Below are 72,089 nucleotides of genomic sequence, written 5' to 3'. Positions count from 1 at the left end.
TCCGTGTAAGCTCTGACTTTTGCTAATGAGAGGTGAATTTTCCAACTAATAGAGGACAATTGAAATGTTATACATAACACCATTAAGGGCGCATGCACAGTGTAAATGATTCTTTGAAAAACTAGTGATGACCTTTGGAAAGGGATAATTATCCAAAAAATCCTAAGCCTCTTGCAAGTCCCCCAATTCAGTTTTAAACATTTCAAATGTGTCAATTAGTCCTAATCTTTTGATAATTTACCAATTTAGTCCCAATCTTTTTAGAAATTTGCCAACTGAGTTATAAATTTATTGTTTGGATACTTGGCTAGAAGGACTGCATTGACAAATGGTCAAAAGGTTTAGGACTACATATGCAAATCATCAAAAGGGCCTAATTGAAAAATTTATGACGAAATTGGCAAATTGTCAAAAGATTTAAGATTATATTTTTAAAATTAAAAAATTTAGGATTGAATGGATCTCTATATAATAAGATTAGACCTTCTTTACATAATTTCCCCCCTCGGAAAGTATCTACTTTACATCAAGGCTTTACAGTCACAAATGAAGAACCAGAACTAGAAAGGGTGTCCATCAGGGGTTATGCGCCACAAATTTGAAAATTTGAGAGCATCATTCCATGGATAAGCCAACGTAGTTTGATTTTCTAAATCACAAATCGTTGAACCTAAAAAGCTCAACGTATGATGGTCACCCACCACACAAGTAAGGGTGAAAGGTACCAAGCAACAAGCAGATGGAAGACGCACCCCCACCAACCAATCAAGAGCAGTTGACGTTAACCATGGGAATCTCAGATGCCCAGTAAGGTTTCGCCATGTCATCAGATAAGAAAACCTTTGCCAGAATAAAACTTCGAATATAGGTACGCAATTTTTTTTTTCCTCTTTTGACAAAATGCTTGAAGAGTGGCTTACTAATGTGACGTTGGTGACATGCTTGGAGAGTAATTCCATCTCGTATAAATTTTTTTCCGTTGGCAAGAGGATGAGAAAAAACAAATCTGTGCTGACAAACCTGCTAAACTTTATGATAAGGTCCCACACCCATTATCGAATACTTAATCCAAGTTATAATGACTTTGCACCATAAAGGACTTTGGTAATTAGGATAAAATTCAGCATATCCTGTATTTGGTGCCCATCAATGATAGGATAAAGTAAGATATAAGAGGAATATAGCCCGTATAAAATTATCTCATAGGAAAGGTGGAATAAAGATAGATATAATTTCTAATATTCATAATATAAAAGTTATTTTTTTAGAATAAAAAATTTCTTAAATTAATAAAATTAAATTAATATTTCAATATGTATGATATTTGAATTCTAAAATAAAAAAAATAAAAAAAATCATTTTTATTTATATTTGTATTCTAATTTCTTTCTATCTTATAATATAAATTCAATATATGCATAGAGTATTTATATTTACGTATATTGCATGGTTTAGGCATTTTAGGAATATTAGTATAGTTTACTATCTGATAAAATTTTGTTATAGAATGATGGAAGTGGAAAAAAAAAACAAATAAAAAAGAAAAGAACTAAAACAAGGGAAGGAAAAATAATAAAAAAAATAAGCAATAAATTTGAAGTAGGCAAGAGTATCATGAGAGATTATTACCATCTCTATTATGCAATTTTTATGTTCATTTATATAGATATGCTGCTCATACCAAACAATGGACAAGATTAAATGTGACAATATCCGGCTTCATTATTGCGATTCACTAAATAGTGAACATGATATAGTAAAATCCATAGATTTCATATCATATCATATCCAATCCTATCCCGGCTAAAAATCCAAATGGCTAAATGTTTTGAGTTTTCAATGCGTTGGCCATGCATTTGTGACTTAAATACCACATTAAGATGTCAAGCATCACGAATTTATGAGTTCTACAATTTCAAGTTTTGTAGTAAGCTGTATGGAGTTATTTCCCAAGAAAAGAAAATTAGTAGGATTTTCGAAAAGTTTTGGTATGGAGGGAATGTTTCGCTAACTCTTGATTTTCGAAGGTTTGAGATTGCATCTCTCGCTTGAGTAACTTGGTTGCCCTACTGCACCCTGTACATATATATATTTGCCATTTTCGGTTCACATGCACTTGTGGAGATTAACTAAGATCGAGATTTAAATAAAAGATATTGTTTGGCAAATTAAAAGAAACCCCACTAACTTTTTCCCATTTGCGACTTAGTCCACAAAAAAAAAAAAAAAAGGCAAGTAAAGAGAGGTGAGGAGTGTCGATCCCATTTGATCATTAACATGAAAATCTCACACCGATTATAGAATATTTAGGCTGCACTATAATTGCTCTGCATCACAAAGTCCAAGATTAACGAGCTCGTCCCAAGCCATACCGATGTGCTATTTGTGAGAAAGTCTGTCTACACAAGGCATGTCACAGCTAGGCAAGGCAGTATGCCTAATTCTAAGGTGCAATCACGATGTGAATTTTTTTTTGGTAAAGTAAGATATGTATTAATTTTTCAAAGGCGCGATGTACAAGAACATGATGTGAATTGAACCCTTATATGTATCGAACTTTTAACCCTGTATAAGAGGATTGATATCTTTACATCTAAATCAGTCGATTCCGCGGTACATTTTGATGACTTTTAGTTAGGACTGAAGTATTCATAGTTAGTGAAGCTAATAACATATGTAGGGGTCAAGTAAAATATATATATATATAAACTAGTACAAGAAAAAGGTAAAAAAAAAGAGAAGAAAAACTGGACAGGAAGACGCAAACCGCGATTACAAGGCTTCTCAACAGTGCCATTTAACTGAGGGTGAAAGAAATATTATCTTGGGTAGCTTGAACTGCCACAATAGGTTTTCATAATTCTTTTTATAGAATTAGCAGCAGCCGGCAATCGATCTTCATAAAGATACTTGGCAAAACGACGCTGGAATATTCCTACATAAATTCACGAATATTAAATTTTAAAAATTTTCTCAATTTTGACAGAAAAATTCAATTTGTTTTGCGAAAAATGTCATGTTTTCGGAAATTGTTCTCCACAAAGTCATGTTTCAGGAAAATGTGTATATTTTCCGATGTTTAGCTGAGAATCAAAAATGAATTGGAAAAGCGATTTCCATCATTTGGGAAGGAATTGATTTTCATAAAAAAAAAATCAAATAATTTGAATATTTTTAATTTTTTGTAATTTTTTTCTCTTCTTTCTTTTTTCTTTCTTTCTCCATTTCTTCAATAGCCGGTCGCCGCCATGGCGGCGGCTAATGACCGGCCACAGGTGAGGCTCGGCCTTGCCTTGGCCTCGATCGACGCTTCGAATCACCGGGTCCGGTCCATATTGTTGAATCGAAATCCCTATATGAGCTGCTATTGCTCGCTCCTCCTCGACTTGCTTGTGCGAAACAAGCCACTTCGTACTCCTAAATCTTCTCCGAAAACCCTCATAAAATGGTGATTTATTGCTGAGCTTATGGAATTTTAGGAAAGACTCGAGCTTTTAATTGGCTTTCTATTGATTTCGTCTCTGATCATGTTATTCTTGATGCTTAGATTCGTCAGATCTGATTCACATTGTTGCAGAATAGGCGGGGCAAGACTCATCTCGTCGTCTCGCTTGACCCTGGCGAGGCTCGGCCCGAGCCGGCGTAGCCTCGGTTGAGCTTGAAGCTCGTCGGGCGCAGTCATGGCCAATCGCAGGGCTGCCGGAGGAGGGAGGAAGGAGTGGCGGCTGAAGGAAGAAGGAGAGGCGACCGGAGGAAGGAGAAAGAAGGAGAAAAGAAAAAAGAAAAAGAAATAAAAAGTAAAAAGAAACATATAAATTTTTTAAATGTTTGAAAAATAAATAAAAAATGAAAATTAAGTGAAAAGTTAATTATAAATAAAGGAATTGTGAAAGAGAGGAGAAAGGAAAGATGATGAAAATGATTTCCACTTTTCTAAAAAAGGAAAACGTTTTCCCTAGATTTAGAAGGATATTTTTCATTGACCGGAAAATATTTTCTTTGACCACTTATTTATTTTCTGCCCCCAAATACCGGAAAATCCGAAAAACCTTTTTTGAAAAGTTATTTTACGTGAAACAAACAGAGCCATATCATCATTTTCTTTTCCTCTTTAATTCTCAACAAAAAACTGCATTAGTTTTTCTGTACCGGCGACAAAGTCAGGGCATGGGCTTAAAAATCTAGTAAATGAGGAAGATAAAATTATTGAACCGCGAGCGAGAGAGAGAGAGACTCTTCAGGAAATGGTCCACTCAGTGGAGTGGACCCGCTGAAACAGAGCCTTGTCCCTTCCTCTGTTCTCATCTCCAGATGCTCGAAGAACATTCAGATCACTCCGCTCCTCCTATGCTCCAACTCTCTGGTTTTCCTCACTCCTTGTCCGTGTCTTCTTATCTTTTGCTATGTGCTTCTCTCCTCAGATTGGTAAGGGGAGGCATGAGAATGACTATGGTGATTAGGACAAAAACACCTGTTTATGTATTTACCTTAGGAGGGCCGTAGCTTTTTCATTTCTACTCATCTTTCCACCGGCTCCTTTTTCCTTTCATCTGCTCTTCCTCGTGACCATTTCTGTATATACTCTCTCTCTCTCTCTCTCTCTCTCTCTCTCTCAACACGCACACACATTTTTGTTTGTGTTTAAATTTCGACGGACCCACCAGAGCCTCAAGTTTCATCTGGGTGTGCGCTCCAACCATAGAATTTATGCGGGGTGAAATTGCAAATTCTTCATTCATTTTGTATAGGCCCCTGCCTTTTTTAGCAGTGGCACTGTCATGCTTTTTCTCATTAGTTCTTTGGTTCTAGGCTCCCCTCCCTGTTCTTGTCAATCAAATATGTTTTTGTCTGGTACTTCTTGTTGGCTGTTCTATTTGGGTTTAGGGTTTTAGGGCCTCTCATCCTCTCGTCCCCAAACTTGTCATGCCTTTTCATGGCCAAAGCCAAAGCCAAGAACCGAAAACCAGAGACCAAACCAATTCGAAGTTAGCCTCAGTTTTTCCGACCGACCCAAATCGAAGTTCTCACATGCAGACTCAGAACTCTTGTTTTCTGCAACTCAGAGCAAGCAATAGTTTGGGGATTCTGTTCTCACCTTGAATTGCCACTGAACTTTGGGTCCATTCTACACCTCGCCTGCTGCCGCAATGTCTTCATGCTTGAGCGGCGGTGGAAGGACATACCAGTTCGACCTGGAAATCATCAATAAGTCCCGTTGGATATCGGCATCTCGATCATCGTCACCTCCTTCTTCTTCTTCTTCACCTGCTTCGACTCTTTCAGAATCAAGCAATTCTCCAATCTCGATCTCCACCAGAAAAACACGCACACCCAGAAAACGGCCCAATCAGATTTACAACGAGGCGGCTGCTCTGCTCTCCACCGTCTACCCCAACATTTTCTCCGCTAAAAATCTCAAGAATCCCCGGAAATTCTCCAATTTCGAGGACTATTTCTCCGATGAATCCTCCGATTTGCTGTTACCTCTTCCAGACTTCGAGACGGCCAGCTTCTTACTCCACCAGCCGATTCCAGCCAAATCAGATCCCCGAATCGAACCGAAGTGTTCTCCACGATTTCCTGAAAGTCAATGCGGCGACAACGAAAGCATATCAAAGTCGCCGCAATTGGACGATGAGTTCAACGACGACGAATTCGACGCGGAATCGATCCTCGACGAAGAGACCGGGGAAGGAATCGACAGTATCTTGGGGAACCTAAGCGCGAGCGCCGCCGCGAACGATGAAGCCGAAGCGACGGCGAGCTACGGGATTCCGGTCGGATTGGGGTTCGGGACGAGGAGGGGGATCAGGCCGCTGAAGCGCGTCGACGAAGCGAGCTGGTGGAATTTCTCCACCGTCGACGTCGTCGAGATCTCTCCGAAACTCAACAGCAGAGCATCGGATTCGAATTCGGTGGATAAGAAGAAGAACAAGAACAAGAAGAAATCTGATAAGACTCCGTTGGAACCGAAAACCCTAATGGCGGCGTCGGCATCGGCATCGGCGGCGAGAGAGCTGCCGAAATCCGGCCTTTTGATGCTGAAATTGAACTATGACGGCGTGCTAGATGCTTGGTCCCGCCGTGGGAGGCCTTTTTCCGGCGAGAGCCCCGTCCCCGACGTGCCGGTGAGTTTCTCTCTTCTCTCCCCGCCCGCCGGGAAGCCATGGAAAATTAGGTGGATTAGTTTGTTGAAACAGTGAAATTACTATCTTCGGTATTCTAGTTTGGTAGCGCGTGTAGGTACGCGCAAATGGGGAGTGAGATTTTCAAACAACGCTAATTTCTAATTCAAGTTATTGACATTTTTTAAATTACACGTTATGTCACGTTAATTTTATGTTCCCTTTCTAAGTTTAAAATGCAAATCCACCACGCAATCGCTTTACGTTTTTTAAAAATGGCCGAAGAAAAAATCATCAAAAAATCATCCAACTATCAAATTTGGCGAGATAGTCCTTTTTGTCGGAATTATTAGTAATAAGATATTAGCTATAATTGAAAAGTATCTTTTATTCTTCAATTTAAATTTTATTATCAATATGTATTTTAATTTTAACGAATGCATATCCCATTTTTGCACGGGAGGATTAGGAAAATCCACCAAAAAAAATCAAAATAATTTTCTATGGTGGAACAAGAAAAGTATTAATCCATTAAAAAGAAAATTATGTTTCGCCAGAAAATAAAAGTATTAATATTTTGTTCTTTCGAAGTGCAAGCATACATGTCCGAATTTCAAAAGCCATGGTGGGGCCCCAAGTAGCCGGTTTTCGGCGTTTGCTTTGATTTTAGGTTGGACCTCATCGTGCCGCTCCTCTCCAACGGACGGCCTATAACTTTCCCGGAATTTCGTTTACTTTTTTGCCCATAAACATGTTTAGCTCTTTTCTTACATATATAAGGCCACCATTACAAACTTAATTTCGCGTACACAAATAATTTCATCTTTAATTCATCTATCAGAATTTCAACTTGGGTTGTAATTGAGATGAAGTTATTTCTCATGTGGAATTTCACGGCAAAACAATTCGTAACCAATCGGTGCCCAGTTTGTTCGTTTGTTTGTTTTTTTTAAAACGTAATTAGTGGGGTACGATAAAATGGTTGTGATGCTGAACGATTGCCAAACCAACATTTTTCATTTTCGAATTACTTTTAATAGGTTGGGCTAGCAGATTTTGATTCATTTCCAAAATATGGAACGGAGAAGGACGGCATGGGGCCGCGCTACAAGGAAAAGCGTCTCACACGCCTTTTCTCCAAGAAGATCGAGTACCAAGTCAAGAGAGCACACGCCAATGAAAGGCCTAGAGTGAAGGTATGTTTACTTTTGCTCGTTCTTAGGTAATTGATTTGATTAGCACTGTAGCCTTATGGCTTCATCGGCTTCAATTTCTTCGTTTACTTATGTCGTTAAGTTATAACTTCTCTAACAATCTATCACACACCACGTATCGTTGCGTACCCAGAAATACTTTTTCCATCAAAAAGAAGAGCTTCAGTCCAAAAAAACCTGGTCGGTCGAATAATTAACACTACCCTTCTTTTTCTTTTTTTTTTGCATCATCGGGTTCAACACAACGTTGCCGTTACGATAACATGGTGGAATAGATCAACAATTTATTAGTCGAGCTACCATGTCCAAGAAAAAAATGGTTATAAATTATATTTTTTTGTACAATATTTCACTTTGCGAAGAATGACAGACTTGGAAGCAAGTATCACTAATTGCAACTAGCAAGTGCTGCTTGCGAAAGTGGTGCTGACCCGAGCTCCAATTATTTTTTGAAAAAAGGATCGATTTAGAAATATTTTCTCAATTATGATCGCTCATATCATTTGAATAATTAGTCAATGACAAATATTTTTACGGTCGACAACAATTTATATTTAAATACTTTCGAAGATGACGAAAATATTTTTTATATATTTATTTTTTATAAACAATACGAACAATTATCTCTATAAAAATACTTTTCAAAATCACTCATTTTCTCTCTTAAAAATATCCGTCTCTCATTCTCGTGTTGTGTCGCTTTGCAGGGGCGTTTTGTGAGAAGGCCAGATTCAAGCGGCAGTGACCCGAAATGATGAACAAAGTCCAATTTATCTGAGAATCATCATCACTTCATCAATTTTTGCGCCTACACGCTTGCGCGCTCTTCGCCACCCGTATTCTGCTTTTCTTCTTAGTTGTCATTGAGGGGTTGGAGGACGTTCCATCGATGAGTTGAAAAGATATGCAAATTTGGTAGAACAATTGTTGAATTTTATAGGATGTATGGGAAGTACCGTGGTCCGCCCATATAGGTTACCACATCTTTTATAACATTGGATAACTGTTAAAGGCAGTTAGCCATTTTTTAACGTGAAAAGTCACGTTTACAAATGACGTTTTCCTCTCCCTCTCTATTAGTTCCAATAACAGTGAATAGAGAGACGACAACAACGATGATTCTCCCTTCCCTTATTCCGAACGTGATATTGGGATGAACTCTCTCGTTGCATTGTGTACATTTTATCTATGGAAAACGAGATACGTTCATTCTATGATGTATTTCTCCGATCGGTGATTCAAAATGATTCTAGGGCTTGTTAATTTTGTGTAATTCCGCCACGTATGTATTGTGGGATTGGTTCCCTTCATTGGTATCAGAGCCATCGTTCTTGTTTCCTGTTGTTTATGTGATTTTTCGTAATCGATTTTTGCGAGAAAAATCGATTTTCGAGCAACTGTTCATCGGCCATTGATTCTATTCTATGCAACGAAAATTATTTTTGAACACACCATGAGAATGGGCTCGGCTAAACTAGAATTTTGAGTGGTCACCCGTTGCGAGGCGACACCGAAATTGGCCTCTCGCGCGTTGCGCGCCACCGCAAGATCAAGTCCCCGAGGCGGTGGCAAAACGTCGCCTTTTTCGTGTAATTTCGCTCGGTGAAAATGGAAAATAAGTATACCATTAGACTCGGGTCGATGAGACGAGCGTTTTGAGTGGTGGCTCATCGACGGAGGCGACCGGGATAAGCCGCACATGCCGGAGAGGTCATGTGCGCATGGGATTCACGGGTCCACATGCGTGGCACGTGCAATGTGCCCAAACGCGATTTAGGCTTATCCCAAACCCGGTTTAACCCTCTCCCAGAACCGGTTTAAACTTATTCTAGACCCGGATTAGGATATTCCGGACCCGATCTAAGACCCGACCTGTCGACCCGATCAACTGTTGATCATTGACCGGTCAGACCAAATTTCTTAAAATTGCAATTTGGTCCCTAATTTTTCAGAAAATTATAATTTGGTCCTAAAATTTTCATAAAAATTTCAATTTGATCTCCTATTTTTTGAAAATTTCAATTTAATCCCTGGACTTTTTGTAATTGCAATTTAATCCTCGATCTTTTCGAAAATTGCATTTTGGTCCCTCAAGTCAACTTTGACCGTTGACCATGCGTTGACTACGCATCCCGAAACTTTGATCAGCTCGTAAGGGCGCATTTGAGCTCCGTTGGAGGCATGTGAGGTACCATTACGTTTGTCTCGAAATTATCTTCAATTTGATATATTATTTGGATATGTTTTATGAATATAAAATAATGAAAATACGTGTGAAGCCCATGATACATGTATTTCGGGCGTTTTCGAGTATTAAAAAAAAAATGGCTTACATGTAGATAGCCATATTGTGTAGAGCATGTTTTATTGATAGCATGTGTAATGCTTAATGTACTTGCTATTTGTATCCTATGATCTATATATGATTTGATGCATAGATTATTTGTATATTAGCTCAAATCATGACATGTAATTTTATGATTACAAGATAAGTGGATCATTATGTGATTTATGATCTTTATCCGAGGGGGGAGTTCTATAAAATTTTAGTAACTTTAGTGAACTCAATTTTGCATAAATGATTATATTAATGGTAATTTCAAACGAGAATTCTTAGACGATGATTGTGAACGTAGTGAACTTTCGAATTTGAGACCTTAAGTGAAATTATTCATTAATATAATTAGTTAGTGTAAAATAGATGTATAAATGTTAGGCATTAATAGTTCGTGAATACATGTCTATAGAACTTTGTGTTCAGATACAATAGCTTTAGCATCTTAGAATATCGTAGCTGAGCTTGACAAAGGAGAGAAATTAGACGGAAAAAAAATTATCAAAATTGGAATAGGATCCAGTATGTGCTAGAAGAGCAAGAAGCACTATGAGCTCTTAACCTAGTTATGAAAAAACTTGAAGATGAGAATACTGCACGATGTAGAAGAGATAAAAAGGCGTTTGCTACATGAAAAAAGATGAACTCCATAACTAGCATTATGTTGCTGAGGCATGGAAAATAGTTTTATGCATGAGTTCAAGCATTTATGAAAATGCCAAAGTCAAGTGAGAAGCATTAAAGTTCAATTTGGTTAGACATCGGTTACCAAGTGTTAAGACCTGGACCCCGCCACCCGCTTGACCCTACCTGCTTGTGTGTTCTGCTTTAATTTGTTATTAATTGTCTATAATAGAGAGCACATGTGGAAGACGCTACATGATACAAGTGCATGTATAAACAAATTAAAAGGCAAGCACAACGCTCTAAGGGTAAAGCTTTTCATAAGGTTCATAAACCCGATAAAACACACAATCAATAATCAATAGACTCGAGAAATGAAATTGAGTTTATCTAATATTATATATGTATGTGTGTGTGTCTATCTATATATATATATATATATATATATATATATTTTGTGGAAGATTCTTTACAAAAGTTCAAATATTACAAACTACGATGACTACTTTCATCCTATCGATACCATCAACTAGCTTCATCTTCGCTACCATCTTTAGGGCTCAATCATATTCCTTATCCGAGTGTCTGAAAAGATAGTCCCCAAATAGGGGTGAGCTAACCACAGCTCAGCAAGTAACAACATCTAGCCGAACAACTAAACCGTCCATTCATTCATATATTTAGGCAAAATCCTACGAACAAGTCAAGACGCACAACAAATACCACCACGAGAAGTATACCAGAAAAGTTACGGCTAATGAGTTACCAACCATCTTAGCGGTCATTGATACTAATCCACTCCTCCTTGTCAGTATTCCCCATATAACCCCAATATCGACCTCAGTCACATCAAGTATACCGTACATTGGCCACCGATTCCACTAGATTCGAGACTCACATCTAGCTAAATCCCCAACCTAATAGACGGTCTATCACATCTAGTCGCATTCCTTTAGCAACGAAATGAGCGAACCAAAAACTCCCCATATAAGACAATTATGTTTGGCAGAGTAATACCTACACTCAATCCACATCAATTCAACCTCAAAAACACAGTCGAACTACACACACTGAGCTCATGGATCTTTCCCTAACCTTATAGTCAAACCACACATATAGGGTCTTGCTTCAGTTCATCACAAACTAACGACAGATTCGATGACCAATCCATATAATCAGCTTACCCAAGTACCAGAGATGACAATTCAAGCAATGAATCGCTCATGCCTTACCATTTTCCCCGATATGCAACCAATTCTAGCCATCAATACACCCATTTATAATTTCAATGATTCGTACGAGAACAAGAGACAAATGGGCAGATTATTGGTAGGGTAGATGGACACTTGCTTGGAATTACATATGAAGAAAAACGAAGCTCAAATTACGTCGAACAAATAGTAGGTCTCGTCGTCCAGATTCTGTGTAACTCAAACCCTCGAAATTATATCCACTTGGACAATCATCCCTCATATTCACATTGTTCATGATCTTACGGTCGCGTAGGAAAAAATGAAGATCAATTCGCCTTCCGGACGAGCTCAAACGAACATTTTCTTTCTGGACGCTCGCAGAAATCCGAGAGAGAGAGAGCTGAGCGACGGTGCACATTGAGCTGAGGAAGAAGTAGCTCGAGGAACCATCATCGCGAAGAGGCTTAGCCATCCACAACTTGAGGGAAAATGGAGTGCGTTGTCCAGTGGGTGTTGTAGTCTAGAGAAAACGAAGAAGGGTAGAAGAAGAAGAAAACCAAAAATGTTGGCGTGAGGTTTGGTGGGGGAAACAAAAGGCAAGCTTCCACCGAAAGATAAAGAGACTATAGTGGAGGAGGGAAGGTGTCCATCAAAGGGAGAGGGGAGACTACATGCGGAAGGGTAGTGGGACAAGTGGGGCTTTAATAAAAATGCTACGTGCTCAAACCTAGCATTAATTTCACACCAGGACTGATTTCTCTATTGTGAGCGATTTAATTGATGAGTCTTTGGGATGTTTACATGTTATAGGACTTGGAGAGAGGAGAGTAACGCCACCTGCCCTTATACTTGTCACTTAGCATGGCGAAAATGAGCCATTTGCCCATAGTCTGCCCCTAGCTCTCCTACTTAGCCACTTGTACTCATAATCCCTCTTTACCACTCATTATATGAATTTCCATGTTGTGTACAAGAATAAAGGGCAAATGGAAGCTCTTTGGGCTGAATGCATAAGGTTTGATGTGGTGATGGGAAGTGAAGCCACATGCTTACACTTGGCACTTTGTATAGAAGTAATTAACTTGCCTTAATCTGATCAAGCCAGCTGCCATTTATTTCTTGAAATGAATATGTGTCATGACTAATATACAAGTGAGGAGTCTTCCCCCCCTTCTCTCTCTCTCTCTCTCTCTCTCTCTCTCTCTCTCTCTCTCTCTCTCTCTCTCTCCATTGCCTCCAATTGACCAATTTAATGTGAACTTACCTCCTTTACGATTTTATTCGCATAGCACACACTCGAGGCCTCAATCCTGAAGTCTTAAGTTTGACGTGAATGGAATTCTAAGACAGAATTTCAATAAAATTGATTATCCATGCGTCAAATAATTTGTTGGGTCACACCACTTTCATGTCAATTGAATTCGCCAAAGTTTTCCGATGTCAAATTCTACCTTATATTTTCTATTTCTATCAATGACTTGCTTCGTATTTTGTCGTCGATTATTCTTTATAACTTATTGTGAATCTCCTTTGCAATATATCTAAAATGACCTTAACATGGGGAGCTGGTTTCCAGGATACTACACCAAGTGAGACAGATCACTATGAAGTTTGACGCTTATATGATAACTCACGATCAGAATTATGAAATAACTTTTGTGGCGCGTGTCAAACATAATAAGTGAACCGTAAGATGCAGGCCACATTTTTTAATGATGAACAGCAAGCGCAAGTAGTAATCTATTCTTTACCTCATAGCTGTATGCATATGAAAATCCACTTGATTCACAATAAAAAGTGAATACTTTTTTGAGGATGTTATGCGGTGTCTTGAACTAGAGGTAGACCGCCTTCCGGCGGCTAAACCAGAAACCGACATTTGTTATACTTGGTTCTAGCTCGGATGGAGCTTCATGTTCCAAGTGTAAGCATCAAGGTGGGTTCGAAAAGTGGAAGAACAAGGGAACAAATTCTTCAGGATAGAAATCGAAATTTAACCGACATAGGAAAAGAAAGTGTCCTTTCAAGACAAACATCTCAAAGGTAAATTGTTTTAATTGTGGCAAGAAGGGTTACTTTGCTCATGAATGTGGTGAGCTAAAGAAGTTAGAAACCCTTTATGCACTTGAGAGTATTACTTAAGTCTCCAATTCAGTTTTTGTAACTGAATTTCATTCTTTGTGGATTGTAGATTTATGGGCTACATGAGTTCCATATGAAGTAAAATGGATAAATGTGAGAAACAATTTATGAGTAGAAGTTAAAGGAATTGGCACTTGCTAATTAAGTATGGATGGTGGTCGCACCCTGTTTCTACATATTGTGTTATATGCTCCAAAAACTCGACGGAATTTAGTTTCTGTATTAGTTTTGGTTAATTTGATTTCAGTTTGAACTTTCATAATGGTAGTGATGACTTATTGTTGGAAACAAGTTATTTTGACTCTGGATGGTTTTATTGTGCTAATTGTTGAGTACATTAATGTGAATATTAGTTATTCCCATATTTACATCTTTTGTGATGACGTGAATATATGGCATGCTAGGCTGGGTCATATTGGCCAATAACAAATATTTAGATAAGCCAAACAGAGCTTATTGGGCAATATTAAAAAAGTCGATTTGCCTATTTGTGAGCATTGCCTGGCGGAAAAAACAACGAGTAAACTATTTGGAAAAGGAACAAGAGCTAAGTTTCATTTGTAGTTGATCCATTCGGGCATATATGATCCAATGAATGTGAGAGCAAGGCATAGGGCTGTTTAATTCATCACATTTATAGATGATTACACTCGATTCAGACATGTTATTTTTTATTTCTCATAAATCTAAGGCATAAGTTGCTTTAAGAATTTTTTTAAGCTTTTAGAAAATCAATTTAAAATAAAAAAATTTTAAGATCCGATCGAGGTCAAGAAAATCTATCTAATTAGTTCAAATTTTCATGTGATGAAAAAGGAATAGAAAGACCGTTGACTATTCTAGCGATTTCTCAACATAATGGAGTTGTAGAGAAAAGAAACAGGTCACAATGGAAATGGTTAGGTCTATGATGGTACGGGTTAATTTGCTTATCACCTTTTGGGATGAAGTTTTTATTGAATGTTGTCTAGATACTTAACCATGTCCCTTCTAAATTAGTTACTTCTACTCCATATGAGTTGTGGACAGGTCAAAAATAAGATTTGAGTTTTATTAGACCTTAGGATTGTGCTTCCTAGACACAAGAGTCCTCCCACATGTATGGAAAATTGGGCTCTAGAGACAAAGCGAGTATCTTCATGAGATACTGAAAATAATTGAAATTGTATGTATTTATAGGTGAGCAAGAAAGTTGAAGTGTAATTGAATTTGAATCGCTAGATGTCATATTCTTAGTGAATGAATTTTCGATAAAGGGCAAGACAGATGAAGATATTCTCTATTTGAAATCTTCGATAGTGATAATAATTTTATTGGGCATCTCATCCAAGTGGAAGCAAGGTGAGAAGTGGGAAATTTGTTTCGGACCGGTCTCAATTGCAACCACTTGATGTGAAGATCTCATCATTATGTAATTCGAGTGGGAGTGTAATGGAGTATGACATACTAAGTGTACAATCTCCAATCCGGCGAACAAGTCGTAAAAGCGTTCTCCGTTAATCGTCGATGTTTGGACATTGAAGGTAAAACTTTCATGGTCACTCCACAAGAAGAGGATGAGCTAAAAGATGAGCCAAAGAATATAAATAAGGCTCTGACTTGCCCCGATAAGGAAAAATGGATATGAGCAATGAAAAAAAAAATGGACTCAATGAGATCAAACCAAGTTTGGGAACTAGTTGATCTTCCGAATGGACGTAAAACCATTGGGAACAAGTGGGTTCTCAAAATAAAGCATAAAGCCAATGGCTCGATTGAGAGATATAAGGCTTGTCTTGTGGTAAAATGGTACAATCAACAAGAAGGAATTGATTATGAAGAGGTTTTTTTCTCCCGTGATGAGATTTACCTCAATTAACCTTATTCTGGCAATAGTGATTATTAGTATGGATCTTGAATTATATCGGATGGATGTAAAGATTGCGATTCCCAATGGATAATTAAAATAAATTTATAAAAAATTGCTAGATTTGTTATAGAAGACCAAGAATAAAAAATATGTCGACTTTTGAGATCAATATATGGTTTTAAGCAGTCTTCAAGACGATGGTATATACTTTTTCGTAATACCATAATGGCATAAGATTTTGTAATGATTGATGAAGACCACTGCATATATATCAAAAGATCCAAAGATCAATATATGATCTTATCATTTTATATTGATGATATCCTAAATTGCTATGAGTAATATGGAGTTTGTTTATATAGTCAAGAATTGGTTATGTTCCAATTTTGAGATAAAAAAAATGGTGAATTTGCATATATTCTTGGAGTTAAGATTTCAAAATATTTTTCGGAGAGATTATGAACTCTTTCGCAAGAGGTTTATATAGATAAAGTCTTTGAATGATTTCGTATGCAAAATTGTAAACCCAAAATACTCCTATTGCAAGAAGTGAAAGTTTGAGCCATAAAGTGTGTCTTGAGACTCCACAAACAAATGAAGAAATGGAAAGTTTTCCATTTCCTAATGCTGTTGAAAGCTTAATGTACGCTATGATGTGTGCAAGACTTGATATTTGTTATACTTGTTGGAATGGTGAGCGATACCAACCCAAATCAGGTCAAGCATATTGGATTGCCACCAAGGGAATCCTAAAGTATCTGAAGGGAACTAGCGATCATTCGCTTAGTTATCAAGGTAATGATCCGCACCTTGAAGGCTATACTGATGTTGACCGAGAAGACGGTTTAGATAAGAGAAATTCTACCTCTAAATTTGCATTCTTACTTAACGATGGCATCATATCATGGAGTAATAAGAAACAAATGTATATAGCCTTATACATAATGGAAGCTGATTTCGTGGAGTTATCAGCATCGGTACAAGAGAGTGTTTAGCTTAAGAGATGTTTGGATCAATGAAGTGTTGCTAAGCATACTACGGGTTCAATTATTCGTTAATTGTGATAGTCAAATAATAAGAGTTTACACTAAGGATCCATTGTAAGAACAAATATATAGACACGAAGTATGATTTTATGAAAAACATGATTGTACAAAAAGATGTGAACATACGGTGCATATCTACACATAGAATGATAGCGAATCTATTATGAAGTCAATTCCTAGAGATTTTTCCTTGATTATGTGTTGACGAGGGGATTAGTTCCCTACATTGAAATCTCTAGAAATGCGTAGAAGTTTGAATACTAGATATTTATATTTCCCAAAGTTCACAGTTAATGATATTTGCTATCATTATTGATGCCTATGAGTTTGTATGACATTTATGCATATTAATGTTTAGTGCATTATGTTTGATAAGGTATGTCGAATAGATGAGGGATTAGCCTACTCACACGGATAATCGTCTCTATTTACTATGTGATAAATAGAGATGAGACAATTTTAAGTTCATTATCTAAGTGATAATTGAGAGCTCGAGCTTAAAGTATAAATGTCGCCTTAACAGAGTGTTAAGATGAAGTTATAATGTTTATTATGTCCGAAAGTGAAATAGCCCACATATCTCACTTTATTTGTCTTTAATGCCAGATGTGAGTTCTGATGGATTTCTTTTTAAAGAGAGTAGATTTGTGAACCCAAGTTAGACATTGAGTATGTCCGAACTATCATCTGTACGGTATTAAGTGGAAAGACTTACGCTCCATGGGAAAGGAGAGAATACCGTAATACGTACTTCATATTACGTATGCATGGGACGACTAAGAAGAGTTGTCAAGAGTTTTGATCTCAAATCTATAGCCGTGTAAGACTCTTGAGGATAAGAGTTCCTCAATTAAGTCTCCTCATGACTCTTACTTATTCTCAAGATTTCTTTTTGGTGTTCGCTATCTTAGGGTGTTACCAATGGTCATGAGATTGATTCAATCTAATGGGACATTTTTAGAAAAGCAAGCTGAATTGAGATTGAGAGGTTTAAGGAAAGAGGAAGATCAATTTATTTTGATGTCACATTCAATCTTTATAATCACAGGTCAACCAATTATGATTATTTGAGTTTTGTCATGCCCCGATCCTCGGGCTCGCAACATCCCTACCAAACTAGCCTCGGGTCACGAACGATAGCGTCCTAGATACACTGTCGACCTATGAAATTATGGCGCATGCGGAACGTGCAACTCTCTCAAACAAACAAGATCAGTAGAATAGCACAGTAGGAAAATCACCACACTCAATTCACAAAATACGATTTCATTCATTAAAGCCAAATCAAATGAATTTTAACCCTACAAAGTTACGAAAGGCAATTACAACCCCATTCCTAAGGGTGGCTCACTATGATCTCAAAAAGACACATGGTCGAGTAAGGTTAAACCTTTATCTCCTCCCAAAACTACTCTGATCACCAAGCCCTAGCATCATGGCTCCATCATTGGGGATTTGAAATGGTTAAACAATGAGATGAGAAATAAATCTTAGTGAGTCAACGCCTAAGCCCGGCTAGGGCGTTGATTTGCTCGGACGTCCTAACAACCGGTTACATCATAACAGAGCGGATATTTAACCACATGCAAGCTTACCCTCCAAGTCACACATAATGTGATGTAGACTCGACTCAATAGTCAAATCAACCAAACTAATTCAATCAATTGGCAAAGCATCATAGCACTTGCATGCATAGGACACCACACATAGTCTATTTATTATATGAAACGACCCGTAGGTCCAGCATACTAATCATTTGGTGCTCTCCTTGCAAGACCAGGCATTGTCCCTTACTTTCGGCGACGGCTTCTGATAGTCCATGTGACTCCGCTCAACCAACCAAAAGACAATGATTGTCGACACGGCACGGAACTAACAGGAATCCTTAAAAGGCTTCGGCCCTTCACAAGCTACGACCGGCAAATGAACAACGAGAAGATAATGACCGACATGCATCCAGCAACCAGAAGATAATGATTGCCAGGACCGACCAACCAGAAGACAATGATTATCAGAATTATCCAATTATGTGACCACTCAAGCACTTCAACAACTAGCCGGTTCATATCTTTGAATTAGGTCGAATGCTCATATTCGCATGTTCAAATACTTGGCCCAAGGTCATTTTCGTGCAAAATCATGCAATTTGATCTCATACTTGGTCACATGAATGCGTAATTATAACAACCGATAATCAAGGAATTTGTGGTGATTGACCTCTAATCAGACCCCCACGGTAATCAACAATCAAATCTTGCATTCACATCCAATAATTCAAGAATCAATTCATCAATTGTATCTAATCGATTTTTAATCACAATTTCAATTCCAATTGACAATCAATCGGGCGCTCGTCTTCGATTTATCGCTCGCTCGCGATCAATTAACACCATCAATCAATTCAACGAGTTCTAATCACCAATTAGCCGCAAACAACCTAGCTAATTGATTAATCTTAACTAATTATGGTCATTTTGCCTAAACCACGTTTCTATCTAGCCCGACCGTAATTAATCTACCTAAACACCCTAATTAGCTAATTAATCTAATTCCAAACAAAATTAGCGTCCTAACCAAGAGTTAGGGGCTAACTTGCAATTTTAATTAGCTCGGACCGTATCAACTCGGGTAGCGATGACAACGAACTCGGCCCGGCCCGGTAGCGACAATCGACGACTTGCGGCTCACTCGAACTTTGGGCTTCCAACTCGGTCAAGGATAGTTAGCGGGATGTGGCTACACCACGGGACAGCAGCACGAGGCTCGAGACGACGGCCAGAAAAGTGGCGGCCGATGATGAGCAAGCAGAAAAAGGGGCAGCCAAAACAGAGGGCTGCGGTTTTAGGGCTGTTTCGCGGGTTTTGGGCGGCTCACGAGCTGAGGGATGATTGGCCAAGGTCAGCTGGTGTCTAGGGTTGCAGCAAGTGGTGCCGATAGTGGCTGGAGGCGGTGCGAGGCGGTGGGGCGAGGGCCTGACAGAATCGAGCCCAAAAATAAGGGCGCGATCCGAAATAAGGGAGGTCCGGCTAGGGGTATTGGGGCTCCACAGCCTTCAATTGACTTCCGATGACCTTGGGGGACGGTAAGGGGTCGATGGTGGTTGCTCGGGGTGGCCGGCAATCGACGAAGCCGGGCGGAAGAGGCCGGGATAGCGGTACACAGAAGTCGGAGCCAAAACAGAGCATGCCGAATGTGAGGGCTGCCCGTGGCGGTTGCACGGCTTTGCGGTGGCTATCAGCAGTCTTACGGTAGCTTGGGGGTTGGAAGAAGGACGGCGAGGTGGCCGATGGTGGTCCGAAGCGGCGCCAAACAGGGCGATCCGACGTCGGGGCTTCCGAGGCTGTTCGGTGGCTCGGGAGTAGTGCACGGCGGTCGAACGGAGGTTGAGTGGCGAGCGGAGGTGGCTGGAGGTAGTGGTGGCGCAACAACAACCAAGGAAGAGGATGGGTGGGCCTTCGGTGAGGGGGAAATGACTATGAGGGGGGGTTCGCGCAATGAACAGGGAGGAAGCAAACACGCGAAAGAGAGAGAGAGAGAGAGAGCTGGTGAGTGAGTTGACTGGTGGGTGGGGGATTTGACTAAGGTGGGGCCCACCAGTCTACTCACCATTAAGAAATTTTATCCACTAGTGCATTATTGGAGTGGCACTTGTGGATAAATCAACTTTTGATAAACGGTATTTTGATAAATCGGGATTGAATGAATTTTTGGCTCAATTGATGGAGAATGAAATTTGGATTTTCACTAGCTAGGCTCGGTTCGGACTAGGTCTAGGCACAAGGATTAAAATCCTAAGTCGCAAGAACTATGATTTTGAGACATAATCTAAACCGAACAACATTTCAGGAGTCGTCCAAAAATTCGTCACTTACGTCCTTACGATCCGAAATTCGGTACCAACCGGAATTCAATAATAATTCTTTTTATTGAACTCGGTCTCTGTAGAGGGTTTAATTTACGTGGCATCATAACTCTCTCTACCTTAAGAAATTTCGTCCCCGAAATTACAAGACGATTATGACTCTTCAAAAAGATAAGGATAGCTACTATTCATAACTTCCTTGTTCTCCTAGGTAACTCCTTCGGTTCCATGGTGTTGCCAAACCACCTTTACTAATGGGATCGTCTTGCTCCAAGCACTTGCTCTTTCTTATCCACGATCTTGACTGGACGTTCCACATATACAACTCATTCATCTAGCTCGATTTCTTCATAACTCAACACATGAGCGGGGTCCACTTCATACTTTCTTAGCATCAATACGTGGCATGCATTATGCACTTGGGCCGGCCTTGGAGGCAACGCCGGGCGATGGGCCAAATTTCCTATCCGCTCCAAAATCTTGAAAGGCCCAACATACCTAGGACTCAACTTTCCCTTTTTGCCGAAACGAGATATCCTTCTAATAGGTGACACCTTCAAAAAGACATGATTGTCCACTTGAAATTTTAGAGGCTCGCACCTCCTATCTGCGTAGCTCTTCCGACAACTCTAAGTTGTCCTCGGTCCGTGTTTGATAACTTTGACAGCTTCCATAGATCGTTCCACCAACTCAAGACCGGTGATTTTCCTTTCACCCACTTCGTCCCAACAGACCGGCGCCCTATACGCTCGGCCATACAATGTTTCAAATGGTGTCATTTTGATACTTTGTTGAAAACTGTTGTTGTAGGTGAACTCAACCAAATGCAATCGCTCTTGAATCCAAGACACGGGCTCTCAACATGTCCTCTAGTGTCTCGAATCGTCCTTTCAGTCGGCCATCTATTTGCGGGTGATAGGCCATATTGAACTGCAGCTTCATTCCTAAAACAGTTTGTAGATTTTTCCAAAATGTAGCAGTGAACTTGGGATCACGATCCGAAGTGATCGTCACTAGCACTCCATGCGGTCTCAATATGTACCTCACATACAAATATGCATATCTATACAAGGCGAAGTCTTTTCTTACTGAAATGAAGTGCGCCGACTTCGTTAGTCTGTCGACTACGATGCAGATTGAATCATGTCCTCTCCGACTTCTTGGCAATCCCATCACGAAGTCCATCGTGATATGCTCCCATTTCCATTTCGAGATCTCCAAAGGTTGTAACAGTCCTCTAGGCTTACAAAGGTGCGCCTTGACCAGGTGATAGGTCAAACATTTGGTCACATGCTTAGCTATATCTGCCTTTATTCCATTCCACCAAAAATGTTACTTCACTTTCTGATACATCTTCGTACTACCCGGATGGATACTATAACCGCTACGATGTGCATTCGATATGATATCCTCCTTTAGACTTTCATCGACCGGCACAACTAGACGTTCTCTAAACTTCAGTATCTCATCCTTGGCCACTTGAAAGTCGACTCTTCGTTTAGGCGAGTCCTCTTGAAGGATCTTCCGAATAGTGCGGTCCGTCGACTACATGGTCCAAATTCTGGCCCGCACCTCCGATTTAATCCTCGAAATAGCCACTAGACTTGACAGACGACTTATCTCCAATTTGAAGTCCGAGTCTCTCACTTGCTCAAGCAGACGCCATTCATTCACAAGTAATTGAGCAATCGCTGATTTTCTACTCGGGGCATCTGCAACCTTATTCGCCTTGCCCGGATGATATAGGATCTCACAATTATAATCCTTAAGCAGCTCCATCTATCGACGCTATTTAATGTTCAACTCCTTCTGAGAGAATAGGTACTTCAGGCTCTAATGATCGGTATACACTTGAAAACTTTCTCCGATCAGATAATGCCTCTAAATCTTCAAGGCGAATACGACCGCAGCCAACTCCAAGTCGTGTGTCGGATAGTTCCACTCATGGTGTTTCAACTAGCGAGATGCATACGTTATTACCCTTCTATGTTGCATTAAAACACAACCTAGACCTCCGAGAGACACGTCACCGTAGATCTCGAACCCTTTAGAACCAAACGGAATTGTCAACACGGGGAGCCGTAGTCGCCTTATACTTAAGCTCTTGGAAACTACACTCGCATTTGTTTGTCCATTCATACTTCACATCCTTTTTCAGCAGCTTAGTCATAGGTGAGGCTATAGCTAAGAACTTCTCCATGAATCGCCTATAATAGCCTCGCCAATCTCAAAAAGCTTCGATCTCAATCACTATCGTCGGTCTTGGCCAGTCCATGACTGCCCCAATCTTAGACGGAACCACAACAATTCCCTCACCGGAAACTACGTGTCCTAGGAACACCACACGAGCCAACTAAAACTCACACTTACTAAGCTTAGCAAAAAGTCGATGCATTCTTAGAGTTTCCAACACAATCCTCGGGTATTGTTCATGGTCCTCAGAACTCTTCGAGTACACCACGATATCATCTATGAATACTATGACAAATCTATCCAAATATTCCTTGAACACTCTGTTCATTAGATCCATAAAAGCAGTAAGAGCATTCGTCGGACCAAACGGCATCACTGTGAACTCATAATGTCCATAACGTGTCGTAAAGACCGTCTTGGGTATATCCTCCTTCCCGATCCTCAACCGATGGTGTCCCATCCATAGGTCAATCTTAGAAAACACCGATGCTCCATGCGGCTGATCGAACAAATCGCCAATCCTAGGCAATGGGTACTTGTTCTTGATCGGCACTTGGTTCAACTACCTGTAGTCTATACACAACCTCATAGACCCATCCTTCTTTTTAACGAATAACACCGGCGCTTCCCAATTTGATGCACTTGGGCGAATGAACCTTTATCCAACAGTTCCCGCATCTGAACCTTGAGTTCCTTCGGTTCCGACAATGTCATCCTATGCGGCGCCTTAGAGATCGACTCCGTCCCAGGAGCTAACTCAATCACGAACTTTATTTCTCTTTCCCGCGGCAGTCCAAGCGGTTCTTCGGGAAAAACGTTTGGAAACTCACATACTACAGCAATATCCTCCAACTTAGTTTCGCCAACAGACGTGTCCACTATAGTAGCCAAATAACCTTGGCAACCACTTTCCAATAAACGAGTTGCCTCCAACGATGAGATTGTTACGGTTAAGGTTCCTCCTCGATTTCCCACAAATTCAAAACTAGCCCCATCTAATGGCCTAAATTTAATAGCTTTACGAAAACAGTCCATCGTGGCCCTTTGCTTTGTTAACTAGTCCATTCCCACGATCAGATCAAAATCGTGCATCTCTAGTATAACCAGATCTATCTTACTCTCATGACCATTTACGACTAATCTACAGCCCGAACAGCCTACTCCAGCTACCACGTTATCCTTTAAAGGTGTAGACATCTTTGAAAACAACCTCTAATGGTACCACATTTAATCTAGATAGCCTAACAAATTGCTTCGCAACAAAAGAATGCATAGCACTAGGGTCAAACAAAGCATAAGCTATGCTATTCTGCAAAAGGACCATATACGTTATGGTCGGCGAATCTTTCACCTCCTCCCGGTGACCGCAAATACTCATCCTTGTGCCTAGGGTCTGCTTTGGTAATTCGGTGGCGCCATCCGTCCAGCTTAGCCTCCTAGTGGCCTTGCTTGTTGCATCTGCGGGCGGTCTCTCACAAGATGGCCCCGTCGACCACATTTAAAGCGGGCTCCACGCATCCCACACGGAGTAGACCCATGCTTCTGGTTATACGGGTGGCATATATCATATCGGCGAGGCATCGGCTTACTTATTGCTCCTTGGTAATTAGGCAGGATGTTGTATCTGTTTCCTTGCATCGGGCTCTTCCCTTGCCACTTATCAAACCTACTCGAGGGAGTGAACTGCGATCCAGAAGTGGTAGCCCTTTCGCACAAATCCCGCTCTACCATTTGAGCTCTCTCATAGAGGTCATTGTAGTCCTTTAGATTGAATGGTATTAGCACACTCCCGATCTCGGGCTTCAGCTCATCTATGAACCTCCTAGCCTTATCCACGGGGTTTTCAACCAATCTCAGGGCGTAATTAGATAGCTCAACAAATTTGGCTTTGTACCGATCCACTATCACCGGGTTCTAGCGCAAGCGAAAGAACTTTGCCATCTTTTTCTCTCTCGCGATGTCCGAGAAGTACTTTCCATTAAATGCTTTTACAAAGGCATCCCACATTAGGATCACACCCTCGGGAAAGACTCTGTCCTTCGAAGCTCTCCACCATGTACTTGTGTTCCCTTGCAACCGGTACATAGCCAGGGTGACCTTATCCTCATTGGTACACCTCGGAGGGTCAAATGCTTTCTCCGGCTCCCATCGATCCACGAAGTGGCAGCTTCGGGATCGTCGCTCCTAGCGAACTTGGGTAGTTGCAACTTAAGAAATTGCTCCACCAACCTTTGGGCCATGCGTCCATCATTTGAAGCTCTAGCTGGCTAATTCACAAGTAGGGCTTCAACAACAGCGGCGGCAGTAGCGTTTTGATTCCTCACTTGCCGCCCCATTAAATCTCCAATAGCTCCCAATGCTTGAAGGATCTCGACCATAGTCGACTCTTGCTCGACAGATCGAGCGGCACACGATGCTCTTTCTTCTTCCAAGACTTCTTCAATCGGCCCAACAGGCCTAACCCGGGGTCTTCAAGGTGCTCTTCTACCACGTTCGCTCATTTCGGAGGTAAGTTACAAAGTCCCGCACACCCGATAGCAAGCATGGTCAGAAGGCATATCCACAACTCAAATCCATAGCAACAATCACATGCACAAGATTAACCTACTAACTATCCCACTTTCTATCGCTCCTTATTACTCCAGGCCAACAACCGGATGGATCAGTCTGGCCTTGCTCTGATACCACCTTGGGCGGGGATGTCACGCACCAATCTCCGGGCCCGCAATATCGCTACCAAACTCGCCTCAGGTCACGGATGATAGCGTCCCAGGTACACTATCGACCTACGAAATTACGGCGCATGTGAAATGCGCAACTCTCCCAAACAAGCAAGATCGGTGGGAAAATACAAGACAAAAATCACGACACTCAATTCACAAAATATGTTTTCATTCATTAAAGCCAAAGCAGAGAAGTTTTAACCCTACATAGCTACATAAGGCAAATACAACCTCATTCCTCGAGGCGGCTCACTAGGACATCAAAAAGACACACGGTTGAGTAACGTTAAACCCTCATCTACTCCCAAAACTACTCCGATCACCAAGCCCTAACATCACGGCTCCATCACTAGGGACCCGAAATGGTTAAACGATGGGGTGAGAAATAAATCTTAGTGAGTCAATGCCTAAGCTCGACTAGGGCGTTGATTCGTTCAGACGTCCTAACAACCAGTCACATCATCACAGAGTAGATATTCAACCACATGTAAGCTTATCCACCAGGCCACACATAATACGATGCAAACTCGACTCAACAATCAAACCAACCAAACCAATTCAATCCATTGGCAAAGCATCACAACACTTGCATGCACAGAACACCGCACGTAGTCTATTTATTATTAGAAACCACTTGTAGGTCAAGCACACTAGTCGGTTGTGCTCTCATGGCGAGACCGTACATCGTTCCTTACTTTTGGCAATGGCTTCTGATAGTCCATGTGACTCCGCTCGACTAACCGTAAGACAATGATTGTCGACACAACACAGAGCTAATAGGAATCCTTAAAAGGCTTCGGCCCTTCACAAGCTCCGACCGGTAAACGAACGGCCAGAAAACAATGATCGACGCGCATCCAGCAACCGTAAGACAACGATTGCTAGGACCGACCGACCAACCGTAAAACAATGATTGTCGGAATTATTCAATTATGTGACCACTCAAGCACTTCGACAACCAGCCGGTTCATTTCTTTGAATTAGGTCGAATACTCATACTCGCATGTTCAAATACTTGTCTCAAGGCCGTTTTCATGCAAAATCATGCAATTTGATCTTATACGTGGTCACATGAATGCGCAATTATATCAACCGACAAATCAAGCAATTTGGAGCGATTAACCTCTAATCGGACCCCCACGGCAATCAACAATCAAATCCGACATTCACATGCAATAATTCAAGAATCAATTCATCAATTACAGCCAATCGATTTTTATTTACAATTTCAATTCCAATTGACAGTTAATCGCGCGCTTGTTTCTGACCTATCGCTCGCTCACGATCAATCAACACCATCAATCAATTCAATGAGTTCTAATCACCAATTAGCAGCAGACGACCTAGTTAATTGACTAATCTTAACTAATTACGGTCATTTAACCTAAACCACGTTTCTATTTAGCCCGATCGTAATCTACCTAAACACCCTAATTAGCTAATTAATCTAATTCCGAACAAAATTAGCATCCTAACCAAGAGTTAGGGGCTAACTCACAATTTTAACTAGCTTGGGCCGTCTCAACTTTGGCAGCAATGACAACGAACTCGGCCCGGCCCGATGGCGACGATCGGCGACTCGCGACCCACTCGAACTTTGGGCTTCCAACTCGGTCAAGGATGGTCTGCAGGATATGGAAACACCTCGGGACGGTGGCTAGTGGCCGGAACAGTGGAGGTCGGCGGTGAACAATGCGAAATAGGGGCAAGCGTAATAGAGGGCTTCGGTTTTGGGCTTGTTTCGCGGGTTTCGGGTGGCTCACGAGCCGGGGGACGGTTGGCCAAGGTCGGGTGGTGTTCGAGGTTGCAGCAAGTGGCGCCGGTAGTGGTTGGAGGCGGCAAGCCGAGGGTTGGATAGAATCGGGCCCAAAAACAAGAGCGCGGGTCCGAAACAGAGGAGGTTCGGGCCGAGGGTATTCGAGCTCTACAGCCTTCAATCGACTTTCGATGACCTTGAGGGACGGTGAGGGGTCGATGGTGGTTGCTCGGGGTGGGCGACGACCGTCGGAGGAGGCCGAGACAACGGTACATAGAGGCCGGCGCCAAAATAGAGCACACCGGGCGTGAGGGCTGCCCGCGGCAATTCCACGGCTTCGCGGCGGTTGTAGGCGGTCTTGCGGTGGCTTGGGGTAGACATGGCCAAATGAATCGTGGGCCTAGAACCGGCCCGTTGACCGAGCCCACGGTTCCAACCCGGAATCGAAATCGACCCTCAAGGGCCGGTTCCGGTTTCTAAATTTTCGGAACCGGCCCGGAACCGGCGGTTCCACCTTTTTTAGGAATCGGAACCGACCATGTCTAGCCTAGGGGTTAGAGGAAGAATGGCGAGGTGGCCGATGGTAGTCCGAAGCGGGGCTAAGGTTTGGTCGACTCTCGGGCGGTTTGTGGGTGCGAAATAGGGCAGTCCGGCGTCGGGGCTTCTAGGGCTATTCGGCGGCTTCGGAGCGGTGCACAACGGTTGAACGGAGGCCGAGTGGCGGACGGAGGTGGCTGGAGGTGATGGTGGCATAAAAACAACCAAGGAAGAGGATGGGTGGGCGTTCCTTGAGGAGGAAATGAGCATGAGGAGGGGGGGCTCGCGCAATGAACAGGGAGGAAGCATGCGAGAGAGAGAGAGAGAGAGAGAGAGAGAGAGAGAGAGAGAGAGAGAGAGAGAGCTGGTGAGTGAGTTGACTGGTGGGTGGGGGATTTGACTGAGGTGGGGCCCACCAATCCACTCACCATTAAGAAATTTTATCCACAAGTGCATTATTGGAGGGGCATAACGGTCTTTTGATAAATCAGGATCGAACGAATTTTTGGCTCCACCGATAGAGAATAAAATTTAGATTTTCACAGGCTAGGCTCGGTCCGGACTAGGTCTAGGCCCGATGATTAAAATCCTAAGTCGCGGTGACTACTATTTTGAGACCTAACCTAAACCGAACAACATTTCAGGAATCGTCCAAAAATTCGTCACTTACGTTCTTGCGATCTGAAATTTTATGCCAACCGAAATTCAATAATAATTCTTTTTATTAAACTCGATCTCTGTACGGAGGGTCTAATTTTCGGGGCGTCACAAGTTTAATCATGATTATGAATACAATGTATTTGAGTACTCGAGGAGATCAAGAGAGATACGATGTAAATGTGATTGATTGATCTAGGGTACTGCATACTAGATCTACTCTAAGTTAATATGCCCATTTTTGAGCTACCATATACTCCTAACGGATGTATGGCAACGGGCTCTCGTAGTATGTTGGTCGCACGGATTATTTGTTAATATGAACTTTGCAAGAGAGAGAGAAAGAGAGAGAAAGAGAGAGAGTTATGTTTAGCCCTTCGTGGGTGAGTGAGAATTGTTGACCCTTCGTGGGTAAATGAGAGTTATAGATAGCCTATCATGGGCGAGTGAGAGATGTTGGATTTTATGGGATGTACGGGAAGTATCGTAGTCCGTCCATGTAGGCTACCACACCCCTTATAACAGTAGATAACTCCTAAAGTCAGTTACCCTTTTTTAAACATGAAAAGTCATGTTTACAAGTGACGTTTTCCTCTTCCTCTCTATTAGTTCCAATAACAGTGAATAGAGAGATGACAACAACGATGATTCCCCCTTCTCTTCCGAACGTGATATCGGGATGAACTCTCTCGCTGCATTGGGTACATTTAATCAGTGGAAAACGAGGTACGTCCATTCCGTGATGTATTTCTCCGATCGGTGATTCAAGATGATTCTAGGACTTGATAATTTCGTGTAATTCCGCCGCATATGTATTGTGGGATTGGTTCCCTTCAGCAATTTCAATTTGAGGCTCGTGATGTTTCATGATGTTCCCTATCATTATTTCTTTGAATTTGAGATGAAGCTCAAATTTGATCCTCTACCTACCCAATAATTTTTTTTTAAAAATATGGTCCAGAGTGCCGTAGCCGTAGGTCAGGATAATTCGTCGCCAAAAGAAACGGCAAAGAAAAATGTGCTGACATTTTGCCACGAATGCTTCATCGTGTTAGCTTGCGATAATGAATACGTACATTTTTTCTTTGCCATAGATTGCGACAATGGCGATGAAAGCCATTTGATCACTTTCATCGCCGTTGATACCCAACTTTTGACAGAATGGTAACAACAATTTTGTTGCCTCTTTGCAAAGCACAAGAGTCGATCCCTGAATTTATGATTTAGCGTACTCAACCCCCTAATCTCTTTATCAACAAGGCCGAATGCTTATTAGCAGGTTATCCAACTATCTTAAGTGAGTCATAAACATGTCATTTTTTAATTTTCTTATTTTTTGTATTTTTATTTTATTTTATTGTTTCTTTTTCTTTCTTTCTTTTCTTTTATTTTTTACGAAATCCGACGAGGGTTTTGCAGCTGGTGAGGGTTCGGCGGCCCTCACCTGTAATGGGTTGGTCCAACAGCCCTCATTAGACTTAGATTAAAGAATTTTTTTTGAATTATTATTTATTTCCAGAAAAAAATTATAAAAATTGTACACGGTATTTTAGCAATATAATTTGATTAAAATTTTATTTAAAAAAAAGGAATAGGTTGAGTATGAGTCAAGAAATTTGCATTGTGATAAAATGGGTCATAAATGAGTGATATAAGTCAATTTGGGTTGGACCATTTATGACCCGATCTACCCATTTGACAAATCTTATAAGTAATGCCAATGACTATAAATTTTCCAATGGGACAAAATTTGGTCTATCGCCCTAATATAACCGAGGGTGACGAACTAGATTTCATCACCAAGGTTGCTAGCACTGATCATTTAAATTTCATCAACATGGATTAGCGACATCGGTGAGCTCGGTTCTGTCGCTATTGATTGCCAATATTGATGAACTGGATTTCTTCATTAAAGATACTCTAGGCAAAGAAGACTATTTCATTGTTGTAAAATATCTAGGGCGATGTGACTGTCGCTATTCATTGCCATAACTCACTTGAGCCCGTGGCAGAGAAATTATTTTTTGTCCCGTTTGATCAATTTTTGTCATCTTTGATGACTTTCTAATTTTAAGTAATCTTACCAATTAATTCTATCGATCTATAAAGTGCTCATAAATTTGATGATTAAGCGTATGAAGGCGTGTAAAATCCATCACACTAAATGTACTAATATATGATTCACATATGTACGGCAAATAATCAGACACATAATACCATATATATGTGCTGCAGATCATTACCGCAAGGACAAAAATAGTATAAAGGGATATGTTCACTAGAAGTAATAAAACTTATCACGAAAATACAATTAAATCCTAAAACTCGTAAAAAAAAATACAATTCCCTAAAAATTGGTAAGATGGTGCAATCGAATTATTTCTTTAACTCCGTCCAATTTGGCTAACGAAAAATACTGATGTGACCTTTTTTATTATTTTATCTCTCCTTCGTGGTGATAATGTGGCTGAAACGACGTCATTTTAGTCCAAAATTGATTGTTAATATAAATATATTTAAATTAATTTAAAAATAAGGTCAATTTTTAAAAATAATAATTAGAAAAACATAAGCGAAACAAAACCGAGTGACAAGGGTACTCGCCAACCACAAGCGAGGGCTGCCACTAGAGGGGTTCAACCGCCATTAGAGTCCTCGCCCGTTCTGGGAGAGGGCTGCGACCCTTGCCTAGATATGGCCGAGGGCTTGCAAGCCCTCGCCATCGGTTGAGGGGCTTGACGACCCCCGCCGACCATTTCCCCACTAGTATCGACCCTTCCCGACAGTGGTAGGGCGACGGCGAAGCCCTCGCCGTTGGTTCCGCTCCTACTTCTATTTGTTTTTTTTAAATTTACGTTACTTTTTACATTAATTTAAATAAAAAATATATTAAAATCAGTTTGAATCAAAACTACGTCATTTTAGACACGTCATCGTCACTTAGGAGAGAAAATATTGAAAAATCACTTTATGGGTTCGTTTATGTAGCGAAAAATAAATAATTTATAAAATATTTTTCTTAAAATAATTGCTTACATCGCTTCTAAAAATCATTCATCATCCATGAAAAGGTTTAGACATCAATTGTTGTCGATAATAATAAAAACAAACTCCACTGACTAATTATATGAGGCGATAGAAATAATTATTTTTCAGAAAATATTTTTAAATTATTTATTTTCTGCAAAACAATGAAAATGAAAAATTTTAGCACACAAACGGTAAACTTAGAGGGCCAACTCGGTTTACTGTCTCATAGGCCTTGCCACTGCCAGGGGCTAAGCAATAGCGACAAAAGATATGTCGCCATTGAAATACCAAACGTGACGGAACAAATATTTCGTCTGCTTTGCGCCAACCTGAAGCAATGAAACATCTATTATGTCGCATTAGAGCATATAAGAACAGATTTATGGTATATTTGTTTCACAAAAAATAAATGATTTAATTACTTATACAGTTTAGAATTTTTTTTTTTTGTCGAAGTTTAGAAAAATTAGTCAACGGGGAAAAGTCTTCATTCTCGAGAACAATCTATGCCTAACTATTTTCGTAGGCGATGAAAAAAGTTTTCATTCAGGATTAGTTTTTCAAAAATATTTTTCAAATTATTTATTTTTTGCAAAATAAATGCATTCTTAATCCACGAAATTTATGTTTCTGTTAGGAGTGTGCCAATGGCGACTAAACCAAAAGTTTGTTGCTTTTGGTATGAGCATTGGCGACGGAGAAACAAATCGCTTTTGGAGACGGGGGACCAAGCAAAAGCCGCGAAACTTGTTGCCATTGCCCCCTCGAGGAGCGACGAAATATCAATTTACGATTGAGAACCTTATGATATTAGGTTATGTATTTGTTTTTCGCTAATATAAACGAACCAAATTATGCATCTCCTTATGAGAAAATATTGCGTACCACTATGGTACCACGTCAGCCATGCAAGAGTCCATTGAGCGTGCAACACCTTTAAAAAAAAAAATTTAGGTTTTCCTGCCCCATCTCTCTCTCTCTTGCAACTCACTTTTTCCTCATCTTCTCTGTTGCTTTTTCCGCTTGAGCATCCATAGCCACATGCCCGAAGCTCCAATGGCCATGGCGTCCGTGAGCTTGAGCTCAAGTGACACCATGGTGGCAAGATGTCAAAGCTCAGTTGGCCTTGGCTGTAAGCTCGAGAGATGGCAACCATGGTCGAGATCTCGTGCTCAAGTGGCCTAGCTGCTGGTAGCTCGAGTTCGAGCTAGCTACTTTGGGCTCAAGCTCAAACTCCGTGGCCATGGTAGCTAGCGGCCAGGACGGGAGTTCAAAGCCCGGGCCACCATGGCCACGAGGTCGAAGCTCAAGTGGCCATTGCCACGAGCTTGAGGCTGAGCTTGAAACTCGAGCTAGCAAGGCCACCCCAAGCTCCAGGTTCGAGGTTGAGCTCCATGGCCAATAAGCGGTCATGAGCTTTGGGTCCGAGTTCGAGTCATGGCGGAAGCAGAAGGAGCAAGAAAAGCAAGCGTGTGAGAGAGAGGGGAAAAAGTAACGGAAATAGAAAGAGGAGAGAGGAAACCGGAAAATTTTATGCAAGGTGAGTCTTCCTACAACATATGTCGTACGCTTAACGAACTTTTGCACAGCTGACATGGTGCAACTATGGTACGCAATATTTTCTCTCAAATGCGACACGTGTCACACATTTAATGAATTTTTACACGACTGACGTGATACCACTATGATACGCAATATTTTTTCAACTATATCTTGGCCTTCCATGAGATCTCTTTAGGGATAAAAAAGGTGTGTCGTGCACAAAAAAAAGGACGCACAAAATGTCAACTTTGATAATTAATGGAACAATCATCTCGTGTGCATACAATAATGTTTTAAATTTTTTCCATCTTCTATATAGAGCCATACTACTCTATTGCTCTCTTCAATGATACAAACATACTTAACATGAAAAGAAAAAACGTAACTCGCATATTACCTTTCGCTGCTATGGAATCGACCCTGCCCGTCCAACGTGGCTCCTCTGTTCACCTGGAGAAATAATTCCGAAGAGAGAAGAGGCGCCGCGGCGAGAACATCCCTGCATGCCTCGGCGTAGCGAGGCCGTTGATGGACTGAAAATCGGGCACAGTGAACCTTTCCCTATCTTCTCCATCCCACCTGTTGTTATTCCCGTTAAACGTGCCGTACCTCACCAGCTTTCCGATCCACGATTTCTTCTTGGGTGGGCTTTCGTAGCCGGCATTCATCCGTTCGCCCAGGTATTCCTTCACCGCGTGCAAACCTTGCTCCATGACCTCGGCCGGGGGCAAGATGAGAGGGTTCCCTTCGACACAGAGCTTCTGGAGCTTCCTGAGGCACCCCATGGAGTCGGGCAGGGCTGTGATCCTGTTATAGCTGATGTCAAGCTCTACGAGGGAGAGCAGGAGTCCAATGGAGTAAGGCAGTGCTTGGAGGTGGTGGAAGTTTTGGCTGATGTTGAGGGTTTGAAGGTTAACCAAGTTCTCGAGGTCGTCGGGGAGTGAGCGGAGGCAGTTGAGGCGGGCATCGAGGACGCAGAGAGAGGTAAGGCGGGAGGTGGAGTGAGGTAGGTGCGCGAGCTTGTTCGAGTTGACGGAGAGCTTCTTGAGGTTGCCGAGCTCAAGGCCAACCGCGTCAGGTAGCATGGTCAGCTGGTTGAAGTTGGCATTCAGTTCTTCTAAGGATCTAAGGACAAAGCGTTTACTATGTATTAGGAACATTATTAGTCTATACATGTACTGTATCTGTATGCATGAATCCGAAAAAATATTATATGTTCTATAGCAAATTGGAAATGCTGTAGATGATCAAAACGACCATTATCGACCAGAGACATAGCTGATAGAATTATTTAGCATACGACCTTAATTCTGTTGATGTGATTATTTTATCTAGTCTACCATCCTATCGAACATTAACACTTATTGAGTACCGTCTGTTTATAACTGAGTCATTAACGACTCAATCGTAATTACGAGTTTGGTCAGAGGAATTATGATTTAAAATCGTATTTATTTCCCTATCCACTGTATCCGCGCCTGCAATATATGTACAGCTCCATTTTAGACAATATGAAACGTCAATAATGCTATAAACCATTGCATGGTCCGTCGACCTGTAGATTGAGTCCATCTAAACCGTTCATCACATAAGCTCCGTGAACGAAACCGCATAGTTAATGAGCGAGATGAGATCGGTCCACATGGCCTGCAGGCCGTGAAATAATAGATGGAGAAAGACGGCGAACCTGCATTTCAGAATAGTGGTCGGGAGGGAGACGAGGAGGTTTCCGGCGACATTCAAGAGCTTGAGCTTAGAGAGGCATCCGATTGAGTTTGGGAGGGCCTTCAGCTGATTCGACTGCACATCCAACACCGCCACATTCAACAACCTCGCCGCTAGCGGCTCCGGTATCATCTGCAAGCCCACATATGCAAAGCATTCCCATATTACTAACATCAGCTTTCAGCCGGTCTTGTAGATCCAATTTTAGCTTATTTAACATGCGGAAATTAATTTCGCCATTTACGTGAAAAGCTCGCTTATTGAAAGATTACAAAAGACAGTGCAATGCGAACCGTGCTTAGATGTAGCTAAATATGCTAGACCCGCCTCTCGGACACCAGCTCATAGCCGGAACTTCCGTTAGGACGGTAAGGGCTAGCCTGCCCCTTTACTTGCCGTAGTTGCCCCTCTCCTGCCTCATCTCTCTCTCTCAACGACCCTGGTCGAGGTCACTCGTAGTGACAACAACCTTGATCCAAGGTTGGTGGGGCCAACATCGAGGCCTTGGATGATCTCATGGCGGCTCCCGACCTCTAATGGAGGGCCAGGAGCCGCAGTAAATGACGATCCGTAAACTCAAATTGAGGTCGTGTACCTCAGCCTTGCCTATGGATCGAGGTCGTCCACGGCGGCTCGAGGACGCTGAGTTGTGGTGGAGGCCATGGCCATGGAAGTCCTTGGGAGATTGGGACTATTCAGAGATGGGGTTCGGTCCAGGATGCAAAGATGCATATCAAAAGGCAAGAGTATGCAAAGTTATGTCGAAAGGATAAGGGATTTTCATGAAGTTAGGTTTTTTGTTGAAGTATATCTTTCACTTAGGTCCACCGTAGACAATTGTCCGAACAAGGATAATTGTCTATAACATGTACCCTATTGTCTAGCACATAATCTACGAAGATATCGATGCTAAAATTTACTAAAAAGTTCCATTAAAGTCTACGCATGCTAATAACGATTTAACTATTACATAACGAATTAAATAGTTACGTGAAATCGTCAAAAGATGATGTAAGTGCTATAAATTATTCCCATTTCAAAACTTAAAATGTATATGTTCTCAAATTTTACAACCAATAAAAATGTACATAAATTGGTAAACATTTAAAAGTTCTCACTTCTAAATTTACATGCATGCATGTAATTTTTTTCTTTTTAGCTGTGGAGAGAGAGAGAGAGAGAGAGAGAGAGAGAGAGAGAGAGAGAGAGAGAGAGATGTTTGTGCTATCGTTGACCTGAAGATTGTTGTTGGAGAGATCTAACTTGCAGATGATCCCCAAATCGAGAGGAGGGCTTGGAAGAGAATCCAATGACAATCCGCTCAAATCCACAATCTCCAACCTCCCTTCATCCACCGCCCTCTTCCTCTTCTCCGCTGCCTTCTGCTCATGGTCCGTCGTCACAATCCTCGGCGGTTGTCGCCGTTCGTACATCATCTTCACACGATCTCTTTCTTTTCTTCTTTCTCTTCCGAACAATAGTAAAGCTCAATGTCTCCGGGGTGCGTAAAATGCCTTCGACAATGAAGACAATGATATAGACAGATGTTAGACACACGTGATCTAGTGGAGTGGAGGGATGTACGGAGATAGCCCACCACGTGTGCTTCAGGTACGAGCCCAATTGATGAAGTCAACCCCAATCCAAATTTGTAATTGTCTTTTTGTGGATAGATTGAGTTACACCGTCAACGGTTTGGGTCGTCGCATTAGAAATTTTGAGTGCTTTCAAATCCGATCATCATCATGTCCAGCCGAATGAATTTGATTAATTAAAAGAATGTTAATCGAATGTGGCAATTGATTGAAGTGCAAAACAAAAGTTAAAGATGTTGTCTAAAGGCACATAAAATTTGTAAACACACGTGGACTCGTATGACGTGATACTAGAATGCAAATATTGGATGATCTATATCTAGATTTATGGTTGCAAGCATTCCTTCCCCAAGTGGGTATACTTTCTTATACTGTTATAATATTTTTCTTTACTTTATTGGGGGCTTCCAATTTGTAATTGAGGAATGCTAGAAATGACAGAACCGACATAAAGGGAAAATTAAATTCGTATTGAATACTTAATGGGCTCTCAATTACTTAAACTTTCACTAATTAATTATCACACCACTTAATAAGTCTAATTTGTGCGACGGTCTTCGTGAACAAAAGCCCCAACTTTTAGTACAATCCAAACTTTTAGTCCTGTACAAATATAGCATGAACATTTTTTGGTCTAAAGCAAAACCTCCAGTTTAAGTCCAATCTCAAATTTACCCTGAACTTTTAACTTCAGTCTCAAATCTACCCCCGTTAGCCCTTTGTCTAAAAATCATCGTTAGTTGTCTATAATATTCCTAATTTTAATACCAAAGAATAGTTTTATTTCGCAGATAATTTTTCACCTCACATTGCTCATGCAGACTTGTTACCGACATGAAAAATGCCATGCAAACAACTAATGGCAATTTTTAGGCAAAGGGTTAACGAAGTAGATTTGAGACTACATTAAAAGTTGGTGATTTTTTCTTTAGATAAAAAAAAAATTGGGGGTAAATTTGGACTGAACCCAAAATTTGGAGTTCTATACAAAAAAAAAAAGAAAAAATTCAGCATAGAGTTGAAATTGGACCTTAGGTTGGCATTTTTTTTTTAAACAAAATAAAGGTTCGGAACAGAATTGAGAGTGGACTAGGTAACTAAGCCTTAAAAATTGAGCAAAAATTGCAAAACTTACTATGATAACAAAACGGACGAAACAAAGAAAAAGAAGTAGGGAAAATGGAGCGGACCAAAACTCAGCTACGGCCGCATGACACTCATACAAGCAACGAAGGGTACGTTTGTAGTTTCTCTCCTTCGGACCGCAATTTCGGCTTGTGAAATCATTTTCCTTTAGCTTTTGCATCCACTATGCAAGAGCAGCATCGTTCTCATAAAAGAGATCTAAACGTAAGATCCTACTGCTAATAAGCTGATAGAAAATTACAGGCTCGAGAAATTAAAGTCATCTGCACTCGAATTCATTTCACTTGACCTGCGATGAGAAGAATTGAATCCTCGAAACAACTCAGTCCTAATGGAGAGAGAGCCCAAAGCATGTTGGGTGTGCAAATTCTGTCACCTTCATAGGGATTGTAAGGTCCAAATGTAATGCGTAGGAATGAAAAACTAAACATCAAGGCATCTGTGATCTTGGAAGTTGGAAGTATGAGACACTATAAAACTTTATGATTGATTTTACCTATTGACAATCTAGTCCAATGTCCATGAAACAGGGAAAACTCGATTAGGAATTGGACAGCCACGTGGAAGTGAAACTCTGTGAGATCACAATGAAATGGATTGTGAGAAATTGCACCCACAAATCTCACTAGCAAGGGACAAATAGATGCTAAATGAATGCATCCGTCTCCACTAAAGGGCCTAACCGTTGCTCTTGCTGCTGGTACTTTCAAATCCCCCTAGTTCTATAACTCTGTCTACACTATCCACTTACTGACAGGAAGTAATGGACAAGGGCCCAAGTGGAATGAACATGCACACATCTCGTTCCAAATATGGCTTCAAGGAAGGAGTAAGTACACTTCCTTGGCTAGGACCAATGCATTGAAGATCATAAGTATTCTTCGCTTAGTTTGTTAACCGTCCTTCTCTAAACTTAGCAGGCTCCTTCCTCGAGAGTTCAGGACAAGCAGGACACAACCTTGACAAACAACCTGCAATATATAGTTTACATATTAGTAAAAAAGAGGTTCTCCGAAATACGCTGGGGTTATAAATGACGTAGCCTTCCTCATAAAAGATTCAACCAAAGGCATCAAATATCATACCATGAAATATCCAAATGGGTAAGCCGAGTGCAGCATTTTGTATAGAAAAATGAAGATATCAAAAATGAAGATATCAGGGGTTATGGTCGTATGAGTGGACATGAGTAACACGAAAGCTTTGCCGAACAAAAGGAAAAGAAAATCATTTGCATAAGTTTTTGCCTCTCTCTCTCTCTCTCTCTCTCTCTCACACACACACACACACGAACACAAAGCTCAATCAACTGATATGTCAGCTGCCACCAACAAATTTTTACCTCCAATCAATACGTGGCCTAGGCATCAGGTGATCTGCAGGGGGCTCTGAGGTGCCAATATGAGTTCTCCGAGAATGTCTGTGATGAGATTGACCATGAGAAGCTGCTCAAAGAAGAAGAAGACCAAACATTAGCTTCATACTGACACAAATAGGTGAAAAGAATAAATAACACAATTTCAGAGAGCGAGAGAGAGAGAGAGAAATGAGCAAAACCTGCACCACATTTAGTGGAACATCGACAGAGAAACAGTGGCAACGACATTTATCACAAGAGCCACAACTTTAACTATAAGCAGGAATTGCATGAATTTCTGGATATTTGCATATACGGATGGTCCCCACGCGACAACCTTTATGTGCAATGCCTAAAAGGAAAATAGAACAAGTCTAGGAATTCATGAAGCCCATTAGATGAGATAATGCTCAGCCAATTGTTGTAAACCAACCTGAACTCTCAAACACCAGGGGTAACTGAAAGCTGGAATTGGATGAATTTCTGGGTATTTGCATGGCCCCAGCCAACAACCTGTATGGGGCAACGCATAAAAAGAACATAGGACTAGGATGGAAAATTAAGAATCCCTAAAACTCATTTGATGAGATAATACTCAGTTAGTTGTTATAAACCACTAAGGCAGAAAAGAAAACCTCTTCAAGATTGATCCCGGTATTGACCTGGCAAATGTCATGTGCAAGTTGAACATTTGAAGAAAAAGCAAGTAATATCTAGAGGAATACTCATAGGAGCAACGAAAATGAATGCAGAATTATCAGTTGAACCTTCTATCATCAAGGGGAATAGTAAGGATGTAATAAAATCACTTTAAGTACCAAATAACTCAGGGGAATGCAATCTAAGGTCACAATACTCCTCATCATGGTAGACCCACAGTCCCGAAAGCCTTGCACAAGGCCGAACCTACTCAGATCGCAGACCCAACTGCAGAGGTCAGGTCAGTTTTTTGAACCAAAATCAGTATGCCTGAACAGGTTGATATGGCTCGCAGTATTTCCAAGTCTGAAAGTTGAAGTGAACTGATCTATAGAATCACAATCAGATTATACCACCTCTAACACAGAAATCATAAAGTAGCCCTCCAACTTCTTCATAATGTCTCGAAGAGAAGAGACGCCATGTTAAACAAGCTCCTTAAAGAATGGACAGAGTAACAAGATGATTGGATGAACATAACAAAGAGATGCCAATATTGTTAGCCACAGACAGTTTTGCATCTAAGCATAAATATTGTCACCAATGTTTCCCGAGTAACGCTCATGTTTATGCTAAAACAACCATACACTTCATATTGCTCAAAACTGAAATAAAAAAATGGAAAGCAAATCACAAGATCCCAGCTGATAATTAATTCTCCCTTTCAACTGTTTCATGACATTTTTCATCCTTCAACAACTGGTCAAAACTCAATTAGTGAAGTGAACCGCCAGATTGAACATATAGTAGGAAGCAATAGATTTGTGGTCTCTAAACTAACCATCATATCAGAAGTTAGAGTTGAAGCACAGAATGACATAATTGAATAGCAAATCTTTAAAAAGCACGATCACCAAGTACTTATGCAATTAACTTGTGACTTCTTGATGCATGCTGTTTATTTCCCCCGAGCATCAAGAACCAGAATATGAAACTTTAATGTGGTGCAACACCAAAAGACGTGGTTTTAAAACAAATGCGTTTCAGCAATGCATGATGAGTGTACACACAATCTTCAAGCAAAATCGTAGCTCTTTCATCTGCTGAATAGAGAGCATGCTCTACCCTTAGTTTACAAGGAAATTCATCACGTCTCCATGGTGGTGACTCTTTTCAATCGACAAAGCTCGCACCTAGAATTTGGTTCTAATGAGAGGCACAACATTTTTTTCTACCAAAAGCTTCAACAACATTGAGAGGCATGCAAAATCCCCCAAGACAAATCCTCTTCAAAAAGAAAGCAAAACATCCATGAGGCCAATACCTAAAAAGCTACAGGTTCTTGAGCATGGGCAATCAACTAGCAACTATATTAACAACAATGTCAATGCTCATTGATTTCATTCTTTGAATTTGTTTCTGGTTCGATTTCAGCATCCATTTTTCACAATATTTCCATATTAATGTTCTATTCAAGAATTCAAATCAGCACAAATGAGGCAATGAAGTAAGAGATGGTTGGGAACGTCGAGTCCGAGGCCAGCATTCAAACATCAAACATTAAAACTGAATCTGTGTTTCCCTAAAACCTGCTCATACAAAGTTAAACCAACTAGGTAGATATCACCCAGAGTTCAAGGACGACAATCAAACAGCAACAATTAAAACTGTCTGTGTTTTCCTAAAACTTGATCTTACAAAGTTAAACCCACTAGGGAGATAGCGCCTTCAACTTCTTCAGACGTTTGACAGCAGGTGAAATGCTCTTTATTGTCTTTCGGACCTTCTTTACAGCTCTCGCTCTCTGTCTTGCTTTTTTCCCCAAGGGAGGCATCTCCATGATGGGCCCAGGAGACAGCCCCTTCTTGAGTGCACTTCCTCTAGGAGTAGCTGAAGGTGGCAACCTTAGATTTTGCGGAGGTAAGGGAGTGTGAGGCTTCCACACCAAGTTGTCCTTCATCGCAAATCTGACTCGCTTAACACTCTTGTCCCCACTCTTTGCAGAGGGTGCATCTCCATCATCTCCTTCCTCAGACATTTCAGATTTGAGAGATCGCTGCCCATCTCTAGTCTTCTCTCTCTTTCTCTTTTTGGAGCCATCACCATTAACTGCATCCTTGTCAGCATCCCAGTCATTAGGAACATCTATTCTTAGACCCTCTGCAGCGGCGACCCTCTCAAATTCCATTTGGAGGTTAGACATCATAGATTCATCGAAGATCATGTCTCCATTACTGATGAATTCATCTGTCGTGAACTCAGAGATCAAATAGCCAGGATTAGCATTCTCCACATCCATAGTGCTATTATCAAGATTCACATCCTTCTTATTTGCCGTCTTCTTCTTCTTTTTCCTCTTCGCTCCTGCCTCCATGCCATCAATAGCCTTCTTAGCTTTCTTGAGCTTCTTTGTAATCTTAGCTCCATTCATAGCATTCCCTCGAAAACCCAAATCAGCATCATCCGTTTTAGTCTCACTACCAACGGGAATCAAATCCGGCACTTCCTCTTCGTCGTCATTGGCACAAATATAAGGAATGGGAACCTCAAACTCCAAAGAAACCAACTCCTTCTCCAACTTCAAGAACTCCTCGTGCAAGCCAAATAGCAGCTTCCTGTTCCCCTGATTGCACTCAGATGAAGATCCCAATTCGAAGAGTTTACTCGAAAATCTCATATTCAAGGCTATGGTCCCATAAACAACTAAATCATCGCCCAAATCAAGCTCAACCCCCGACTTCTTCGCATCCAGCAGACCCTTCCCCATCCTGAGCAACACATCAAACACATTGGACTTGATCTTACCGAGCAACACTTTATCCAACGACCTCCCCATCACATTCAAGAAGGGATTAAGCAAAACCTCCAAGGCCTCTGCTTTAACCGGTAGAAAAGGCCTGAGTTCTTCAAGATACACAGTGGCAATATGGTAATTAACGCCATTTCCCTGGAACTTATCATCAGCAAGCAAAGCCCTCTCTTCCAACACCCCGACCAACCTCCCTACAAGCCCCATATCCCACGAATACTTCCTCATGAGAGCGAAGAAAGAGCTCAAGAACCTGCGGATCAAGACATAGAACTTGTCCAGCCGGAGCACGTCGATGCCGACCCACTCGCGACGCATGGTGAGCACGAAAACCGAGAAGTACTGAACTGAGAGAGGCAATTCGAGGGAGAGGAGGAGAGAGGAGAGGCGGTCCGCCAGGTGGGTCTGGTAAGGGACCTTGTCGGCGTGCCAGACGCAGTAGAAGAGGCCCTTCCAGAGCTTCTTCATGCCATCGTCGGAGAGGCTAGACTGTGCGGGCAACCACGTCTTGAGGAGGACACGAAGCGAGCGCTCGCGGGCCGACTGGTTGCAGGACGCGAGCTGCTTGATCAGCGACGGGCCTTTCTGGGCACCGTCCATCGTTCGAGCGCAGAGAAGAAGGCGATTGACGACGGGTTGGGGCTGGCGGTGTCGGAGGAAGCTGAGCGAAGAGAAATTTAGTAGAGGACGAGGGAGGGAAGAAAAACCCTAGGGTCAATTTTGGAAATGAAAATTGTCATCACGACATTATTACGCTTTCGCACTTACGAAATATTGGGGTTTTTTTCAAAATATGGTTAAAAAAATTACCAAATTTAAGTGTTTTTTTAAAAATTTTACCGATTTAGATCATGTGCGCCTTTATTACATGCGCATAAGGCCATGTGCATCTTTTTCACTTTCATTTTTTTGCCGCATATTTTATTTTATTTTTTATTTTTTTATATTTATAATAACATTTATTTATAACGAATATATTTATACAACTCAAACGACAACGATGACACGGCGGCAACTCGCGGGCGCGGTGGCGACACGGGGCTCGCGGGCTTGCGGTGCACGAGAGTCCTCAAGTGGTGATTGGCTCGAGCGGTTGAACGGAAGGGCGTAACGGCAACACGGTACTCCCGTGGAGCCACAGCAAGAGCTTTGTGCGGCTACAAAAAGAAAAAGAAAGTACACAAAAAAAAAAATTAAGGTGTTGTGCTCCTCTCATAGAGGCATGGCAACACGACATCGCAGTGGAGTCGCCCCACCCAAGCTCTTGCCGCCACTCAACCGCGATGTTGTGTCGCTATGCCGTCCCTCCATTTGACCGCTCGAGTCAACCGCCAACCCGCCGTCCATCCTCATCATCGTCACCCGGCCGCGATTCACTCACGGTCCTTCCGCTAGAGGGCCATGCCAACCCGAGATCCGCGGACTTGCAACCCCCAATCGGGCCGCCGTGCCACGCCGCCCTCCGCCGACCCACCACTTGAGGATTCTCATGCGTTGCAAGCTCGCGAGCCCCATGTCGTCGTCATCGTCATCATTCGAGTTGTATAAATATATACGTTATAAATAAATATTATTATAAATATAAAAAGTAAAAAAAATAAAATGTGTGGTAAAAAAAACGTAAAAAAGAAATGCACATGGCTTGTGCACCTAGGGCATATGCGCCTATAATTAGAGGTGGCTACGGTTCAGAACCGGCCGAGTTCGATTCATTAATCGGCGATTCCGATTTGTGGCCAACCCTAAATCGGAACCAGAGGTTCCGAGCAAGTTCAAGGGTCCGAAACATTTAATTTTTAAATAATAAATTATCAAATATAAATTATAATCAAATTATATATTATAATCAAATTTTGGGGGAAAAAAGGGTAGAGGGAAGATGATTGAACTTAATGAATTATCATTAAACGTTTGCATATCTTATTGGGGATAGAAGAATCAAAGCCCATGTAGTTTTTTTATCTTTGATAACTCCAACTTACCTCATCGGCAATCGTTGTTACCCGTTCCGGTAGTCGCAACAATGATGTTTCCATCATCATCATCGAAGAATTCAGCTTACGCATTACGATCCATCTCTTGTTGTCGAAATTGAGCATTTGTCTAATAATCGAGACAAGCTTGAGCCTCCACCAAATTTGGATGTAATCTTGAACGTCGGTCATCCAAAATTAATCCTCCAGCACTAAATGATTGTTCAAACCCAACTATTGAACAAATGTTTGCTAAAATCTGTCTTACGATGAGAGCGAAGGTTGGGAATTGAGTTAAATTCCTCTTCCACTACTCTAGAATTGGAAAATCTGTGTTTTTAGATTCACCAAACTCAAAAGAAATGGTTAATTACGTCTCTATTTTAGAAATATTACCTATTGCACCATTTTGTCTTTTTTACCTACTTATCAGCATTTTGTACCCTCTACAATTCTACTACTCTCCCCACTTTGTACGTACTAGGTTGGGAAGATCCAATATTACCTAAACTATATGTACTACAAAATTCACTATACAATTCTACTAATGCGTGTTTAACCGTTGCTTTTATAGTTCTAACATTTATTATTTCATTCAAATGTAAACATTCATAATAGTTATTCAGATAATTACATAAATCATCTAATTTCATACGTGGATCGAAAACAAAACAACCAAATAAATAAGAGAAATTTCGATATAATAAAGCAGCCATTTTGCTTGCATTGCTATAATAGTCAGAGCTAATTGATTATCTTTTTCATATTCTTCAAAAACACCAGTAATATTAACACACTCTATTAAAAATAAATGCGTAGTAAGATAATAAACACCAGATAAACTATAAGTTGCATCGTTAAAAAATTTTAAAAAATCTAAATTTTTTTTGCGAATATTTTAATCTTGTGGGAATAAATTAATTTCAGAAACATTATTCGAAATAAACACATATAATAAATCTTTATAAACAAAAGATTAATTAAGCAACTCGTAGGTAAAATTCCAACGAGTCGGAACATCTTTTGAAAATTTTTTTGGCATTCTTCTATTTATTTTACAAAATCTACTCAATTTTTTCATAATTTGGGGATGTTTCCATAAAAATTGAAATGCTTTCTTTATTGGGCTAAGAAAAGTATCAAAAGTTCGTAAACCATCTTGTACATATAAATTTAAAAAATGGCAAACACATATAATGTGAAAAACTTGTCTATCAAAAGCGGGTTTACAAATCTTTTCTAAATCGAGAACGGAAGCAGTATTTGCCGCGGCATTATTAAATCCAACTGAAAAAATTTTATTAATCAAATTATATTCTTCCAAAACTTGCCTAATTACTCTATAAATATTATTGGCTGTATGTCTATCATCAAAAACTCGAAATGCAAATAACTCTTTTTTGAACTTTCCAATCGTCACCAATCCAATGACATGTGATACTCATATAAAAATGAGTTTGCTAAGGATCACTCTAAATGTCATTACCTATATGCACAGGTCCATTAAAATTCATAAAAAAGTTTTTCAAATCTTTTTTTCCTTTTTTATAAAGCCCAAAAATTTCCCGTTTAAGAGTATTTCTCGGAATGGGTTTTGCTTGAGGAGTACATGCGGTGTTTATAAAAAAAAAATTAAAACCAAAATTTTCACAAACATTAAATGGTAAACGATCAATGGCAACATATTAGGATTGATGTACTCGAAAATTTGTTGTTGGCTGGTATCGATCTCCACTTTGCTTTGCATGTTTTGACCTCAGATGCCGTTTAAATATTTCATAGCCGCCTCCACTTATAAAACTGTATGTTGCCCCACAATATTTACATTTTACCTTATACTTGTTTTCGCCTAAATGTTCCTTCTTGAAATGTTTCCATATGTCGGATGTATCCTCCCGTTCCAGCTCCCGTGTTGTCAACGTTTCTTCGATACCGGTAGGAGGATGGAGACTTTCTTGCGTTGGGACGTGCTCGACGTTAGAAATAATGATGATATTACCATCTTCGTCTACCCAACATGCAAATTCACGAGGATCATATTCACGATAATGAAGATAATCGGATTCTCTCATCCGCGTCGTGCTCTTTCTCTTGTCATCAGATCTGCTTCCACTTGCCATTTTTTGAGAGAATCGAATGGAAAGTGGATTCATAAAATTGATATAATTAAGTCGGGATTGAGAGAATTGAGAGAATTTATGAGAAAAAAAAAAATGAAAGGGAGGAGGGGTATTTATAGAGATTTATGATAGTTTTAATAAATTTAAAAAATAAATAATAAATAAAAAAGGTGGAGGGGGTAATCTGTTGCAATACAACGGTCGGTAGCGGGCTTGAGGCCCAAGCCTTGCGGGGGAAGAGCCGTCCCCCCCCCTTTTTTTTTTTGTCTTAAAGCCGTTGGGCTAGGTCGGTTCCAAAATTAGACGAACCTTAACCGGCCCGTGAGGACCGGGCCGGTTCGAAATAGACGGGCATTCGCAACAATAATATATGAAGAACAATCAAACCAATGGAGTTGCCAAGTCGTCGTGACCTAAAATCTGGCTAACGGATTATCGGGTTAATTAAATCAACTAACATAATTCGGACCCTCCCAAGTCCTAGGAATCGCAACTTAGGTTTATTCATGAAAAAATATTTAATCGGAGCCGCCACTAATCATTTGCGGTAGATTGATTAGAAACCTTAACAAAATAGTGGGAGAGCTATTTTGTTTACGTGAACTAGAGAGAATGAGTCCGGGGACTTGGTTACGCTAATTGAAAAATTAATGCCATTTTGGTACCAATTTCATGAAAAGGTCTCTTCTGATTAATTGATGTGAATTGAACGATTTTGATTAATTGAAAAATGTGACATGAAGACCATATATTATGCACCTAGAGGATGATTTTTTTGGTATTTTCAGCAATAAAAGAAAACTTTCAAAAGCAATGAAAAATCTGAACAAAGATAAACAAAAATGTCCATAATATAATTTTTAATTTTTGATTTTTCTGAAAAATCCTCTCATTCCCAAAGATCCGGGCTAGAGCGAGATTTTATCCATTACAACATCCTCGAGTATTCAATCCAGTATGCGGATATATATATATATATATATATATATATATATATATATATATATATATAAAACAACATCCCTTTATTTGAAGGGCACAATACGAATTTCTATATTAAATCATCATCTCATTCCATAAAATCACGGACAAAGCGTGTGATTTATTTTCTTTCCAACAGGTTTAAGCACGTTGGGGAGCATATTTATGGGCATGTTTGTTTAAAATTGTGCAAACTTTATAACAATAAAAAAAACAAACGGCACGATAAAAATAAAATAAAAATAAGTCCATTGAGCTTGAATTTTCGAAAATTTGAAGAGGGGTGGCTGAAATTGTGAAGTGAGGGCCCACCTTTCCTCATCTAAAATTTTATTCAATTTTAATTTGAGAAAATTATCTTTGAGGACTAGAAATATTAATTTTCAGATAATTCTAAAAAAAATTGGGCAAATATTCAATGAGCTCAAATTTTATCTTTAACAATCAAGTGTCATAAAAAAAATCACAAGATAAAACTTATTTGACCAATAAATAAATATCCGCAATAAATCACATGCTAGAGATAATTCTTAAGATCGGAGAGCACATCCGTGGCACATGAGATAACATCAAACAACTACAAGATGATATAATCCAAACGAATATGATGGTTCAAGGCAAGAATTATCTCCATTACACATAACAACTCTAATCATGAGGATATATGCATGCCAAAAATCTGTTTTACCAAGATTCTGTCCTTTTTTTTTTGGCCGATTGAATAGCTTGTTGTTTGGAGGAAAGACAATTTTGAAGTTCATTCTGTCATCCAAAAAAAAAATCAACATAGAATTCAATTTGTGGATCAATTCGTCTAAAAAAATCAAACAGATTTTTGTATATATAAAAAAAAAACTTCCGGTTCAAGCATGAATTCAATAAAAAGGTTTAATTTTTTCTTTGCCTTAATTGGAAATCACACGTGTTCAAAGGGATCCAAGAACGACAATGCAAATTTCCAAGCAAATATGCATAGATTAGCAATTCAAAGTCCAGAAAAATTACCTCTTTACCAAATTTCCAGCAAACTTTCAAGCTAGGATCCATGCCCCAAAGACTTGTGCTTTTGAGCCCGATTCACCACCAATATATTTCGAACAATCGGATCTGAACAGCGACGAAGAGATTGAGCGGCAACCGTGGTCCGGCGGTTTTTATCAAACAGAAACTCCTGGTTTCACCGGAACCGAATGGGAATGGTTGGAGACTTCGGGGATGAGCGGCCGATACACACAAGGGCTGCTGGTCGGCGAGGATCGTGGTTGGTTCACAACGAAAGAGAAGTCAGCAGCGATGTGTTCGACGGAAGAAGGAGAGGCCGAAGAGCCCAAATCAAGCTTGAGTCGAAGAGGATTGTCTTGACTAATGGGGGAGACAATCAAACTCTTAGATTTTCTCAAACTCACGTTATGCTAGCTCGATGTGTGCTCAGAATAATAGGAATTCCCCCTATCCTTGTGGCCGTGCGTGTTCTTCTTATAGGCAAGGACGGCTTTGGATCAAAGAAGGAAACAAATGCTTCTTGCCTCTTGTGAATGCTTAAAAAAATATCGTAAATTTTGTCTCTACTGCTCATGCATATCTTTTTTGAAAATCAAATTTCCTAAAAATCTGAATGCCAGCCTTGTGAGAACCCTCCTCCACGAAACCCTTAAAGAGAATATATGAAATCTTGATAAATAATCTCCTCCACTACCAATCCGATTTGTTTATTTATATCCTTGCCTCTCGGTCAAATATTCTTCTTCGTTAATCAAATCTCGTCCACAATCATGCCAAATTACATTGACACTCATCTTCCAATGTGGCATCTTGGGATATCATATTTTATAGTCTTTCCCTCATTCTTTTATTTTTTCTGAATTTGCTCTTCACAATCCGCAAGTCGCTTTTGTGGATGTCGCAAATTCCTCCCTTTTCACATGTGCGAGCAATTCAAAATATTTTGCTACTTAATTTTTGAATCGACCACAATGTAATTTTCAGCCATCGGCTTGGTCGAATTTATATCACCACGAGCTCATCTTAATTAAGCTCAAAACTATCCGCTAGAGTCCATCCGCCGCCAATCCAAATTAATATGCAAATGCAATGCATGAATAAGAAAAATGCTATGCATAGAATTTTTTTTTTTTTTTTTTTTGAGGACTAAGGCTAATTCTCATTTAAAGGATTCGTCAAAATTTAGGTATCAACAACTGCCCCTCTTTGAGTGGAGGCTCGCAGAGGTTTCGCTCAAAGACAAAATTGAAACCTAAATTTTGACAATGCAAATGATGAATGATGATTTTTTTTTTGCAGGAGTTTTAATCCCATTTTTTATGTAAGAGAATGATGCATAGTATGCAATGCTATAAATAACATTTGCAAAAACTTCTCTTTTTCTCGTATTAGAGAAACCCGCACATGGATCGCATACGAGAATACCTGTTTTACTAGATACCTCATAAGCTGATAATTCCCTTAATTTCCAAGCTTCTGATGCAAGGATTTCAAGGTACTGGGCCCATCTGTTATCAGAGTCCTCTCCCCGACGTGACACAGCACAAGATATGTGTAGTGTTCAAAATATGCTTATGGTACAAGCTACACCATTTTTTCTCTTGGGGCTGCTATCATTTTAATAAGCCACCATGAATCGGTAAGACACTCCTCAAGACCTCCTCCATTTTAGTAGGTCTCGTATCGATTGAAAATGTCTCTTGAGACCACCTCCGTTTTAGCGGGTCATCATGAGTAGGTAAAGATATCTCTCGTGTCTCCTCCGTTTTAATGAGCCACTGTGAGTCGATAAAATGTCTCTCGGGGACCACCTCCGTTTTAATGGGTCACTGTGAGTCGGTAAAATATCTCTTGCGACCTTCTCCGTTTTAGCAGGTCTCTTCGTATGAATGCAAGAGATGATGTAACGCTTGAAACTTGTCGGTATGCTTCACAAAAAGAGTGTGATACAAACCTTATTAGTATGCACACAAAAGGAATATGTCATGCGTACCTTATCGGTGTAAACATAAAATAGGTATGTCGTACGGACCTCATCAGCGCGAGCATACATAGGGATTAAAATGACAACCAAGGTCAATTTGGAAAAGGGTTCGGAAAACTTACTTGGATCTTCCGAGTAATGGTTAAGAAATGGCTAAGCCAACTACATCATACCTTCATTCACTTAAAATAGAGCTGCAAATAATTATTTGCACAACAAAAATGCAACATCCTAAGTTAAAACTTCTTCGCGTTACCAAGCTTCTACTGGAGAATTTATCGGTGAGGAAATCAGTCCGATCCTTTTGACAAATTTGGCCAAATTGAATGAAGAACCTTTAGTCAGAAAAGACTTTTCACTCACTCTCATGAAAAAGCTTTTGAAAACCCGACCATCAATGCAAGCATGAGAAACACTCAAAACTGTCGTCATCATACTCGACAAGAGTCTAGGTATTCTTGCAATCGGTATGAGCAGACCAATCTATAAGGTCTTTTGCCATGTACGTAATTCAGGCTTGGTCATACGTTTATTAGAGGAGACTCGGGTGAGTCATTTGGCTATGAAATGAAATGAGATCCTTATCAGTTGCATTGATTTTACAAGTCGGGAACCCTGCAAAATGAGATAAAATGATCTTGCTTGCAGTTCTTCGAGTGATATTTATAAGCGTTTGAAATCCTACATTAACTCAAGTGCCATAATCTGAAGAAACTTTTGGTATGGGTTGCAACGCAGGTTCGGGGTAGACTCGGAAATGAAAGGTCTATTTACACAAAAAGGGAACGTGAAGATAAGATTGGTGATCATCCGCCTTCGATATTTCGAGCATGGGCACTGTTGCAAAGAAGCAATCTTCTCTTAAAATGATTTTTTTTTCTACTAGGAGCATTTAGTGAGCCGATTCGGTTGAGAGCTCCCTTTCTTTTCTAAAAAATTTTCTATTGAGAGAGTTCTCTCTTCTTCCTCTTTTTTCTCTTTTTTTAACGGGAGTAAGCCCTTTTCCTTTAAGATTGCACTTGTCTTTTTTTTTTTTTATTGCCTTTGTTTTGAGTGAGCCTTTGCTTTTCTTACTCCCTCCTCCCATTTTCTTTCTTCTCTCTTTTTTTTTTCGAGAGTTTCTTCTCAAGAGGAAAGGAGGATCTCATTTTGAATTTTCTGCACATTTCGTGCCGGGACTTTCAAACTTCACCTTACTCTAAAGCACCTCGCTCCTCACCTGCTGATACTTTGAAATGATTCTCATTTTCCTTTTTATCACGAGAGTGATCACCCAAGGGTTATAAGAAATGAATCTGCCGCTCAAGTTGGGTTAGCAAGGGATAATTGTATATGGTGTAGAAAGGAAATGCTCTTCATCATTTCTAAGGCACTTGAGCTAATACAAAACTCATATGCAATAAATACACTTGAAGATTGATGCAAGTGAAAGCAAGAAAATTTTAACCATTCTATGATCCGAGAATTGACCTAGTATGGGGTTGTTCCTGACGGGGGTAAGAAATGGAACTGTCATTTAAAAGGGGTTTAGCAAAGGGCAACCCGTAGTGTTTAGATAGAGAAAATGAATGCCTTGTATCATCTTGGTTGTTATACTTTTCGCAAGATAACCCTTTCCCTTGTGAGCATGGAAACTCTAACATCGACTACTAGGGATCACAATAAGGACGTGTATGGAAAAGGCTTGCCTTTCATTGTCCCGATGTTCTTCATTCAAAATGATTAGTTCAATTGGATCAAAGAGACTTCTTGATTGAAACTATTTCACAGTGTAAATTGGCGGTGCAAATAGAGACAAACATATAAACAAGTATGAGTAAACATCAAATGAGTTATAATTTGAGCAAATCAAGTATAATACTTCTTTACAATGTCAGCATTGACACTTGCGGAAAAAACACGGCCATCCATTTCTGCTCAGATTTAGGCACCACCTAGGAGCATCTTCTTCACAATGTATGGACCACCATAATTTGGAGCATATTTTCCTCCGAGAAGTGGAACAATGGGCAATAGCTTTTGCAAGACAAGGTCTCCTTCCCGAAAATGTCAAGGTCGAACTTTCTTGTTAAATGATTTAGCAACCCTCTACCGGTAGCACCGGCCATGACATAGAGTTCTAAGCCGCTTCTCGTCGGTTAGGTTCAGTTGGTCCATCCTTTGTTGAATCCAATGTGCTTCGGTGAGCTTGACTTGAGATAGTATATGCAAGGAAAGAATCTCCACTTCGACCGGTAATATTGCTTCTATTCCGTACACAAGAGAGTACGAAGTTGCCCCGGTAGATGTTCAAATTGAAGTTCGATATGCCATAAGTGCAAATGGCAACCTCTCATGCCAATCACGATAATTTTCAGCTGTTTTGGCCAAGATCTTTTTGATGTTCTTATTAGCCGCTTCCATCGCTCCATTCATTTGAGGACGGTACGAAAAAGAGTTCGGATGCTTGATCTTGAATTTCTTGAACAGTTCATCGATCATCTTATTGTTCAAGTTTGAGCCATTGTCGGTGATTATGATCTCGGGTGAGCCATATCGTGCAATGATGTCCCGACGGATGAACTTCACAACATTCCTAGCTGTGACCACTAGGTATGATGCGGCTTCAATCCATTTAGGAAAATAGTCAATGGCCACCGGAATGAATCGGTGCCCATTAGATGCTTTTGCGTTGATCGGACCAATCACATCAACGCCCCACATAGAAAATGGCCAACGTTCCGACAACCGATGCAATTCATTTGGAGGAACATTGATCTTGTCTCCATGAATCTGACATTTGTGACACTTCCGAACATGCTAAATACAATTGCTTTCTAGCGTGAGCCGATAATAGCCCAACCTCATGATCTTCTTAGCTAATATGTGACCATTCATGTGTGGACCACAGATCCCTTCATGTACCTCCATCATTAGATGGACTGCTTGATGAGAGTCAATGCCCCTTATAAGGATAGAATCAAATGACCGCTCATACAAACTCTCTTCGCTCAAAAAGAAGTTTGAAGCCATTTTCTTTATGTACTTTTGGTCGGATGGGGTACTTTCCTCGGGAAATTCTTGCTTTTGAATATAAGTTTTAATATCATGATACCATGGCTTTCGGTCGGGTTCGTCGGTTCTGACCATACAATATGCCAATTTTCTCGGTACCTCGATCTTCGGGGGCTCAACCTCAAACCCATTGATAACTTATAACATTGAAGACAAGGTTGCCAATGCATCAACGAATTGATTGTGAGTTTTGGATAAATACTCAAATGAGATATCAACAAATTCTTCTACCAATTCATCTAGATACTCATGGCGGGGTAGCAATTTAGCATCCCGTGTTTTCCATTTTCCAATAGTCCGGAGAATAATCAGAGCGGAATCTCCGAATACCTTGAGCCAGGTTATAGCCATTTCGATCGCAACTTGCAAGCCGAGAATACACGGTTCATTTTCTACTATGTTATTTGTGTAAGGAAATACCAACTTTTCTGCCACAGGATAATGTTGGCCACCAGGGGATATCAAAACCGCTCCAGTGCTCGATCAAGATAAATTTACAACTTTGACAAAATACATGGTCCAAATATAATCTTCTATTGACATGATTCGATCATCGGGATGATAGGTGTCATCGTCGTACCCCGGACTTTTGGCTAGGACATCAACTACGGCTCATTCCTTGATTAATTTTTGGGACAAATACTGAACATTAAATTTAGAAATGAGGATTTGCCATTTGGCAAGTCTACCGATCAAGGCGAGTTGATTTAGCGGGTACTTGATAGGATCGCATTCCGTCACTAAGAGTACCCGATAATGCAAAGTATATTGCCGAAGTCCGTGTAGCACCCAGATTAATACCGTGCATGTCTTTTTAGCCTCAAAATAATTCATCTCAGAAGCCGTGAATTTCTTACTCAAATAGTAAATAGCTCGTTCCTTTCCATCCTCACGACTTACTTGAACTAGCATCGCACCCAAGGATTCGCTATTGATAGTAAGGTAAAGGATCGAGAGGCTGCCCGACATTGGCGGAACAAGTATGGAGGGATTTATGAGATGTTGCTTCAGCTTTTCAAAAGCCCTCTCGCACTCACTATCCCAATTGACTAGTGCATTCTTTTTTAACAACCTAAGGAACAGCTTAGCGATCTCGGATAATTGAGAAATAAATCGAGCAATATAGTTCAGCCTACCTTTGAAGCTACGAACTTCTTTAACCATTGTCGGTGGCTTAAGCTCGCAAATGGCATTCACCTTGGATGAATCGATCTTGATATCTTTACTACTGACGATGAATCCGGGCAACTTGCCCGAGCTAATGCCAAAAATGCATTTGGCTAGGTTAAGGCGTAATTTGAACTTTCGAAGTCTTTCGAACAACTTTGTAAAGGTTTCAACGTGATCTTACCCACGCCTTGTCTTTGCAATCATATCGCCGACATAAACTTCGATCTCATTATGCATCATGTCATAGAACAAAGTGACCGTGGCCCGTTAGTACATAGCTCCGGCATTCTTGAGATCGAAGGGCATCACTTTGTAATGGAACAACCCCCATGGTGTAGTGAATGTAGTTTTCAACTTATCATTGATGTTCATCAAAATCTGATTGTATCTAGAGAAATTATCCATAAATGAAAACAGCTCAAACCCAGTGTATCTGTCGACGAGTACATCAATGTGTGGAAGTGGGAAATCATCTTTAGGACTAGCCTTGTTCAAGTCCCGATAGTCGACACGGACTCAAACTCAACCGTCTTTCTTTAGTACCGGGACTATGTTAGTGATCCGATCAGAGCATTCGGTTGTCTCAATAAATCCCATGTCAAGAAGTTTTATAACTTCTTCTTTAATCTTTTGTGCCGACTTTGGCTTAGCTCTCCATATCCTTTGCTTTATGGGCTTAGTTGAAGGATCGGTGGGTAAACAATGTTCGACGATCGATCGAGACCGGGCATATCCGCATAAGACCAGGTGAAGATGTCCTGGTAATCCTTCAAGAGCTTGGTCAGACGTTCAGCTATATCCTTAGGATGGGTCGCCCCGATCTTAACTTCTCTAGGGTTTTCTGCATCGCCCGGGTTGATCGAGATAGTCCGTTCACAGATCAAGGGCTTGACCTCCTCGCGCCGTTCGAAATCCCGGCGAATTTCCTCATAATCTGGATTGGACTCATCTAGGTCATATACTTCTGAATCCACTAGATTTCCCTCCTCATGTTTGCTCCTGAAACATAAACTAGTAAAATTAGAAGGACAAACATGGTTTAATCATTCGTTCATTTTTTCAAAAATTGAGTGCCTCCTTTGAAGAATTTTTATTTTCGAAGACCTCGGGACGAGAATTCTTGACGAAGCCCAACTCTTAGTGTTTACCATAGATAATAGATTGTTCGATCGCTAGTTATCGTCATTGGATTGGTTTAGGAATACTTCGACAATATTCAAAGAATTTAACGAAGAACATCCGTAATTTTATTGATAATGAAATCAATGCATTACCACTAGGTTTCCCTCCTCATGTTTACCCCTAAACAATAAAGTAGCAAAATAAGAAGGACAAATAGGGTTTAATCATTCGTTCATTTTTTCAAAAATTGAGTGTCTCCTTTGAAGAATTTTTATTTTCAAAGACCTCGGGACAAGAATTCTTGACGAAGCCTAACCCTCAGTGTTTACTATAGATAACAGATTGTTCGATCGCTGGTTATCGTCATTGAATTGGTTTGGGGATACTTCGACATTATTCAAAGAATTTAACGAGGAACATCTGTAATTTTATTGATAATGAAATCAATGCATTACATCTTATTGGAATGGAAATTGAAAAGTGCAACATAAAACTAAAATGAGAATCCTAAGAAAGTGACGCAACCTAAACTCCTAAAAACTAGAAATATCCCACGCAGGAGATTGCATAAATGTAAAGGTGTTACTTGGAATCTAAACCCTCTAGTAGATCGTCGAATATGACATTGACGGATGGCCTTATGGGTCTAGGCACCATGTAAGGCTCCTCTTCAGGTGCTCTATGAACTTGTATGGGATCCTCAAATACAGCGGCAATGGTCAAATCGTCGAACTATCCTGCAAGATCGGGGACTCCATCATCGCCTTCATCGTCGTCCCGGTCCATCGGCTTAGCTACGGCATCTTGGCCCTTCGACGAGTCGTGGAACACAATTCCTAGATCAACTTCAGATTGAGCTATCTCATTGTAACCACCAACCACTCCAGCTGATCGGAAGGTGGTGTACAGAGGTGGCAACAAAGGACTGCATTCCAGCTTACCGCGACCCATCGCGCATTGTCTGCTATGCCCCGGACGGTCATGTCCTTGGTATCCCAAACCAGCTGTATGGGACTGGCCTCTAAGTTTAATTGGGTTGCGGATCCCTTGGCCATACCGGCGCAAACCCTTGTCGCGCTCAAAATCATTGCCAATCATTACCTTAGCTACCATAAGAGAGGCAGTTGACATTTCAGGAACAGGTAAAGGGCTTTCCGGTGATGCGTGAATAATCTGCATAAACTCAAAAGCATGGTAAGAATCTTCCTCATTATGAGCCAGCTCGATGTAGGGGATAGTCATCTTGTTAAAAATCTGGTAATCTTCCTTACCATGGATGATAACCAATTTCTACTCAACCATGAATTTGATCTTCTAATGAAGACTTGACAACACGGCACCAGCGTTATAAATTCATGGACGTCCTTGCAAGAGGTTGAATGCAGATGGATGTCCAACACCTAGAACAAGACATCGAACAGAGAGGGTCCGATCTAAATCTCAATATTAATCTGCCCCATTACATTCTTCTTCATACCATCAAATGATCTGACTAAAGTTTTAGCTGCCTGCATTTTGGCGAGATCAATTCTAAGGTGATTCAGTGTGGCTAGTGGGCAAATGTTTAGCGCATATCCATTGTCAATGCGTACTCGAGCTATATGGGTTTGCTTGTGCTTCACTGGTATGTGCAAAGCCTTGTTGTGGCCTTGTCCTCGGCAAGAATCTCATCATCAGCAAATGCGACCTGGTCCTTTAGAAGAACGATCCCGACAAAATTCTCCAGCTTATCCTAATCGATGTTTTCAGGTACGTGAATTTGACCCAACACCTTTTTCAAGGAATCCCGATGCTTTTCAAATGATTATAAGAGCTCGAGTAAGGAGATCTAAGCCGGCAACTTTCGTAATTGATGGACAATGTTGTACTCACTCGTCTTGATCACTGCTAGAAACTCCTTTGCATTCTTCTCAGCAACTTGTTTGGCCGATCAATCATCATTGTAAGTACGCCCGGACCTCGTTATCGGGGCAAGGTCATAGCACCGGGAAACCGCCTTATCATCTTTATGAGGAAATGGCTGAGGCGAGGTGATCGTAAGAATCTCGGGTATCACAATCTTGAGCTCATCATCGAACGCATCTTTGAGTGGAGGCATATCGGCTAGCTCTGGATCATCCTTAATCGGATCAGCCACGTTGTCCCTTCATACTTTGATCTCCGAAAAATGCTCGGGCCGGGACATGGTCAAGGCGGCGAACTCTTGATCCCAATCAATAACAATTTGTGATACTGTAGCTATCACTTCTATCCGACTTGTCCAAACTATCAATCAGTCTTTGATCAAACTTGAAATTCTCTCCCTCAACTGGTTGAATGATACTTGTTCCCCACCCCGATAATAGCCGGCTTTAACCAAGGCATTAAAAATATTCGTCACCTAAACTTTAAAAACATCTATCTGCCCGGGTTCGGCATTAAATACGACATTCACTTTGCCCGAGTGATCGGGCAAAGGGTTATTTTGAACGTTCGGCTGAGGGTTACTTTGGAAGGAAAATGCTCCAGATTTGAGCAAGTCTTGAATCCGATTCCCGATAACGTTACAGCTGTCCGTGTCGTGCCACTACTCACCTCAATGATAGTCGCACTTCTTGGTTGGGTCATACTTTGAATAGCTCGTATAATTTCGTCGCATGGGCTCGGTTAACAGCAAATCCTTTTTATACGGGATGGCCAGGACTTGGGAGAGAGTTCCAGGTAGAGGTGTAAATTGTCAAGGCGGACGTAGGTTCCCCCTCTCTTGTTGTACATTAAAGTTGGCTTGCTGCCTATTAGGGATCTGCATTGCCGATATCTAGGCGGTGGGTTTCTGTGCATAGGTCATGTTGACCTGGGGAGCGGACTCCTTGTCTTTCTTGACCATGAACCGCTTATTACTCATACTAGTACCGCCATACCACCCCTTCTTTAGGCCATTTTTCACCTCCACAGCCATTGAAATGAGATAGCTGAATGATGTTGCAGCAGTTCCAAGAACATGAGATCGCACTACTTGGGGAAGGGTGGAGACAAGCAATCTCATGAGCTCGCGTTCGGGTGACACTAGTTTCAATTGGGATGCCACATTCCTCCACCTAGTGGCATACTACTTAATTATTTCGCCCTTTTTTCATTTTCGCTCGCTCCAGGTCTTCTCCGGTGGTGAAGACGTCCAAATTAAAACTGAAATGCCGAACAAGTCATTGGCTGCTTTCTCCCAATCATCCATACTGTAGATCTTATAATTTGTGTACCATCTCATAGCTGCATCTTTCGGACCGGCCTAGAAGGTCCGAATCATTAGAGGGCTGTTAGTTGCATACTTGCTCATCCCGGCTTGGTACATCCGAACATGCTGCACCAGATTTGAAGTGCCATCGTACTTTTCGAAGTCAGGCATTTTGAACTTTTCAGGCACACCGACCTTCGAAAAGGAAGAGAAATCGACTTGAGGTTTACTATGGGTACCCTCCATTTCTTGTATTCTTTGTTTCATTTGGGCTAACAGCTTGGCCGTTTCGTCATTCGGTCCGGGAGCCACGGGGCTAGCTTGGAGAACTGGAAATAATGGTGAGGGGCTTGATCTAGAACCGGTTATAATAACTTCTTCCAGTGGCGTGGTATTGATGGGAACATGTTCCGAGATCTTGTCACGATTGTTTGTCGAAGGGGGCGGAAGAGGAATGACTAGTGGAGGGTTTAAGCTTAACTGCTAATACCGGGCTGCAATACTGGCCATCATCTACTCCATTTTTTGCGACATCATACCTTCAAAAAGCTCGCTTAGAATGTTGAGCTGTTCACTCAAAGCTTCACGGACAAGGGCATTGATTTCGGCACCGTCGGCCATTTTTCTTGCTACCGATCGGGTAATGTGCGAAGGATCCATGATAAATTACCTACGTGGGGCGATAGTATGGTGAGTACAACACACAAGAGAGCTTGAGTCAATCCATGGCTCAACTAGACTCACAAACATCACATGACTAGGCTCATGACCTTGATGTAGGGGATCTCCGTTTTTCGTCGGATTTCGTAAAAAAATTCGTGAAAAATCATAATGTGGTCAAAATGGTACGAAACTTTATGAGCTTGTAGCCAAAGGCTAATGAACAACTTTCATGTAGGGTGCTTGGACTAGAAATGAGTAGATCAAATCAGTTTAATGTGTCTTTCCGGAAAATCATGTTCAGAAAACCGTTCTGTCCGCTTATCGTTAAAAGAATGAAGGACCCTCTTAAATTATGAATTTAACTCTAAAAATTTTCAGACTATTAGTTGAAATATAGATCTACAACTTTTATGTTTGGAAATTTAGCAATACGGCACGTTTACTAGTAGTAAATCGCAAAACGAATCTGTAGTCTGAGAACGTGGGAGATTCTAGCCTGCTCGACACTGGCCATTAATTCTATAATAAATAGAAAAGACACTGGATTACCACAAAATTTTTCAACATGATGGTTCAAGATCTTACGAACATTTTTCATTTGAAATGAGGAAATTGAATCCAACAGGAAAGGGGTGTGAAAATTCTCACAACACAGCAAGGTCAGAATGAAAACAGAACTGTTTTGTTAATCAAGCCTAATATCTAACAAAAATTCCCTAACAAGAGCCCTAAGAAAGAAAAAGTAAATAATGACACGACTCAAAAGGACTCGAGCCTATCACTTCGAGGGCCCGGCTCCATTCTTCGATCTCTTAGCTTAGGGGCCGGCTTGAGTCTTTAGTCGCTTGATGATCTTCGTGGTTGTGGCAATCTCCTCATCGGTTCGGCCAACATCCGCCCGAGCTCGTTGTTGACGAATCAAGCTGGTGTGACATCGGGGATTTTCGGGCGCCACTCTTCAGAGATGGAGTGCTTCAAGCGATACTCCTTTGTGGATCGATAAGCTTCTTCAGCGGGCTCCAAAGGCTTTCTTGGAAAAGAGAGCTTGAGCGGTTGACAAGTCGCCCAAAGATAGTGAGTGGTGACGATCGTTTCTTCATGATCCGGGATGAGATTCTCAAAGTTCAGCTGGATCCGGTCGGATGGTAGAGGTGGAGGTATCTTCTAAATGCATCCAAACTGTCTGATGACTTGGGAGGGATAATGCTCAGCTATTCCAATAAAACTCAAGAGAGGGGCCGGTCCGGATCGGCTAGAGGTGAGAGGAGCCTCCTTACATTGAAACCAGCTAACGTGCCATTGGAGGGACTTGGCGGAGGGATTCCTCACGAGTTTTAGCCATTTAGAAAAGTGATAATTCGGGCATTTACTTTGTTTTTCTTTGAAGATGACTAATGGTAGGGAAAAATTTCTCGGTGTGTCTATCGACACAAGGTTTTGACATTCTTTGATATTGACAAAAACCATACTTACAAATGCTCGGCGGGGGCTCGTAAGACCTTGTCCTTGCCCCGTCGATACTTGTTCAAGAAAATAACAGTTTCAACCAAAATGGCATTCACAAAATTTCTTCCCTCACAAACTTGTTGAACAAAATGAGCCATGTGAAGATTGATAGAATTCTTGTGATAAGGAAAAATGATCAATCCAAAAAATGCCAATAAAAAGATTTTTCCCTTTTGCAAGGATCGGGCTTTGTTAAAACAATCGATGAGAAAAGTAAAAGACCAATGCCCGTAGTTTCTTTTCGGAACCCTTTGAACGATCGATAATTCAACTTTCACGAAATCGGTTAAAACCCCGGAGGCATCCTCCTTCGGGTATGGACCGATGAACTCAAAGTCAAGGGACTTACCAATGAGCACGCTATACTCTTCCAAGGTAGGGGTGAGCTCGTGCTTACTAAATAGAAATGTAGCGGTCCGAGGAATCCAGTAGTGAGCGAGAGCTTAAATCATCCCGATACGGACCTTAATATCCAGCAACACGATGAGCTTACCCGGTCTGCTCTCCACATAGTGACCGGTGACCTCGTCCGGTTGGGGAAGCGAGTTGATCAGATCATCCTTAGTGATCTCTATGGTGTGAATGTTGGCATGCCGCATGAAGTGATAGATCAAAACAATGACCCACCCTATAGCCATGGATCAACTCAAAAAAAAAAAAAAACGTATATGCTAACATGACGCTCATGGGTTCAAAGACAATCAGAATGATATATGCATGCTTTATTAGCCAATTTTTTTAAAGAGCTCTTGAGGGCGAATCGGACTCAACGATCTAAGTCGTATCCAGTACCTCTTGAGCTTAGGAGATGTCAAGAAATCCTCCCATGCCCATAGATTTAGGCCGGAGCGGGGAATTCTCAACATGAACGGGGTCGAGGGCAAGGCCATCCATTTCTCCATCCCGAGGCCAGATGCATTCTTACCCAAACACCATCCTAGGTTCAACTAGCATTTTAGGGTCCAATGCAGTGTCATGAATCATGCACAATAGGTATAATTCACTCAATCATGGCATTTTACAATAAAATGAAATAATTAAATTAAATGCCAAAAATTAAGCAAACCTCTACGAAAACGATTAGAAAAATCAAGAATAATGGAGCATGATCGAGATATAATTGGATGAAAAGCAATCTAACTCCAAACAACCGGTCCAAAAATCAATCACATTCACAATCAATCAAAGCAAATCACGATTGAAAAATCAAGGCATGAAAATCAATGGCTTAAGTCCACCAATTTTTAATTTTTTCGAAAATTAAAGGGTTTAATTAGAAAATTCGAAAATTGAAGATTAATTTCTGAAAATTGTTTTGAAAAATTCGATTCACCCCTTTTTAATTTTTGAAAAATTAAAAATTAATCCCCTGTAGAGTCGCCAAGTCGTCGCGACTTAAAATCCGGCCAACGGATTATCGGGTTAATTAAATTAACTAACCTAATTCGGACCCTCCCAAGTCATATCGAATTGCAACTTAGATTTATTCATGAAAAAATATTTAATCGGAGCCGCCACTAATCATTTGCGGTAGGTTGATTAGAAACCTTAACAAAATAGTGGGAGAGCTATTTTATTTCTGCGAACCGGAGAGAATAAGTCCGGGGACTTGGTTATGCTAATTGAAAAATTAACGTCCATTTGGTACCAATTTCATGAAAAAGTCTCTTCTGATTAATCGATGTGAATTGAACAATTTTGATTAATTGAAAAATGTGACATGAAGACCATATATTATGTGGCCAGAGGATGATTTTTTTGGTATTTTTGGCAACAAAAGAAAACATTCAAAAGCAATAAAAAATCTCAATAAAGATAAACAAAAATGCCCATAATATACCTTTTAATTTTCGATTTTTCCAAAAAATCCTCTCATTCCCAAAGATCCGGGCTAGAGCGAGATTTTATCCGCTACATCCCCGAAGATTCGAGCTAGTATGCAGATATATATACATATATATAGAAAAACAACGTCCTTTTCGCTAAAGGGCAGAATACGAATTTCTATACTAAATCACCATCTCATTCCACAAGATCACAGACAAGGCGTGTGATTTATCTTCTTTCCAACAAGTCTAGGCACGTTGGGGAGCATATATTATGGGCATATTTGTTTAAAATTGTGCAAACAAATGGCACGATAAAAATAAAATAAAAATAAGTCCATTGAGCTTGAATTTTCGAAAATTTGAAGAGGGGTGGCTGAAATTGTGAAGTGAGGGCCCACCTTTCCTCATCTAAAATTTTATTCAATTTTAATTTGAGAAAATTATCTTTGAGGACTAGAAAAATTAATTTTCAGATAATTCTAAAAAAAAATTGGGCAAATATTCAATGAGCTCAAATTTCATCTTTAACAATCAAGTGTCATAAAAAAATCACAAGATAAAACTTATTCGACCAATAAATAAATATCCTTAATAAATCACATGCTAGAGATAATGCTTAAGAGCAGAGAGCACATCCGTGGCACATGAGATAACATCAAACAACTACAAGATAATATAATCCAAACGAACATAATGGCTCAAGGCAAGAATTATCTTCATTACACATGACAAATCTAATCATGAGGATATATGCATGCCAAAAATCTATTTGACCAAAGTTCTGTCCTTTTTATTTTTTTGGCCGATTGAATAGCTTGTTGTTTGGAGGAAAGACATATTTTCAAGTTCATTCTATCACCCAAAAAAAAAATCAACATAGAATTCAATTCGTCGATCAACTCGTCTAAAAAAATCAAATAGATTTTTGTATATATATAAAAAAAAACTTCTGGTTCAAGCATGAATTCAATAAAAGGGTTTAATTTTTTCTTTGCCTTAATTGCAAATCACACATGTTCAAAGGGATCCAAGAACGACAATGCAAATTTCCAAGCAAATATGCATAAATTATCAATTAAAGTCTAGAAAAATTACCTCTTTAGCAAATTTCCAGCAAACTTTCAAGCTAGGATCCACGCCCCAAAGACTTGTGCTTTTGAGCCCGATTCACCACCAATATATTTCGAACAATCAGATCTGGACAGCGGCGAAGAGATTGAGCGGTAGCTGTAGTCCGGCATTTTTTATCAAACAGAAACTCCTGGTTTCACCGAAACCAAATGGGAATGGTTGGAGACTTCTAGGATGAGCGGCCGATACACACAAGGGCTGCTGGTCGGCGAGGATCGTGGTTGGTTCACAACGGAAGAGAAGTCTGCAGCGATGTGTTCGGCGAAAGGAGGAGAGACCGAAGAGCCCAAATCAAGCTTGAGTCGAAGAGGATTGTATCGACCGGTAGGGGAGACAATCAAATTCTTAGATTTTCTCAAACTCACGTTATGCTAGCTCTACGTGTGCTCCGAATAATAGGAATTCCCACCTATCCTTGTGGGCGTGCGTGTTCTTCTTATAGGCAAGGATGGCTTTGGATCAAAGAAAGAAACAAAAGCTTTTTGCCTCTTGTGAATGCTTAAAAAAAATATCGTAAATTTTGTCTCTACTGCTCATGCATATCTTTTCCGAAAATCAAATTTCCTAAAAATCTGAATGCCAGCCTTGCGAGAACCCTCCTCCACGAAACCCTTAAAGAGAATATATGAAATCTTGAATAATAATCTCCTCCACTACCAATCTAATTTGTTTATTTATATCCTTGCCTCTCAGTCAAATATTCTTCTTCGTTAATCAAATCTCGTCCACAATCATGCCAATTTACACTGGCACTCATCTTCCAATGTGGCATCTTAGGATATCATCTTTAATAGTCTTTTCCTCATTCTTTTATTTTTCCCGAATTTGCTCTTCACAATCTGCAAGTCGCTTAGGTGGATGTCGCAAATTCCTCCCTTTTCACATGTGCGAGCAATTTAAAATATTTTGCTACTTAATTTCTGAATCGACCACAATGTAATTTTCGGCCATCGGCTTGGTCGAATTTATATCACCACGAGCTCATCTTAATTAAGCTCAAAACTATCCGCTCGAGTCCATCCGCCGCCAATACAAATTAATATGCAAATGCAATGCATGAATAAGAAATATGCTATGCATATAAATTTTTTTTTTTTTTTTGTGAGGATTGAGGCTAATTCTCATTTAAAGGATTAGTCAAAATTTAGGTGTAACCAATTGACACCAAAATAATATCAAACACAAACACCGAATGGGCGTCGGTGTTACTATGTCCCGAGATCGGTAAATCGGGAGCAATAAACCACTTCCCCATAAGTTCGGTAAGTTGATCATGACATACTGAAAATGGAAAGAAGGTTAAAACCGATATTCGGGAAGCGGGAGATAAGGTCACCGAATCCCGAGATTTGGCAAGATTCGGAAACATATTGAAAATTACGTAAAGCCGGCAATAGAGGGATATAAGCGTAAAGAGAACCATGAGTCAGCCAAGTTAACCATATCGGCGTGGAAGTTATGAGCAAGAAACGAAGGTAATGGACACAAGCAGATCGTAGGAAGTTATTTAGCAAGATAACGGTAATTGACACAAGCGGATCGTGGAAAGTTACTTGGAAGGATTCAAATGCGAAACTAATGTGGCAATTGAAGATCAAATTTTGGCAGAAGATGTGGGCGAAAAAGAAGTTATTGAAAACGCCAAGATTCAAGATTTGAAAACATGAAGATAATCAAGCGAGCGATTCTGACGCAAGAAGATAGGAAGATACAATGATGAAAGAAAGGAAGACAGATCAACAACACATCCAAAAACACTAAATTTCTTTTACAGTTTAACTTTCGTTGCACTTTACATTTTATGCACTTTCAATTCCAGCAACCAAGTATATTTCCCAGTTATTTACTGCTTTCCTAGGAGTATTGTAACGTAACTCAAACCTTTTTTGATCTCAAATCCATAGTCGATCCATCTATATCAAATCCATTTCCTTACATTCGCCTTGCAACTTGTTTTTCGCCAAAAACCTCTTCAATAGTTGAGCCCTAGAACCCTCTTAATAAAAATCGAAGAACGAATTTCGGTGAAAGATTTTTCTTGTTGAAAAACAAGCGAACATCTTTTTACCACGTTTGGTGGAACTCCCGTGGTGAGATTTGGAGAAATGGTGAGAACCAGAAATCAACTGGAAGGAGCACAAGTTGACAACGTCAACAATCTAGATGATGGTACACGATCAGAGCATTCTACAGCTGACCCGATTGTAGAAACAATGCTCAAAATGTCGGCATTCCACAACAATTAACTGAAGAGCATACACACGCGTTAGCACCCGATTCTGTGTTAGTAGCCACGATGAAGAGGATGTTTGAAGAACAGCAAAATAAACTCACCAATCACATGGTGAGACATGTGACTAAGGTGATAAAGCCCATGGTGATCAATGTTATAAATGAGGAAATATCACGCCCTAGTACATCTTCTCAAGTTCCACCATTCTATGCAAGTTCTCTTGGTACTATACCATTCCCTCCAACATCGGGACCACTCAATGTCGAATATAACGGAATTAATGGACAGAGTCTACAACCCCATATAAGAATTATGCTAAGGCCGGAGAATCCAATACCAACAAATTTGGTAAATGGGGTGAGCAATTATAACTTCCCTTAAAGCGGTCCTGTTGAAGTTAATACGGTTAGTTCAACTATTCCAAATCCACAACCAGCACTGAATGTACCTATTGTTGAGCCAATGATGCCTCCTATAGCTCAATCGTATCTACAGATGATAAGGAATCCACTGTATAGGCCCACGCCACTGATTAAATTCAATGTGGAATATCAAGGGATGGATAGACCTCCATAAGTCGACCCTAGGGGGCGGGATCCTTGGATTAGCCGACAAAACTTGAGGCCATGGAACCAAGATTGAGTGGCTAAGTTAGTAATCCAACATGGCAAATAGAGGTACTCCAAGACCCGTATATAGGAAGCTACATCTCGAATTGGTGGACAACATCCCATACCCAAGGGGATTTAAGACACTAAACTTTACCATCTTCACAGGAGAAGAGGATCAATTGACAGTAGAACATGTAGGCCGTTTCCTAGTACAATGTGGAGAGGATGGAGCTAATGAGTATTTGAGATTGAGGATGTTCCCGTTGTACTTATCGAAGATAGCCTTCGCATGGTACACGAACTTGCCCGCAAACTCCATTTAGACATGGGCTGAAATGGAAAGGCAATTTCGTTCACAATTTTATAGGTCGGTACACCAAGTAACAGTGGCCAACTTGGAAAGAATGTATCAGTACAATAACGAGTCAGTAGATCAATTCATTACTCGGTCTAAGAAGTCAAGAAATAGGTGTTTAAGTTCTCTTATCGAGAGAGAGTTTACCGATTTGGCCTTTAATGGGCTAAAATTCAATTTGAGAGAAAGGTTTGAAGGACAAGCTTTTGATGATCTATTTCAATTAACTGCTCATGTTTCTAAGTACGAACATCTATCGAGGGAAAGAGATAAGAAACCGATGGAGGACAATCGGTAGACGGTGGTCCTTGCGAAAAGTACCGAATTCGATGATCTAGGCGAAGATGAGAACGAAATAACAGTTGCGACCATGGTTCTGGAGAAGCCTTGTATATGTCCAGGACTCAAACCAACAAAGGTGGGAGACATATCAAAGTTTAAGGCTAAGGAGACAAACAACTTCTCCTTTGACATTTATAAGTTGGATGAAATATTTGACTTATTGTTGAGAGATGGGTTGATCAAATTAGCTGAAGGAAAAATAATCCCATCTAAAAAGGAGTTAGTTGACAAAAGGTATTGTAAATGGCATTATTCCATGAGCCATAATACAGTGGATTGTATTGTCTTTAGAAAGACGATTCGGGAAGCGATTCGGTAAGGTAAGATCAAATTTACCGAGGATAAAGGCAAGGCTCCAATGGAGGTAGACACAGATCTTTTCCCAAAGATGACTGGCATGGTCGATATCCATGAGCCGTCTAGACGTAAGGAAAGAAGATTTTGTACTCATTGTCCTCAAGAGGTGGAAAACCAGAATCGGGATGTTTCAAGGTATCAATTTATAAGAGGAACAAGACGAATGTATCGATTAGGCTCGTTTATTCAAAGGGAAGGTAGGCCACAAGAAAGGCCACGGATAAGATCCGAGATAGTAGTATCCATAAGACAATCTTCTTTGCAGTCAAGGAAAGAAGAGGTCCGTATAAGGTAGCCGGTGCGGGTGCCTAAGAGTAACAATATCGACGATCGAACTTAGAGAGAAGTTTATCTCGGTGAGCCAATACAAGTTTCTCCAGTCTATGAAAATGAAAGTCAAGTTCGTAAAGAGAATAACATTCCGCGAAAGTTAGAGAAAAAGAAGAGTTTATGGCAGCGATACCAATAAGGAGATCCCAAAGTGGGTTTGCTTGGAGAGCTTAGTGGTAAATTTGATTATGTAATGTACTATGAGGACACATCCGACTACCCACCTCCATCACTGCCAATCAAGCCAACTAGTTAGGGAGAAGAATTTGATGATCCACCACCAAATCCAATTCCACAAGAGGTACATAAGAAAAAGACAATCAAGGTCCCCCATGATCCTCTTGAAGAGAAGTGGTCAATAGCTAGGTCACCTGGTCAAGCATCTTATCGAACCATTAAGAGGCGATATCGGAGGAGGAAGAGTAAGCAAAGGAATTTTGAGATTGGCGGAGCGGAAGGAATGGCATCACAAACCTCGATAACAAGGCCTTATAGTAGGAAAGGCAATTGGGTTTGGAAATGAAGCTCTTTTGAGAAGGAACTTGCCAAGGTAGAGAGAGTTGACTCTATGTATGATTCGGGAAGTTGTTCTTGTCTTGAATTCGGGAAAGGAAAGGAGATTCGGGATGTACCTCGAACTATCAACTTTGGTCAATTCACCGTAGCACTTAACCCAAAGTATCAAGGAAAGTCGAAACAGAGGAATCCTAAATCACCGCACGAGGATAACAAGAGTTGCCGAGAAGGGCAATCCAAGATGCCGAAGGAGAACCAGTCCCCAATAAACATTAATATGGTTTATGCAAGGCTTCCGCCCGAGTATGGAGCATGTTCTATAGTAGAGAAAGACCACGAGCATGTATTAGAGAAAAAGGTGGCAATGGTAGAGTTTCAATTTTCTAATGAATAGGCTATTAAGTTTGAGAGGGTTCCATTGGATAAAGCTAAGCATTTAAGATCCCTGGTCATTTCGGGTATGGTTAATAGTTGTCCTGTTGGCAAAATCTTTGTAGATGCTGGGGCGACTCTGAACCTCATATCCTATAAGTATTTCAAGAAGCTGGGGAAGAAAGACAAAGACATTATCCCGTCGAATGTTTAGTTATTGACTTTCTTGGAGAAGTTACCGAAGTCAAGGAGGCGATTGTGTTTGATTTAACCACAGGATCTAAAACATTGAAAATTACGTTTTTCGTGATAGAATCAGATGGTTCATATAACTTGTTGCTGGAAAGAGATTGGATGCATTCCAATCAATGTGTACCCTCAACCCTTTACCAAGTGTTGGCACTGCGGAATGACGAGAAAGTGGAATATGTGGAAGCAAATTCGGCATTTGCTCTAATAGGTTGGACCGAGGTTCATCGGGGTTGTTGGGACTATCAGCATGAAAGTCGGGTTATTGAATCACCAAGGACAGACTTACAGTACTATCCTTTTTGCCACTTCGGGGGATAAAAAGACCGAGTGAATCCCCAAGTTAAGCTTGGCATTAGATGAACTACACATTCTTTATGGCAACCGATTCCTTATTGCCAGAGGTTAGTGAGAGATACTTTGCATACTTGGCTAACATGGCTTAACAAAGCGTTCAAATTTCAGATTGCATCGAAGAGTGGGAAGAATCACCAATCAAGGAAGATAGCAAATCGGTGAGACTCAAGATCCACTATTGGTGGTTGACATTGGGGAATTTAGGTATCATCGACCCGTTTATGTAAGTACATTCCTACAAGGGGGCATAAAAGAAGACTTGATTGGGTTGATTAAAAAGTACAAAGATTGTTTTGCTTGGGATTATCATGAAATGCCAGGGTTGCCAAGAGATGTTATTGAGCATCGTATGCTGATTAAGAAAGGATTCCACCCATACAAACAACTAATAAGAAGATTTGCTCCAAACATAATTGAGAAAGTCAAAGAAGAGATAGAAAGGCTGCTAAGGCGGGGTTCATCTAGACAGCTAGATATGTGGAATGGATCTCAAACATTGTTCTAGTAAAGAAGAAGAATGAAAAGTTACGAGTATGTATTGATTTTCATGAGCTCAACAATGCTACTCCGAAAGACGAATATCATATACCTATAGCAGATATGTTAATAGATTTGGTATCGGGTAGTGAGATACTATCTCGAATGGATGGTCATTCGAGATACAATCAGATATTCATTGCTAAAGAAGATATCCCGAAGACAAGATTCAGATGTCCTAGAACTATCGGGACTTTCCAATGGGTTGTCATGCCTTTTGGACTGAAGAATGTGAAAGCAACATATCAATGAGCAATGAACTTTATCTTTCATGATATAATTAGTATGTCCATGGAAGTCTACATTGACAACATCGTGGTGAAGTCAACTCGGGAAAATCACTTAGAGTATCTTAAACAAGCCTTTATTAGGATGAGGAGATACAAGCTGAAGATGAACCTAGCCAAATGTGCTTTTCTGAGTTCGAGCATGGAACTTTTTAGGCTTCTTGGTCAATCAAAGGGGGATTGAGATTAATAGAAATAAGGTAAAAGCTATCATGGAGCTTCCTCATCCTACGACAAAGAAACAACTTCAGATGGTGCTCGGGAAGATTAATTTTCTTAGGAGATCTATTGCCAACTTATTTGAGAAGATATAGCCAATGTTACAGCTCTTGTGGATTAAGAATCAAGAAGAATTCATTTGGGTAGAAAGATAATGAGCGGCGTTTGAAGCAATCAAGGCTTACTTGACCAACTCTCTTATTCCGGTGTCGCTAAAAGCCGAGAGGCCATTATAGCTATATTTATTTGCTACTGATACAACTATCGGGAGTATGTTGGCACAAGAAAATGAAGATGAAAAATAACAAATGGTATATTATTTAAGTAGAACACTGATCGATGTTTAAAAAAGATATACCGCAATAGAAAAACTATGACTATCTTTGTACTTTTCTTGTATGAAGTTAAGATATTACTTGTTGCCAACTATTGTACATGTACTCGATAAGACAGATGTAATAAAAAACATGTTGATACGACCAATTATAAAAGGACGTATAGCCAAATTGGCGTTTATCTTGTCCGAATTTGACTTGGTATACGTGTTGATGAAAGCAATCGAAGGTCAGGCCATAGCCGACTTTCTTACCGAATATCCATGCCTTTGAATTAAAGAAGATGGATAGAATCTAAGTCAAGTAGTTCCATGAACCATGTACTTTGACGGGGTCTTGTACCAACAACTCAGCTGGAGCAGGATTGGTACCGATCTCTCCTACGGGAGAACATACAAGATGTGTTTGTAAGCTAGATTTTGAATGCTCTAACAATCAAGCTGAGTATGAAGCATTGATAATAGGCCTTGGAATATTGATTGTAAGAGCATAGTTCGTCAAGATATTTAGCGATTCCTAATTGGTGGTTAAACAACTGAAAAGAAGAATATCAATGTTCAAATGAGAATCTGATTGGTTATTACTATTTAGCCAAAAAAACAACTAAGCTAGTTCAAAAATTATGACATAGTTCATGTCAAAAGAGAAACAAATTGTGAAGCCAATGAGTTGGTATAGATGGCTTCGGGTAATAAGTTATCAAAGAAATTGGCAAGCATTGCAACCACCATTATGTTATCGGTACCATCCATTGAACAAAGAGAGATATCGAGCGTGGTCAGTGAAGTGATTTAGGAAAAAGACTGGAGGTAATATGTTATGGAGTACTGGAAGAAACTTGATCCAAGAGATCAAAAGTTGAGGAGACAAGCTCAAAAGTACATGATAATAGGGGAAGAACCGTACTGAAAGTCTTATGATGGATTGCTACTACGATGTTTATGTGAAGATGATGTGAAATTGGTCATAGCAGAGGCACATGGTGGTTTATGTGGAGTACAACAAGCTGGAATTAAGATGAGGCTGTTATTAAAGAGATATGGATATTATTGGCCAACTATGATGCAAGATTGTGTTAATTACGCCAAAGCATGCCATTCGTGTCAAAAGTATGAACCACTTCAACATGTGCCTACTATCGAAC

The 72,089-nt window shown here is 40.4% G+C and overlaps 3 protein-coding genes across 4 annotated transcripts; 1 reads left to right on the top strand and 2 right to left on the bottom strand.

Annotated features, from left to right (window-relative positions):
- The first annotated feature begins 4,823 nt into the window (after positions 1-4,823).
- LOC115751283 (protein CHLOROPLAST IMPORT APPARATUS 2-like) lies at positions 4,824-8,259 on the top strand. Of its 2 annotated transcripts, XR_004016603.2 has the most exons (4): positions 4,824-6,128; positions 7,166-7,321; positions 8,047-8,171; positions 8,216-8,243. XR_004016603.2 is itself a non-coding variant. In XM_030689117.2 (3 exons), exons 1-3 carry the CDS (start codon positions 5,148-5,150, stop codon positions 8,092-8,094), a joined length of 1,185 nt encoding a protein of 394 aa, XP_030544977.1. In that variant the 5' UTR covers positions 4,824-5,147; the 3' UTR covers positions 8,095-8,259. The 2 variants fall into 2 exon arrangements, 1 of the variants encoding a protein (XP_030544977.1); XM_030689117.2 differs by having other exon boundaries at positions 8,047-8,259.
- Positions 8,260-33,120: 24,861 nt separating this feature from the next.
- LOC115751282 (plant intracellular Ras-group-related LRR protein 6-like) lies at positions 33,121-36,046 on the bottom strand. The gene is made up of 3 exons (XM_030689115.2): positions 35,789-36,046; positions 34,516-34,685; positions 33,121-33,953 (listed from the first exon to the last, which is right to left on the bottom strand). Exons 1-3 carry the CDS (start codon positions 35,987-35,989, stop codon positions 33,275-33,277), a joined length of 1,050 nt encoding a protein of 349 aa, XP_030544975.2. The 5' UTR covers positions 35,990-36,046; the 3' UTR covers positions 33,121-33,274.
- A 4,776-nt stretch (positions 36,047-40,822) lies between these two features.
- Positions 40,823-42,823, bottom strand: LOC125314540 (ribosomal RNA processing protein 1 homolog). The gene has a single exon (XM_048277000.1). It carries the CDS (start codon positions 42,697-42,699, stop codon positions 41,002-41,004), a length of 1,698 nt encoding a protein of 565 aa, XP_048132957.1. The 5' UTR covers positions 42,700-42,823; the 3' UTR covers positions 40,823-41,001.
- Positions 42,824-72,089: the final 29,266 nt, after the last annotated feature.

Source organism: Rhodamnia argentea, chromosome 4 (genome assembly GCF_020921035.1).
Source record: "Rhodamnia argentea isolate NSW1041297 chromosome 4, ASM2092103v1, whole genome shotgun sequence".
NCBI lineage: Eukaryota > Viridiplantae > Streptophyta > Magnoliopsida > Myrtales > Myrtaceae > Rhodamnia > Rhodamnia argentea.
The sequence above is the reverse complement of the archived record's forward strand: the minus strand, read 5'-3'. Positions and strand labels throughout refer to the sequence as shown.

Bases quoted from the DNA above. Each gene is read 5' to 3' on its own strand.
- LOC115751283 (XM_030689117.2), top strand. From the start codon at position 5,148: ATGTCTTCATGCTTGAGCGGCGGTGGAAGGACATACCAGTTCGACCTG. The intron at 6,129-7,165 runs GTGAGTTTCTCT...TACTTTTAATAG, and splicing joins GCCCCGTCCCCGACGTGCCG to GTTGGGCTAGCAGATTTTGA. The intron at 7,322-8,046 runs GTATGTTTACTT...GTCGCTTTGCAG, and splicing joins ATGAAAGGCCTAGAGTGAAG to GGGCGTTTTGTGAGAAGGCC.
- LOC115751282 (XM_030689115.2), bottom strand. From the start codon at position 35,989: ATGATGTACGAACGGCGACAACCGCCGAGGATTGTGACGACGGACCAT. The intron at 34,686-35,788 runs GTCAACGATAGC...GTGGGCTTGCAG, and splicing joins TCTCCAACAACAATCTTCAG to ATGATACCGGAGCCGCTAGC. The intron at 33,954-34,515 runs GTTCGCCGTCTT...CTTTGTCCTTAG, and splicing joins ACCACTATTCTGAAATGCAG to ATCCTTAGAAGAACTGAATG.
- LOC125314540 (XM_048277000.1), bottom strand. From the start codon at position 42,699: ATGGACGGTGCCCAGAAAGGCCCGTCGCTGATCAAGCAGCTCGCGTCC.